The following is a 72,089-nucleotide window of genomic DNA, read 5'->3' on the forward strand; positions in this document are numbered from 1 at the left end:
TCTTATTCATCATCCTGTCCCCAGCCCCCAAACCAGTGTCGCATCGGTAGGAATAACCAGCCCTGGAAAGGAGGAGTGTGCTATGCAGAGAGCTTAGGAACGTGCCCAGGTCTCCCAGAAAAGTGGCAGAGTCAGCCTTCAAACGCAGGCACAGCACGCACCTACCAAAGGTTCAACTGATCGATACACGGCCAACATTCCCACTGGGGCAAGTAGCAGTCGGGTTAGACGAGCTGCCCCCGGAGAGGAAGGTCCAGCACGTACCATCCAAGCAGATGTGAGTCATTAAGACATATAAGCACCACGGTAGCATACTTCACAGAAAATTTAAGTAATTCATGTTTCCCTTTTCCCCAGTTTTGTTTCCTATGGAAACATTTCTCATAAAATAGTGCTTTTATCTAGTTGTGCGATGCTGGCATCAAGGGCAGCCTTGAATTATGGCATACCATGGGAATTATAAGAGTTTAATATCTAAAGAAATTGCTCTTTATTCTCTTTAGAACAGTGAATAAGACATTTGTGACTCATTTTTAAAATAATTTCACTCATTTCCTATAGGCCCTTCCCCTGTCTACAATTAATTTGTAATTTCCTTGGAGACATCGCCAACTTCTTATTGTGTCTAGCGCAGAGCTGGGCTTACAACACTGGCCACACATCTGCTGAATCAATGAACTATGAACTCCCACTGGCAGTGCCCTGGACTTCATTAGAAGGAAAACAATAGCTTAGGTTTTCCCCCTGACACTCAGAATGGGTGCCTGGGGCTGTCTCCAGAAATCTCTTTTCTCTCTTGACAGTTGCCTGTGCTCTTGACTCGTTTTGAGCGGAAAGAGCCGTAGGTCTGTGTGAGAGAGCAGCCCAGAGCCTGCTTCTCAAGAGGAGCTGAGCTGGGTGCTCCCTGCGTGTGACAGACCTCAGGCACCCAGAACTGGATAAACCTCCATTCCTGGTTCCTTATTCTCTGTCATCATTGGTTCAGGAATGACCTCTTAATTACGTATTATTTATTCATTAATAGTATAACAACATCTCTAAACCCACCACCGAATCTGAGAGCCAGAACACTGACACTCCCTCTCACTGACTGCGATGCTTCTCCCTACTCCATCCCCTTCCCCATCCACTACCCTAAATTTTGTGTTACCATCTTGTTGATTCTTTTTCATTAAATTTTTATTTTGAGATACTTGTAGATTCACTTGTAATGATATCCCACGGGCCCTTTACCCAGTATTGTATAAAAAAATGTAACAACCAGATACTGACATTGATACAGGCAAATACAGAACATTTCCATTACCACAAGGATCGTGCATGTTGCCAATACCTTCTGGAGTCCCCACCACAGCTGTGCCCTATGTGGCCCACCCCTCCCCAAACACGGGCAACCACCAGTCTATTCTCCACTTCTATAGTTTTGTTATTTCAAGAATATTATATGAATGCAGTCATACAACACATAATCTTTTGAGACTGACTTTTTTTTTCACTCAGCATAGTTCTCTGGAGATTTGTCCAGATTGACTTCTGTCTTTGTTCCTGAGCAGCATTCTGTGGTTTGGATGTACCACCGTTTGTTTAACCATCTAACCATGAAGGGCATCCGGATGGTTTCCAGTTCGTGGCTATTAAGAATAAAGTTGCTATTAACATTTGCATACAGGATTCTGTGTGAACGTAAGTCTTCATCTCTCTGGGAAGATGTCCAGGAGTGCAACTGCCGGGTGTATGATATCTGAATGTTTCATTTGTAAAGAAACTGCCCGAGTGTTTTCCAAAGTGACTGAACCATTTTAAATCCCCACCAGCTTTGTATGAATGACACCATTTCTTGTCATGTTCTCCAGTGTTTGGTGTCATCACTATTTTTTATTTTAGCCATTCTGATAGGTGTTTTTTTGTGATCTCGTTGTGGTTTTAATTTGCATTTCCCTAAAAGCTAATGATTCTGAACATCTTGTCATGTGTTTATTGGTCATCCATATATGCTATTTAGTGAAATGTCTCTTTATGTCTTTCGTCCGTTTTCTAATTGGATTGTTTGTTTTGCTGCAGTTTTGAGAGTTATTTATATACAGGCTTACTTCGTCTTATTACCTTTCACTTTATTGCATTTTTGCAGATACTGCATTTTTCACAAATTGAAGATTTGTGGCAACCTTGCATTGAGCAAGTCTATTGGTGGGATTTTTCCAACAGCATTTGCTCTGTTCATGTCTGTGTCACATTTTGGTCATTCTTGCAATCCTTCAAACTTTTTCATTATTATTGGCTTTGTTATGGTGATCTGTGTTCAGTGGTCTTTGATGTTACTATTGTAATTGTTTTGGTGCACCATGAACTGTGTCCCATACAAGATGGCAAATTCAATTGATATATGTGTGTTCTGCCCACTGGCATTTCCTTGTCTTTCACCCTCCTCTAGATCCCTAGTCCCTGAGACACAACAATATTGAAATTAGGCCAGTTAACAACCCTATAGTGTCCTCCAAGTGTTCATGTGAAAGAAGTGTCACATGTCTCTCACTTTGAATCAAAAGCTAGAAACGGTTAAGCTTAGTGAGGAAGACATGACGAAAGCTGAGATAGGCTGACAGTGAGCCTCTTGTACCAAAAAGTTAGCCTAGTTGTCAATGCAAAGGGAAAGTTCTTGAAGGAAATTAAAAGTGCTCCTCCAGTGAACACAGGAATGATAAGAAAGTGAAACACCTTATTGTTGATATGGAGAAAGTTTTAGTGCCTGGACTGAAGAATAAACAGCTAAACATTCCCTTAATTCAAAGCCTCTTCAATTCTATGAAGGATGAAAGGGGTGATGAAACTTCATAAGGAAAGTTGGAAGCCAGCAGAGGTTGGTTCTGGAGGTTTAAGGAAAGAAGCGTCTCCATAACATCAAAGTGCAGGTGAGGCAACAAGTGCTGGTGGAGAAGCCATGGCAAGTTATCCAGAAGAGCCAGCAGGGATCATTTATGAAGGTGGCTACACTAAACAGTGGATTTTCAATGTAGATAAGAAGCCTTCTATTGGAAGAAGATGCCACCTAGGACTTTCAGAGCTAAAGAGGAGAAGTCAGTGCCTGGCTTCAAAGCTCAAAGGATAGGCTGACTGTCTTGTTAGCGATTAATGCAGTTGAAACCAGTGCTCATTGACCATTCTGAAAATTAAGAGGACTTAAGAATGCTGGTAATCTTCTCTGCCTGTGCTCTAGAAATGGAACCAAAGCATAGATGACAGCACATCTGTTTACAACAACATGGTTTACTGAATTTTTTAAGCCCACTGTTGAGATCTACTGCTCAGAAAAAAGATTCCTTTCAAAATATTACTGCTCATTGACAATGTATACCTGGTCACCCACGAGCTGTGATGGACAATAAGATTAATGTTGTTTTCATGCGTGCTAACACAACAGCCATTCTGCAGTCTGGATCAAGGAGTACAGTAATTTTGACTTTCAAGCCTTATTATTGAAAAAATGCGTCTCATAAGGCTATATAGCTGCTATAAATAGTGATTTATCTGATGGATCTGGGCAAATACATTGAGAGCCTTCTAGAAAGGATTCACCATTCTAGATGCCATTAAGGCCATTAGAAATTTGTGGGAAGAGATCAAAATATCAACATGAAGAGAATGTTGACCCTCATGGATGACATGGAGGGATTCAAGCCTTCAGTGGAGAAAGTAATTGCAGATACGGTGGAAATAGCAAAAGAACTAAAATTAGAAGTGGAGCCTCAAGATGAGACTGATCTACGGCCACCTCGTCATTAACCTTGAACAGAGGAGGAGCTGCTGCTTATGAAAGAGCAAAGACAGTGGTTTCTTGAAATGGAATCTATTCTTGATGAAGAGGCTGTGAGACTGTTGAAATGACAACAAAAGATTTAGAATATTCCATACATTTGGTTGACAAAGCAGTGGCAGGGATTGAGAGGACTGACTCCAATTTTGAAAGAAGTTGTGCTGTGGGTAAAATGCTATCAAACAGAGACCACTACAAAGAAATCGTTTGTGAAAGGAAGTCAATCAGTGAAGCAACACCTAACTTCATTGTCTTATTTTAAGAAAGTGCCACAGCCACCCTAGCCCTCAGCAATCACCACCCCAGTCAGCAGCCGTCAACACTGAGGCAGGTCCTTTCATCAGCAAAGATTACCACTCCCTAAAACCCCAGATGATGGTCAGCAATTTTTAACAATAAAGTGTTTTTAAATTAAGATATGTATATGGTTCTTTTTAAACATAATGCTGTTGCATGCCTAACAGACTATAATGTAAGCATAACTTTTATATGCTCTAGCAAACCAAAAAATTCATTTGACTAGCTCTATTGTGATATTTACTTAACTGCAGTAACCTGGAACTGAACCTGGGTACCTCCGAGTTATGCCTGTAGTAGCCCTTGGTCAAGTGTGTGGTTTTTATATATTTTCTCCTATTTTGTAGCTTGTCTTTTCATCCTTTTGACGGGGTCTTTTGCAGAACAAAATTTTTAACTTTGAAGTCTGGTTTTCCAATTTTTCTTTTTACGGATCATGCTTTTGGTACAAAGTCTAAGAACTCTTTGACTAGCTCTAGATCCTGAAGATTCTCTCCTACTTTCTCCCTAAATGTTTCATGGTTTTACATTGTAAATGTAACTGTGTGATCCATGGTAAGTTCATTTCTGTCAGGCATGAATCTTAAGTTAATATTCATGTTTCTTTTTCTTTTTTAATCTATGGATGTCCAATTGCTCCAGCACCACTGTTGAAAAGACTATCTTTCTCCACTGAATTCCTTTTGCATCACTGTCAAAAGTCAGCTGGGCTTATTTATGTGGTTGTATTTCTAAGTTCTCTATTCTATTCTATTTATATATGTGTCTATCTCTCCCAGTAGCACATGGCCTTGCTTACTATAGCTATATATTATAGTCTCAAAATTTCATAGACTGATTCCTCCACTTCCTTCTTCAAGTTTGCTTTAGCTATTTTGATTCCCTTGGATTTCCATATAAATTTTAGAATAATCTTGTGTATATCTACAACAAAATCTTCCTGGGATCTTGAAAGCAATTGCATTAAACCTACATTTAAATTTGAAGAGTCCCCAATTCATGAGCACACTATGCCTATTTATTTAGATTTTTTTTCTTTCATCAGCATTTTGTAGCTTTTAGCATACAAGTCCCATACATGTTCTGTTAGAGTAACACCTAACTTTTTTTGAGTCATTAGAAATGATATTATATTTTTAATTTAGGTGTCCTTTGTTCATTTGATTTTTGTAGGTTTATCTTGTATCCTCTGAACTTGCGGAACTCACCTATTAGTTTTAGGAATTTTTTGTAGATTCTTCGGGATTTTCTATGGTAGACAATCATGTCATTTGCAAAATATGGACAGTTCCGTTTCTTCCTTTCTGATCTGTATACTTTCTATTTTCTTTTCTTACCTTACTGCACTGACTAGGATTTCCAGCACTATGTTGAATAGGAGCCATGAGAACAAACCTTGCCTTGTTCCAGATGTAAGAGGGGAAGGCACTCAGTCTTCACCATTAAGTAAAATGTTAGCTGTAAGTTATTGTAGATGTTCTTTATCACCTGAGGAAGTTTCCCTTTATTTCTATTTTCCTGGGAGTTTTTTTTTTCTTTAATTAGGAATCATTGTTGAATTTTGCCAAGTGATTTTTCTGCATCAATTGATATGATCTTGTGAGGTGTTTTTTTTTGTCTGTGAACATGGTGTTAAGTTTTTAGTCTGTTAATAATCTGCTATGTGGATTAATTTTCAAATATTGAACCTACCTTGCATCTTTGTAATAAATACTATTTGTTCATTGTGTATAATTCTTTTTATATATTAAAGAATTCTACTTGGTAATATTGTATTAAGTTTTTTCTATTCACAAAGGGTACTGGTCTACATTGTTTTTAATTTTGTGCTGACTTTGTCTGGTTTTGGTATCAGGGTAATTCCATCTTCATAAAATGAAATGGGAAATGTCCCCTCTTCTATTTTCTGGAAGAGATTGTACAGAATTGGTATTAATTCTGCTTTAACCTAGTAGAATTTTCCAGTGAAACTGCATTAGATGTGGAGATTTCTTTTTTGGGGAATTTTTTAATTCTGACATCAATTCCTTTAGTAGTTATCCGGCTCTTAAAATTATCTTTCATATTGGGTGAGTTGTGGGAGTTCGTATTTTTCTAAGAATTGGCCCATTCACCCAAGTTGTCAAATCTGTGTGTGTATAATTGCTCAGAGCATCCCTGTATTATTTTTTGGATGCCTGGAGGCTCTCTGGTGGTAGTCCCCGTTTCATTCCTGATTTTGGTCATCTCTGCTTCTCTCTTTTTTTTTGTCAGTGTCACTAGAGATTTGTCAATTTTGTTGACCTTTTTCAAAAATCAGCTCATTGTTTCAGTGGTTTTTCTCTATTGCTTTTGTTCTTCATTTCATTGATTTTTGTTATTTCCTTTCTGCCCACTTGTGGCTTATTTTTCTCTTCTTTTCTAAATCTTGAGGTGAAAGCTCGTTAACTTCCCTCTTAGCACTGAGTCAGTTGTAGTACAAATTTTGGGATAATTGGGTTTATATTTTCATTCAGTTCAAGGTATTTTTTAAATTTCCCTTGAAATTCATCCTATTTCAGGCATGGATTACTTAGAAGAGAGTTTAGTCCAAGTGTTTGCAGATTTTGTTGTTATCTTTCTGTCACTGATTTCCATTTTGATTCCTTAGGGTCAGAGAATAACCTCTGTTTGATTGTAATTCTTTTTAGTTTGTTGAGGTTTGCTTTTGTGGCCCAAGACATAGTCTGTATTGATATATGTTTCATGGGCCCTTGAAATGAGTGGGAATTTGGTTGCTATTCCCAAGGTGGAGTGTCCTTCAAATATCTATTTGATCATGTTGGTTGACAATGTTGAGTTCTCCTGTATCCCTGCTGATTTCTGTCTCATTGTCCTATCAGTCATTAGCAGACATCGTAATTTTTACTGTCTAGTAGATGGAAAGGTTATCTTACTGTGTTCTTGATTTGCATTTCCCTGAGTTTTAGTAAAATAGTGTCAGATTAAATTGTTCCCTTCCTCCCTAATGGCACTTTTAAAAACATGCAGTTAAGATTTTAGCAACTATTCAAACCTATTGCTTTTTTCTCTTATTTCTGGTTTTTGCTTTTATTTTTACATACATAGTAAAAATACATATGTAGTGACCCCTGCTGACGCATCTGAATAGAGAAGCCAGGAATGGGCCTCTGGGTAATTCTGTGTGTGTGTCTCTGCCTGGCACAATGCCACAAGCAATTAGACAGGTGGGAGGTCAAAAACCTCCAACTCCTCATTTTCTGACCTTAGCCCAACACTTCAGGCCTGGGTGACGCACTTGTGTCTAACTGGCCCGGCTATGTCTCTGCCTCGCTCCCCGGGACGCCGGTCCCCGCCTCCTCGCTCTTGCCTGCGCCTCTCCCTTTGCCTTGGATGCTCTTTGTCAGCCGATCCTCCTTATGCTTTAGATGTGGTTCGAATGCTCCCTGCATGGAGACATCCTCAATCATCACAGGTGTAAGTCAGTGGCTTCTTCTGTCGCCCTGTAGCATCTGCCATTTGATGGTGCCCGGCTTGGTGTCATATGCAGACATCTGGGAAACTACTGGGAGCCTCACGTCAGTGGTTCAGACCAGGACTATCTCGTTGTTTCTTTACACCTGAGGCAGGGCAGGGACGTGGGACAAGCATCATGATTGATTTTTCCTGCCTGTGATGAAAAATGCCAAGATATAAATAGTATTGTAAGAACAGAAGGGACTCCACCTTAAGGCTAAGATTCCATTTTAAAGCCAGGGAATTAGGAGGTAAGATTCCTAAAATTTTTTATAGTAATCAGCCAATAACTGACCACCTCTTAAGGCAGGGCAAGCAGTCCTAAATGATACGTCACCACTGCTTAAGGGTAACTGCTATCTTGGAGAAGAACAGGATCAAGAAATTCCTTGTGTTAAATTTATCTTACAGGATATGTAGAGGACTGACTATGGATGGGGACATAATGTATCCCACTGGATGGACATAGACAACATGAGACACATGTCACACCTATGCGACCCCCACCCCACCTTGCCCTTTGCCCCAGTCTTGAAAGTCTTAAAAGACAGAATCCTAAGCCCCTAAGCTCACCTCCTTTCTGAGGCTGCCTGTACTCCCCTTTCTTCGAGTGTGTACTTTTTGCCTTGAATAAAAGCCTTCTCACTGCTCAGGTTACCGTGCTTTGTCTCTGCGCTCTCCCAGTGGTAAGCGTCTGTTACTTGGCTATTTCATTCTGTTTTCTAGACTTAAGCACAAGCCTTCACTCTCTTTGCTCTACTCCAGACAAGCAGGGAAGGGCTACTGAGAGCTCTGATTTGGGCTTGCAAGTTCCCATCGCCTGGGTGACCCAGGCAGGACTGCCACTGTGCGATCGTGCTCTTTAGTAGCTTGCCTGAAAAATCTCCTTTCTATGCCTTTGGGAAGCTCTCAGAACATAATCTCACTCCATCCAGTGCTCTGCGACTCCCCCAAATCCTGGGGTAACAGGGGCTGATTTCCCACACTGCACAGATTCAAGCAGACACGGGACGCCAGGTGACTCTGGCTTCAAGAGTCACCTTCAAGTTGGCAAGGGATCTGCCCCACGTCAGCCAGTTCAATGAGCTCCCCTTTCCTCCCTGTGTTCTTCCTTGCTCTCTGCTGCCTGCAGGGCTGGGGCCATTCATTACTACTCTCACTTTAAGGGATTCTTTCCTTACCTACACTCATCCGACTCATTCGAGAACTCTGTCTCGATCAGAGTCAAGTACCGTCCCCCATGCAGGTCGAGGTCTCACCCAGTGCACAGGGAGAGGCCTCCCCAGACGCAGCTGCCCGACAACACATCTCTTTCTTGACTGACAGGCAAAGTGTCTCTCCTTGATTAATATTCTAGCTCACATAGTGAACATTGTTAAAATTCCATGTCAAAGGTTCAGATTCACCAAATGTGGTCTGTTAGGCAAACCACCAATTTATTGAACAGAGTAATACCTGTGCAATAGATTAGAAGAATGAATTATTTAGAAAACTGATAACCTCATGTTATCCAGTGATGTCCCTATACATGCCAGTTGAATGTGGGAGATGAACTATTCTCTCAATAGGAAAACAATTGAAAAAGTATTTAAAAAGTCTGACTTGTTTTTGAATGGAAGTGGACGACCCTCCACTGAGTTTTGAACTTCTATTTTTTCAAGCTAGATGAAAGTTTCAGTAGCCTATGTAATATAAAATAACTTTAAAGAAAAAGTCTATAAATAGCTGATGTTATTTTTAAAGTAAAATATTACAGGAAAATTTCATACAATTTATCTAACATAAAAGTAGCTATGAATTTTTATATCTCACATGGGTGAAATTTCATACACCAGGCCATTCCAGTCTTTGTTAAAAATTAAATGATAATTTAAGTCACAGTAGAAGAAATTTTTTTAAAAGACTCTCACCTTACTATAAAAATGAAATACATTATAGACAATTAGAAAATAGCAATATTGACAGTTAATAATAACATAAATATTTAATAATATATATAAATATTGTGTTTAATTAATAAAGTAACTATATTATTGTTACCATCCATAATCCCTTTACCCAGTGACAACTGCTGATAAGTCAGAAGGACCTTGGATTGTTCTAGATCTTTTTGGTTTGTGTTTGGGCAAGACTATACCTGATAGTTTTGTTTTGTTTTGTTTAATGAACACATTGTTTAATGTGTTCCAGGACTTCATAATGCTGATGGTCAGCAGTTCTTCAGTTTATTTTCAGGTCCACATGCTGTTCTTCAAACCCATTTCCTCCTGTTCTCTCCCCAGCAGTCAGAGAAGCACTGGTCTCTCTCCTCTGCCTAAGAATCTTCCACAGAACTGAACCACTGTACCTTCAACCTGCTCTTCTCTGGGATGAATCAGTCATCTTTGTCTTTGGCATTTGAGTCTCATTTCCCATTATTTTATTACTTCTAGGCATCCCTGGAACTTTCTTAAGAGGCTGATAGCAAGGCTTGTTTTTCCTTCTAAGTGGTTGACGTGGTTGTTTGGCATCCTCCTTCCTGACAGCAGGGGGCTCGAGCAGATGGCTATTTGGGCTTCCTCGCACTTCTGACTTCATGTGCCTCCTGAGGAAGCCCGGCTTAGGATTCTACATGCTGCAAATATTTAGAAAGCCTTACTGGCTGTCTGACTCAAGAGTACGGTTCCTAGTAAGAGCCACAGACCGTAGAGGCAGTTCCAGGAATTTGCTGGTTACTCAGAGGTGGTGGATCAAGTAGGGAGCAATGCAAGCCTCCTGCCCATTTTCCAGTAACTTCTCTCCATGTTCATCATGGAAGCGATGGTCACATAGAACAGTCTGAGGGACCCCACGTGGCCCCGCGCACTGGGCTCCCTGGTCCGGGTGCGCCCCGGGACCGAGCTCTTCAAGGAGCTCAGGCCTCACAGGGGCTGAACGTGGATCGGAGCTCTAGGTAGCCGGGCTTCCCCAGGTTGCCTCCTCCTGGCTTCCTTGTTTCTTTTTAAGGAAACCACCTTTAAATGTGGTGTCGTTGAGGCTGTACGTCACTGCACGCTGGTTCCTGTGAGCCTGAGAGGTACAGCCGCGTTCAGCCCGCGCCTCAGTCTGAACCCCCCCAGAACAACTGGGAGGTCTGAGGGGGTGGGAGCGCCAGCAGTGGGGTGACAGTGCCGAAGTGCTCTCCTCCGGGAGTCTCAGACTCTAACTGCTCCACCTTTGCAGAAGCCAGGCACTGCCGTGTTTTTGCAAAAAGTGCCTGGACTACTCTGTCAAACACCTCCCCACACAGGCCCTCCATTCTTTGCAAAGAGTTATTCACCACCCCTTTCATCCATCTTACACTGTGTCAATTTTTTTTTTAAGGTCATACCACTTGCCCAGAATATCCCCAATCAACCTCTATTTTTTCCCATCATTCAAAGGGTTATTGAAAACTACCTCTTCCAGGAAGTCTTTCCTGACTAACTAGAACAACGAAACCTCTTGGCCTCCCTCTGCAGTAACGACTGTCTTTAAAGTACTTCCCCTTTGTTTCCGCAGAATGTAAATGTTGCAACTTATTTATTAGTTTAATGTGTGTTTTGAACAGATTCTTGGGAAGGATATAATAGGCAATACCTTCCAAGAAGTAGGATGGGGTCTGACTGGTGTGCAAACGACCCTGTTGTGTCAGAGCAGTACATGCATGTTGCCGCTACATGTGTGACTTTGCAGGTAGTTGTTTAGACTTTGCCTTCAGAACCTGAACTACATTTCAGGTGCTGCTAATATGTGCAGCAGTAGCCAGAGGCTTCAATAGTAGTCATTTAACAGATGTTTACTGGAAACCTACTGTGAGCCAAGCACGGTGTTACATGCTGAGGATGCAGGGGCCATTGGACGTTTTTAAGACTATTGTGGGGACGCATGGATGTGGTGGCCTGCAGTGAACCATGCCTCCTAGTATTCACACCCTTGTGTAGCCCCAACCCCCAGCCCTTCTTGAATCTCAGTGGGCCTGTGACCTGCTTTAAATAGTAGAATATAGTCAAAGTTATGTGCCAGTTCCAGGCTTAAGCCCAAGAAGACCTGGCAGTTTCTGCTTTTGTGGTCTGGGGAGTCCTGAGCTACCGTGTAAGTCCGGCTACTCTGCTGGAGAAATCATGTGGAGGCACCACTTGGGAAGAGAGAGGCCCTGAGACTACATGGAAAGAGAGAGAAATGCGTCCATCCTGTGTCCCTGCTGGACCCAGCCCCAGCCAACCCGCCCACTGAATGCAGCCACGTGAGCGACAACCAGCAAGAACAGAGGAACCATCAGTTGGTTCTTGAGTCAGCCAGCCAGTAAGGCTTACTAAATATTTGCAGCATTTGGGATCCTAAGCCAGGCTTCCTCAGGAGGCCCACAACCCAGCTCAGACTGCAGAACTCAGACGGCAAACGACCATTCGGTTGTTGTTTTAAGTCACTGTTTGGGGGATAATTTGTTATATAGCAACTGATAACCAAAAACAAAAGCCTGTAATTCCTGAAAACAGGGGAGGAGTACACAATCTTCCAAAGTGGCTTCAAGATACTTTGCTAGACCAAAGGCTAAGAAATTTAATAATTAAGCAGTTGTGGTAACAATAGGCCTTTTTTTAAAACTAGCCCATACCAAGTTCTTGGATAAAAATTAACCTGCCCACCGCCATTAAAAATAAGCTATAAAGTTATTGCAATCCCAAAAAACTACCAAAAGGATGTTTTTTTAGCATTTGATGCTAAAGTTAATGTGTGGAAATAAGCAAAATGAGGCTGGGACTTTCTGTAGAAGTAATAGTAAGGGGCAGAGGAATAGTCTTAACAGAAAATAAATATGTCATAAACTGTAAAACTTAAAGCAGTTTGGTATGAGCATAAGAATAGAACAGAACAGAAACAGACCCAATTATATATTAGATTTTATTAAATGAAAAATGTGGTGTCTCAGATCAGTGGGGGAAGAGACACACTATTAAACAAGTGGTACTGGGACAGGTCGTTTACCACCTGGAGGGAAACAAAGGGATCAGGTTTCCCCCACCAACTGTTGCTTTGCTGGGGAATAGGAGTTAAAAACACACACTAGCATTCATCCAGCTCAGAAAATCCAGTTGGATCCAATGAGCTGAAGTATTTTAGGAGGTAACTGGGCTGACTTTCAGATTTGCTTGATCCTCACCAAGACTGCATCTGGCGGTAAGGGGCTGAAGGGTCTGCAGAGCCATCAGTTCAGGTCCTTGTACCTTCTGGAATCCACGGTGGTGCCCTTCTCCATCCAATGTCTGGGCACAGCTGATGTGTGGTTCGTGGGATTTGGTCCAGGGTTGTGGCCATCCTGAGTAGCTCAGCTCAGGTCCCAGTAACATTGCATTATCCCCGAGGACCCCCTCAATGTCCAGGCCAATGTCGGATGATTCAGTCGCTCTCCCTGGTGTCCCCAACAGCTGCTAGCCACCTCCATCAGCTCATCCCACAATCCTGTGTGGCATGTAGGGATCCCTGTGAAACCACAGAGCTAAGGCAGCTTGGGGGCTGGATTGTGGAACACCAGCACGGCATTGATTTCACCCTCCTGTCTGACGGTGGCTCGGTGTGGGGTCCAGGGAGTGTGCTTCCAGGTGGGTCCTCTCAGTCTCTTCATTCTGCACTAGTCTGGGACCCGTCCCCAGAGAGGAGAGGTGGGGCTCTGAGTCTGCCAGCTCCATCCTCTTCCCAGGGGCAGAGGGACAAAGGTCTCCCTTTTCTCCTTGACTGTGCTTATAGATGGTCTACCAGACCTACCTCTTAATGTACTCCATGGAGGCTAATGGAATTTAGAAAATCCTTTCCTCTATAAATAAAAAAATACATATATGGTTTTCAGGACTTGCCTTGAGACTCAGCCGTCCCACCACCCTCGGCTCCAGGTCATGCCCTCGCCCTCCTCACCGCCGAGGGGCAGCCGTCCTGGGCGCTCAGCCTTGGACATGGGAGGCCAGGCGGGAACAAGGTTTAACTGGGGAAATGAAAGTAAGTCAGTTCAATGTTTTCAATTTTTTTCCTTGAAACACACAGTACATAAATTTGGAAGACATTAAATTTTGAGCAGCAGTCAACTACAATTATCTTTTATCATTGAGATTAATTTCACCCACATGCCACCAAACAGAAAGGACAAGGAATTAAATGTGCAGTGCATACTCTCTGAGAAACTTAATGACTCAACTGTCTGGAAGTTGCTTTGAAACCTTATTAATTCAGTTTGCTGATTCAAAATTTTTTATGACTGTGATCCTGAATGCGCAGGACTGTTCGCTTCCCACAATGAAGGAATGGTTGGCTATGGCGATTTACATTTCCCAAGCAATTAACAGCTAAAGGAGTTAATACAGCAGTTCCCCCTTATGCAGAGGAGTTATACTGTAAGATCCCCAGTGGACTCCTGAAACCACCTAGTACCAAACCCTATATATACTGGTCTTTCCTGTGTATACATACCTATGATAAAGTATGATTTATAAGTTAGACAAAAGAACGATTACAATATCCTATAATAAAAGTCCTGTGGTCTCTCTGTCCTCTCTCTCAAAATGTCTCACTGTACTTACCACCATACTGTCTCTTGTGATGATGTGAGATGATAAAATGCCTACGTGGTGAGATGAAGTGAGGTGAATGATGGAGGCGTGGTGATGTGGCCTTAGGCTACTCTGACCTTCTGATGATCTGTCAGGAGGAGGACCTGCCTCTAGCCCGGGGCTGACCGTGGGAAAGTGAAACAGCAGAAAGCAAAACCACAGGTAAGAGGGAAGATTGTATCGAATCTCCTTAAAATAGTCAACGGCTTTCAATCCCTTTGGGTAATTTCTTAGATGCTGCTGTTACCTGGGAATAATTAACTAATAATAATTCATTAATTCCTGAGAAATTTAGAAATGTCTGTTGTCAGCATATGTTGTCATATTTTAAAAAAAAATAACCAATGAAGCAGTGGTGTAATGGCAAGGACAGGAGGGCCAGAGCAGGGGCCTTTACTGTGCCTCACGTGCTTGGAGTCAGACCATGTTGCCCAGCTATGCATAGTCTGCAGACCCTTGGGGAGGCGGCTGGGCGTGTGCGTACTGCCTCTCACCTCTGTCTCTCATCCTGAGCAGGGAGACAACAGCCCCTTCCTCATTAACTGTTATGAGGGTTAAATGAGATCATGCATGAGCAGCTCTTAGTGTGTTCCTGACACATAAGAAGCACTCCACACATGTAACCACAAGTATTTTATTCCTATTACCCTCAATAAATACATTGATAAGATTCTATTAAAACATTTATAAGGAAATATTTTTGTACAATTCTGGGCATATAGTGGATTCTTCATCTGCTTGTTTAAAAAGCACGTGGCTTTAACCAGTTCTATAACCTATTTATTAATGCCCTTTCACTTTTTGTTGTACAGCTTTACTTAATCTCTTCCTTTTCTTTTTGTAATCTTTTATCTTGAACTACCAAGAGTAGAATATATTGTGACCTCTTCATGTAGCTAGGACAAATCTGACATCGTGGGTTTGTGTTAAACAATTTTTCAAATCAGATTCATAGGAAGATAAAAAGAGTTTTATTAGGAGGAAAAAGGGTTTCTGAGAATTCTGAGGCTCTCATTTGATGTATGAAATAGTGAAGGCAACCACATCATCTATAGGATTTGGTGAACTCTCCAGGGTGTGACGCCTTCCCAGACGACGCGGGTAAACTTGATCCTGGTCCCTCGGGGCTGCATCCCCACCTGTCCCTCGTCTCCCTCTGACGGGGATCACAGCTGCGGGTGAGGAAAGGTAAGTCCCTTGTTTCAGGGACAGCAAGCCTGGGAGTGCTGGGCCGGAGGCTGGAGGTCCCAGAGCCCATCACCCTGGCAGCGAGAAGACCACACTGATTGATGTTTCTGAACTTCTGTTTCCTTTGAGTGTGAAAGACAAAAGAAATGAGGGCTCGTTTTAGGAAGGAGTATTTCTGAAGAAGCACCTATTTGTCAAACCTGATCATTTCCTTTAATAAGAGAATGATTCCTGGGTTGGACTTAAAACAAGGAGAAATTGCAGTAAGTATTAAGATTTGCCAGTAAATTATGGAAATCGCTTTGTGCTCCATCAGTTTCCGATACCAGACAAAACATTTTCTTGCAAGCTGCAAACTCCACAGAGGTCTCAAAACCCATGATTTCCCTCTCGTCCCCTCTGGGACCCAGGAACTCCAGCAGCAGCACAGGTTTGCCCACCCCCGGGCCTTTCCCCTACACCCGCTTTGCCACCCTATTGATACCCAGCTGCTGCAGCCAACACCTTCCATGACCAATGGCACGTTTCTTGTGGGTAGGGTCTGCGCGTTAGTTTACACGTGTATCCACACACCTTGACACAGTTTGGATTCATCAAGCATATGTGGAATAAAAGATGACATAATGATGAACAATTATTTTAAAATATTGTTTGGCATGTGATTGTGCAAGATCATGGAGCTCTGGAGCCGGGACTCCCAGGGCCTGGAGCATTGGTGTCCTACGTATTGACCAAATGTTATTATTCTGCCACTGTCATCCCCTGACATCTGTACTCTCACAGGATCAGAGGTGGGCAGACACGGCAAATGTAGAATATTGCAAATCGGCAAGAATTCATATCCACGCTTACTTTAACCTTTTTCCCACCCATTTTTTTTTTAAATCAGGAAGGGAAATGAAGATACATAGGCCAAAGCCTCCTCCCTTCTCCTTTTCCTACTTACTTTTCCAGTGGAGATGCTCAGCTGTACAGTAGCTCACAGGAAAAGGAGTTTCAGATGCAGGAACAAAGGATCATGGGAGCCTGAACCTGGAAAAAAGCCGGTGAACCAGCTGGTGCTATAAAGGGCAGGGGTGGGAGGGCTTGGGGGCTGTTGGGTGACGCGGGCAGCAAGGACCCCAAGCAGGGAGGGTGACACTGAGTTCATGTTGGAACTAAGCCTCAGAAGAGTTTGAAAGAGCAAAAAGAAAGAAATGCTCATCTCAGATAATCACAAACTAGTGAAGAGGGGCTCAGAGGGATTTCCCATCAAGGTGACACCTGGGGCAGAAATGGACAGAGCTGCAGTGTCACCATGGAGGAAGAAGTGGGCCACAGAGCCACACATGTGGGCAGGAACAGAGGCCTTAAAATCCATGACTAGGTATGAGCCCAAAGGCATGGAGCCATTCTCCGGATGAGGCTAGTCTGTGGAGGTGATAATACAGATTCCCAGATCCTTCACGGGCACTGAGGTGAGCCAGCAGGAACAGGCACCCCTGAGGAGTCTATCTTATCTGGCTACCCCAGGCCACCCAGAAGTCAAAGGGATGTAACCAGAGAAATAAGAGGGCCAGAGAGCAAACACATCTGCTAGGCCAGGGAGCCAGTCTGAGGGGTGTGAATGCCGTCCTCTGCTCTGATATCCTGAGGATACAAGGACTAGACTTCAGCTTTGGTAGCCAGGAGATTCTAGAATTCTAATTCAGGTGAGCTTCCCAGTGATTTGCTCTGTCTTTGAAATTCCACCCACCTCCTCCTGCAATTGTAAGCCCACATTCTAAGTTCATTTAATAGTAAATATGAATGCCAGTCATTTAATGCCTGAGATTGTGATCTAGGGAACTGACAAATTAGAAATTTGCAATATGAACTCATTCACTCATTCTACAGATATTAATGGGGAGCCCCACAAGGTACAGTGAACGTAGAGATACAGCAATGGATTATGGGAGAACTCTTCACCTCTGCAGCTTCAAATGAATATATTAATTTCTCCAAATCCTTTCCTATAAAATCCCCACAAACCCTTCAGTGGTTCTCTAGAAAGATATTTTTTTCTTCATTGTTGTACACAAAGGCTTGATAATGGAATCTATTTGCAAAACAAGTGGTTAGGGGGAGGGAAAAAAAACTCCAAAGAAACCAAAACTAAAACTATCGGCTAAAAACAGAGACTACAAGTCTTATCTGAAATATACTCAGATAATAGAACTGAAACCCTCAGAAAGCCTCTGAGGTATAATTTGTTTCTTAATTCTCAAAGATATGAAGGATGGAAGACAGAGTCAAAGTTAATTCATTTGCATTGGTATTAAAGTTTCAAAATCACTCAAAACTCAAATATATTTTTACCTAAGCAGTATAGGCACACAATTTAAACAATCAAACCTATAAGGCTTATAACAAAAGGTTTCAGCCCTTTGGCTTACTTCCCCCAGCTAGGTTAATCCACAAAATTAACCACTTCCCATTCTTTCGGTTGTTTTTTCCTGTTATTTACTGAATAATATCCACATTGTGTTATCTCTTGATTCAGCTATTTTGGGGATAATGTACTGACTTTCAGTTGTGGTGAAGAGGTCACTCACCACCATTCCCACTTAATGGCTGGTATTCAGATGATCACACAGTTATAACCTTCTGAGTTGTTTGGCAAAATGAACTTCTGTACTGGTTGGTACAGAAGCTTCCTCAGTGCCGCATCTCTGCCACCCTGGCTGCTTCAGTTCTTGTCCTGGGACACTGTGAACTTTCCCAGATCCAGCAGCTAAGGGGACATCCAGAACCCTGCTCCAGTGCTTTGACCACTACGCATTCTAACTGTCCAATGCCTGTACTGTGCTAATTTCCAATCCTCTTACCTTCCCAATATAACTATCCCAATTTTTACTGAATTCAGATTTAGAGTGTTCATTATTATGACTCTAAAAATATTGTTCATGTGGAGCCCATTTGTAACAATTACAATTCTTTTCTTGCACAACTTTCTTTTACTCTAGTGCATAAATGCTTGATTTTTATTTCTTTGAACTGAGTACTATAAAATACCTCTTCTATATAATTCTCTAGGCAGTTTAAATTATCCTTCATGTTGTCAGTTATATTTTTTCCTCCTGAAAATATCTCTTGTGGATACATTTGGAGTTCTACATATTTGTATTCCAACCTGGTCTGACTGCCCTCCTCTTCTCCAGATCTGCTAAGTAGAGCCTGTGAACTTGAGTTTGCTGCTGTCTATCTTGGAGCCTCTTTACTAGATCTTATCGCTTCTTTTTTGTTTTATCCTTTGCAGTTGAACACATCATCCAGTAGCGTCTCCAAACAGGGTGCTTTAGAGGTAATTTTTTTTTTAGATTTTGCATGTCTGAGAATGGCCTTTGGCTAATGTCATACTTGCTTGATAGTTTGGCTGTGTATAGAATTCTAGGTTGCAAATAATTTATACTGAAAATTTCCTGGTTGTATGGTTTCAGAGACTTCAAGATTCAGGATTGTTGTTTAGTAGTTTGATGTCATTCCAATTCTCCTCTTTAATAATCTTTTTTCCCTGGAGGAAACTTATAGAAACTTCTCTTTATCAAACATTTATCAGCAATGTGCCTTGATGGGGCTGATTTTGGGGGCATTTTTTTTTTCTTGTCTTTTTATAATCCTTGTGCTGAATACTCAGTGGGCTTTTTCCATCTGGAGTCTTGGTATCTGAGAATGTTTCCTGTATTATGTTTACTTCTTTATTGTCTTTTAGAATTCAGATATACTTCATATACCATATACCCATTTAAAGTGCACAGTTCAATGGGTTTTAGTATATTCACCAAGAAACTATCAATACTATCAATTTTAGAGCATTTTCATCACCCCCAAGAGAAACCCTAAACCCATTAACAGTCATTCCCCATTCCTCCTACCCTTTCCTTCTCCAGCCCCAGGCAAGCACTAACCTATTTTCTGTTTCTATACATTTGTGTATTCTGGACATTTCATATAAATTGAGTCATACAAAAGACTCTAGTCTTTTGTGACTGATTTGTTATTTAGCATGTTTTCAAGTTTCATTTACATTTAATATGTACTGTACTTCTCATTGCCAAGTAACATTCCATTGATTGGATATACCACATTTTACTTACCCATTCATCAATTGGTAAGACATTTGAGTTTCTACTACATAAATACACGTATAAGTTACTGTGTACACATATCTTTACTTCTGTTAGGTGAATGGAGGGGATATCATCTCAGTTTCAGGCTCCTCCATCTCATCTCAGCCTTTTGTGATGTCTTTCATTCTTCAGTTGTCCAGATATTCTTGGGGCATACTGGATTTTCTCTTATCAATGTCTCTCTCTGCAGATACTTAGGATTGATCTTGATCTGCTAATTTATTATTCTTTCCTTCATATCCTATGGTTTTAGGGAACATAACTCCTAGTTTCATGAAAAGATGAGTGTGTATTTCTCTTCTTGCTATTTTGGAGGTAAATACTACACAAAGAAGAAAATGGATTCAATGGATTTTCATTTCCTTTGCCTGTTGTTTAAGTCAATGGTTCCTCTGCACCAATTCTAAATACAAAGTCTTGTGACCTAAGCCTCCATCTCTCTCCAAGTTCACCTATAGCAAGTCTCTTTAGACAAGACCTAGATATACTTACGTGATGGTCCCCCGGTACACCATGCACTCTCATAACCACCCACTTTGGTAAATTCTCTTCACACTGCTGGGAATCCTGATCATTTGCCTAAAATATTCAAGACTTGCTCAAATGTTGCCATTTCCACAAAGATGTCCATGACTTATCCCCCACATTCTCCAGGCATACATCTATATAACATTTGCTGCACTGCATGAGCATTGTTCATATGCTCATTCTCACTAGAACCTGAGCTTCATGAAGACAGTGTTTATCCTATGAGTTTTATTGTTTTTTTTACCAGACCAAGTAATAATAGTGCTTATAGAATGATCACTAACTAGGTCTATGTGCTGAGTTCTAGTCTAGGATCTTTATATTTTGAACCCATTTACTTCTCATAATAACCATATGAGATATTATCAACCCCATGTTACACAGGAGAAAACTGCAGCACAGAGGTTAAGTAACTTGCCCAATGCTATTCAACTAATACAGTAGAGCAGAAATCTGAACCCAGATGGTCTGGCTCAGACTATGCTGTGAACCTCTCTGACTTTTGAACTGAGTAGAGACCTAACACGTACTAGCTGAATGAACAGTGAATGAAGGTGGCTAGAGAAAAGCCAAAGCCTTCGGCAGTGAATCAAACAAATGCAGTCTTAGAGATAGCTACACTTTAAAGCAAATAAAAAGTTTGATTTTATTGACTGTTCTCTATGTAGCCCAAGCCATAAAGACTTAGGAAAAGATTTGTCATCTATTGTTACGGACTGAATGTTTGTGTCTCCCTCAAAATCCGTATGCTGAAGCCCTAACCCCCAGTGTGGCTACATTTGGAGACGGGACCTCTAGGTAATGAAGGTTAAGTGAGGTCATATGCGTAGGGTCCTGACCCAACAGCATTAATGTCCTTATAAGAAGAGATACTAGCACCCCCCATCGCCACCCAATGCATGCACAAAAGAAACCTCACTAGAAACCAAATTTTCTGGCACCTTGATTGTGTATTTCAAGACCCCAGAACTGTGAGAAATTAAATTTCTGTTGTTTAAGCTACCTAATCTGTAGTATTTTGTTATAGCAACTCAAGCAGATGAATACAGTTTCTAAGGGCTGAAGTTTTAAAAACAGATTTTCCTTCACCGATTTCAGAAACCAGTGTTCTCACTCCTTTGGAACTAGATTTTACCTTTTTGTGTTTTGTTTTTTAGCTGTTTTTTTTTTTTAAGGTATTTATAAGACTCTATCCAATCTAACCTTCTGTTAATCACAGACAGGTCAACATTTGATTTTCTATTTTTTTCTTCAACATTCACTATAACTATAGGCTTTCTTACTTTTCGTTATCTTAGCTAGCGAGCTAGTTTATCTTAATTAATAATGCTAATATGTTGTCTTTCCCAATGATATCTTATTTGGACTCTGCTCTAACTGTGGAAACTTTAGGCTCTCCAAGGGATTTCAAGTTTTAGCTGACTCTCTCAGGCTTTTAGAAATAAAGCAAGTTTTTCACCTGAAACTAATGTAATATAATGTCAACTATACTTCAATTTAAAAAATTCTTTTTAATCATTAAACTTTCCAAACAGACATAACAGTAGAAAGAATATATCTATCACACAGATCCAACATTTTTGTCACATTTGTTTAATCTGTTCCCTTTTTTCTTTGCTAACATGTTTCATAGCAAATCCAAGATATCAAGTCATTAAACTTTGTATCTCAATGTCTCGCTCAAAAAAGGGAGACATTTTCTTATATAACCATGATGAAGTTATCTAATTTAGGAGAATTAACATTAATTCTTTTGGTTGTAGGTTTCTGAAGTGAAAAAACTCACACTGAATTTCATACTATGAAAAAGTTAGCTCTGTATTGGAATAGCAATGTTCTGCCGCCTCTGCTTTAAAGTGAAATTTAGTATGTTCTGAAATACAGGGTACTGACTAAAGCTCAGTTCAAGAATGCCTAAGACAGCTCTTAAAAATACACAGTATCAAGATTTCAGTCTTTGTACATCACTTTAATAAAAAACACAATGTTGTGTACAAACATACAAATCTCAAATTTAAAATACAGAATGCACTAAAGTGGCTTTGCAAGTTTTCTTCACCAAGACAGACTTTCTGCCACATTTAGACATTTAAAATTATTAAGACATAATGAGCAAGTACAGATTTTTCAACCTCATGATCAGTAAATTCCTCTGCAAATGAACAAAGGTATACAGTCATCAAATGGGGGAACAGTTGCCCCTGCCTACATTGTATTAGTGTGAGTAAGGGACACAATAAGAGCTATAAGAAACTGTAGTTAAATGTTGTACTTACAACTAATATAAATAACTTCCTCAGACTTCTAGCAATGATTATTATATCCTTGATATATAAACATCCCTAAATGTAAAAAAGTTCAGCATGATTGCATCTATCTTTGTTCCACAATGACAATTTGTTAATGGGTTAATCTAATATATATTTGTGAACCGGAATTGTCTGCAAAGAAATGAGAAATCTTGAAAACAGACTATCAAATTATGTTTAGAAGTTAAAAGGTCTATCGAAAACAAAAGTGTGGGCAAGAACCATTAGCTACATGCCAATTTTTATTTCCAAAACAAAGTCTCTCACAAATAATAGTCTTGTCTTACAAAGCAAAACAAAAACAAAAAATTCCTAAAACTAATCCCTCAAATCCATATTAGCTGAACTTGGAGTAACAAAGCCAAAGCCAGTCTTGTCATCTGCACATTAATCTGATAAGTCAAACTGCAACGAAAAAAAACCAAAAAACAACTGCATCTGCTCCTGGGCAGAATGGACGGTTACTTTCAGCACTTAAATAAAGACAACTGTTACACAGTGTTTTTTCTAAGAAAGACATTTATCCCAAAACCCAACAGAATATGTGACTGGTGAAATTCCATAAAATCTAGAAGGCAGGTAAGAGGTGATGACATTTAAGGACAGTAAAAGTCTACAGTCTTAATGTGCATTGATGGGCTTGTGCCAATGGTTTTAAAATATGCTTTTCATCAACTATAGAAGAAATACAACAACATTATATCATATCCCAGCATAGAGCTACTATATTTGTATAAAGGAATCACTAAAGAGTTGTTTGTTTTAAATGAGGTCCTGCCATACATTGAGGTATAATCTAAATGTTGATAGTGCCTAATTTCAACTCCCAAGGAACAAAAAAAAGCTTATGTATCAAGATTAATTCTCTTTGGCCGCAATGGATACCATTTTCTCTGGGGACAGTCTTTAGCTTGCTTTCTTTTCAGTACCAGGTCAGTGGTGTTTCTGGTGGAAGTCTCTGTTGGTGTGGTTTCTATTTGTGCTACAAAGCTCTCTGGCTTGACATCTGGTTTCCTATAACAACCAGAAAAGACTTCTTGGTGGACTCTCTGGAGCTGGATAATAGGCTGCATCTTTAAAACTTGGGAAAATCCATTTCCTTGTTCAATTAGTGCAGGCAAGGACTTAAAAAAAAACAAAAAACATGAATCTCAGGTTGAAACACAAACACAAAGAGACACACACAATATTCTAGAATTTTAATTCTTTGGATCAAGGCTTTTTCTAAGACCTAATTTTGGGATCATGGATGCTCAACTTTACCTTAAAACACCAGTTTTAGCTATTCCTATAATGCCTAGGAGCAAAGTAACACTGGCAGAACAGGAGGTTATAGAACTTCAGAACTAAGGATTAAATGTCTGAAATTCCATATTTTATGATAGTAAGTATTCTTTAAATCTTGAATCAACAAGAGGGCTCAAAACATTTTTCCTATAAAGGTTAATACAGAAAACATTTTAGGCTCTGGAGGCCTTACGTCTGTCACAATTATTTAACTACCATTGTAATGTAAAGAAGATAGACAATAAGTAAACAAATGGACATGGCTCTGTTCAAATAAAGTTTTATTTACTTTATTTTATTCACTTTAGGTGGCAGGCTGGATTTTAGCCTGGTCCACTAGAGTTTGCCAACTCCTGATCAAGAACATGCTATAAGAATCCTGAGAAAGAAGAACAAACCAGGTATTATGCTCCTTGACCTCAAGCCATACTAACAAAGCTACAGTAATTAAAATAGTATGCTGCTGGTACAAGAACAGACCTATAGATCAATGGAACAGAACAGAGAGCCCAAACAGAAACCCACACATATATGGTCAATTAATATATAATAAAGGAACCATGACTATACAATGGGGAAAAGACAGGCTCTTCAACTACTGGTGTTGGGAAAATACCAGATACATGCAAGAGGATGAAACTGGGTTACTGTCTAACTACATACACAAAAATAAACTTGAAATGGATGAAAGACCTAAATATAAGACATGAAATCATAAAACTCTTAGAAGAAAACATAGGTAAAAATCTCCTGAACATAAGTATAGTAGGTTTTTCCTGGATTCATCTCCTTGGGCATAAGAAACAAAATAAAAAATGAATAAGTGGGACTACATCAAACTAAAAAGCTTCTGTACAGCTAAGGACACCATCAGCAGAACAAAAAGGCAACCTACCATATGGGAGAATATATTTATAAATGACTTATCCAATAGGGGTTAACATCGAAAATATATAAAGAACTCATATGCCTCAACACCCAAAAAACAAATAGCCTGATTAAAAAATGGGCAGAGGACCTGAACAGACATTTCTCCAAAGAGGAAATACAGATGGCCAACAGGCACATGAAAAGGTGCTCCACATTGCTAATTATCAGGGAAATGCAAATCAAAACCACAGTAAAGTATCACCTGATACCAGTTAGAATGGCTACTATCCAAAAGACAAGAAATAACAAGTGCTGGTGAGGATGTGGAGAAAAAGGAATCCTCTGCACTGTAGGTGGGAATGTCAATTGGTACACTGCAGAAAACAGTATGGAGGTTCCTCAAAAAACTAAAAATAGAAATATCATTTGACCCAGGAATTCCACTCCTAGGAATGTACCCAAAGAAAACAAAATCCCTGATTCAAAAAGATATATGCACCCCTTTGTTTATTGCAGCACTATTTACAATAGCCAAGATATGGAGGCAACCTAAGTGTCCATCAGTAGATGAATGGTAAAGAAGATGTGGCACATATACACAATGGAATATTATTTTGCCATAAAAAAAAGAAATCCTGCCATTTGCAACAACATGGATGGACCTAGAAAGAATTATGCTCAGTGAAGTAAGCCAGGCAGAGAAAGACAAATACTGTATCATTTCACTTATTTGTGGAATATAAAAATGAAACAAAACAAAATGAACGAAATAGCAGTAGACTCATAAACACTGAGAAGTGACTGGTGGTTATCATGGGGGAGGGGTTAGGGTGGGTGGGTAGGAAGGGTGAGGGGGACGAAGGGATACAAATATTTTCAGTCATAATATAAGCTGGTCACTGGGACGGGAGTACAGCATGGAGGATATAGTCAATGATTCTGTAACATCTTCCTTTGTTGACAGATAGTAACCGCACTAGTGGAGGTGAGGATTTAACAATATGCGTAACTGTTGAACCACTGTGTTGTATGCTGGAAGTCAATATAAGATTGTATATTAATGATGGTTCAATTAAAAAAAAATAACATGTTATAAAAGAAGCACAAGTACCATAAAATCATGGACTCAATACAAACCACAACAGAAATGTTATAGAAAATCATAATGGGGAGATTCTGAAGGACTTTAAAAACAATTTTCATATACTAGAAATCCAAATGCTTTCCTTTGGGTAAAATACATGTCAAGAATGAATATAAATGATTTTATCATAATATTAAGACTCTAAGTTGGATATGCAATATAACAGTGGTTAAGAGTAAAGGCTTTGGAGCCAAACACCCAGGGTTTATCTCCTGGCTCGGTTATTTATTGGGGCAATCTGCTTAGCCTCACCATGCCTGTTTTCTCATCTGTGAAATAAGAGAAATAGTAGTACCTACCTCATTGGGTTACTATAAGGATCAAACGAGGGACTCTAATATATGTAAAGCTATTAAATGGTGCCTGCTCCATACTAAATGCTCAGTGTTACCTGGTATTATTATCCAAAACTGATGGACTGCTAACTCTCAAAACTAAAAAACATAACCAACTGTTAAAGCAGCCACATATAATGGCACATAATAGGTACCTAATAAATGGTAGTTATCCTGAATGTTACTGTTGCTTAATAAGTTCATTGAAGATTTATCTAAAAGACAACTGAGAATTCCTGTTATAACAGACTAAAACACATATGGATGCTGAAAGCAAATACCCAACTACACATTAGTTCATTTTATATTTAGCTTGTTATTTTTACCTTCATGGCCTCACTGATCTCCTCGGCTATTGTTTCTCCTCTGCATTTCAAATTTTCTCCACGAGAGGCTGCAAAGAAACCACAAAACAGTATTTCAGTTTTTCTTCTTCAATGTAATACTACCAAGTCATAAGACATGTTGATGCCATCTGGACAAAACTCTGTTAGGACTCTTTGCCTTAGTTCAATCATTCTAAGACTACTTTATAATCCATTGAAACAAGAGTCCTATTAAATTTATCTAGCCAAATAAAAACACTGAAAATAATACAACAGATAACACTAATAGTTATGACAGACCAGAGTTGCATTGTGAGTAGCCTCACCACTGTATGTATGTCCCTAAAAGCCTTATATTTGTTCTACATATTATCCACCACTGTGTTTAACATCTTCAAGCACAATCATCACATTTTAAAATAAACATAGAGAAATATTTTGTATCGGTATTAATCTGAATTTTTATTACAGGAAAACATATTTGAACCTAGAGTTCACTCACACTGCATCAAGGTTGCCTAGATGGAATTTCTAATAATGGAAAGCAAGCAAGCAATCTGGAATAGTCAGTATTATTAATTTTTCTTTCCTTATTTCCTCATGCTTTCCTTACTCCGGCTACATTTTATTTTCTTCCAATCTTCCTTAAAAATGTTCATGGCTACTTCACAACACAACTGCATAGTCAATGATACAGAGGGATAAAAATCCTAGTGATTTTTAGCTAAAACTCCAAGTGAAACTGGAGATGAGAAAAATCATTCCATTATAAAATCACCTAAAAATTAGTTTTTAAAAGGGTAGGTCTGAGGGAGGAGCCAAGATGGCAGCGTGAGTAGGGCAGTGGAAATCTCCCCCCAAAACCATATATATTTTTGAAAATACAACAAATACAACTATTCCTAAAAAAGAGAGTCCAGTGGATATAGTACAACAGCCAGGCCACATCTACATCTGCAAGAACTCAACATCTCACGAAGGGGGTAAGATACAAGTTGCGGCCTGGCGGAACCCGAGTGCTCCCCCCACCCCAGCTCCCCAGTGGGAGGAATGGAGTCGGAGCAGGGAGGGAGTGAAAGCCCAGGACTGCTAAACACTTAGCCCTAGTAATCCGCACTGGGAGCGGAGAGACACACTGCATGGTGTGCTGGATATTAGAGAAACAGAAAAGCATAATCTACGAGCAGGTCCCTGCAACCAGCTCCCCTGGGACAAAAGAAAAGCCAGTGCTTTTTCAAAGTCTTAAAGGGACAGGGCCCTCACAGCTGGACAGAAGTGTCCTGGCAGACTCAGATCAGCAGCTGGGAATCCCGGAGAACTACAGGCACCCTAACCCCCTGGGCAGCAGCGCAGCTCTGAAGCCCCTCAGGGCGCTAAACAGCCTGCCAGTCATTTCCCCGGCTGGCGCGGCCCCCAACACAGCGGCCCAGTAGCCGGAGAGCGGCCGCGCGTGCTGGAGGCGGCAGCAAAGCAGCCCAGGAGCGGCCGCGCGAGTCCGCAGTGGCAGTGGAACAGCTGGTGAGCGGCTGCGTGCACCCACAGCGGCAGTCAAGTGGCCAGGGAGCGGCTGCCTGTACCCACAGCAGCGGCGGAGCAGCCTGGGAGGGAACACGCCCCCAGCAGCTGCCCAGAATCTCCTCCCGGCACACAGCCACCTGGGCCAGACCCAAAAGCCACCACCAGCACGCAGCTGTCCAGCGCAGGCAGAAGAAACCGTGGTAAGGCACAAAGGGGCACCGCTCTCGCAGGAGAGCACACCCAGCGCGCCTGCCACTCCCCGCAGGGCTCTGGGCTACCCTGACAGCAACTCCACCCACAGCAGCTTAGGGGATTAACCCGGAGGCTGCTCCAGGAGTGCAGGTAACTGACACAGGCAGCAGAGAAGGGCAAGGCGACCAGCAAGCAGGAAAGGACTTTGTTCTCCCAGCTGACACATGCGCCACCTGCCTACAGCCACCTCTGTCACCATGAAAAGGCAGAAGAATTTGGTCCAGTCCAAAATTACACAGACAACCCCCGAGAGGGCCTGGGGAGATAGATTTAACCAGTCTCCCCGAAAAAGAATTCAAAATAAAGGTCATAACCATGCTGATGGACCTGCAGAGAAATATGCAAGAGCTAAAGGAGCAAGTAGGGAGGGAGAAAACAAAATAAAACAGTCTCTGGAAGGATTTAAGAGCAGACTGGATGAGGTGCAAGAGGCCATTAATGGAATAGAAATCAGAGAACAGGAACACAGAGAAGCTGATGCAGAGAGAGAGAAAAGGATCTCCAGGAATGAAAGAATATTAAGAGAACTGTGTGACCAATCCAAATGGAACAATATTTGCATTATAGGGATACCAGAAGAAGAAGAGAGAGAAAAAGGGATAGAAAGTGTCTTTGAAGAAATAATTGCTGAAAACTTCCCCAAACTGGGGGAGGAAATAGTCTCTCAGACCATGGAGGCCCACAGAACTCCCAACACAAGGGACCCAAGGACGACAACACCAAGATACATAATAATTAAAATGGCAAAGATCAAAGACAAGGACAGAGTATTAAAGGCAGCCAGAGAGAGAAAAAAGGTCACCTACAAAGGAAAACCCATCAGGCTATCATTAGACTTCTCAACAGAAACCTTACAGGCCAGAAGAGAATGGCATGATATATTTAATGCAATGAAGCAGAAGGGCCTTAAACCAAGAATACTGTATCCAGCACCATTATCATTTAAATATGAAGGAGGGATTAAACAATTCCCAGACAAACAAAAGTTATGGGAATTTGCCTCCCATAAACCACTTTCACAGGATATTTTAAAAGGACTGCTCTAGATGGAAGCACTCCTAAGGCTAAATAGATGTCAACAGAGAAAATAAAATCACACCAAAGAAAGCAGACCAACCAAATACTAACTAAAGGCGAAAAATAAAATCAACTACTTAGAAAAGCAGTCAAAGGAAACACAAAAGAGTACAGAAAAAAACACCTAACATATAAAGAATGGAGGAGGAGGAATAAGAAGGGAGAGAAATAAAGAATCATCAGACTGTATTTATAATAGCTTAATAAGAGAGTTAACTTAGATGGCTAGATAGTAAGGAAGCTACCCTTGAACCTGTGGTAACCACAAATCTAAAGCCTACAATGGCAATAAGTACATATCTTTCAATAATCACCCTAAATGTAAATGGACTGAATGCACCAATCAAAAGACACAGTGTAACAGAATGGATAAAAAAGCAAGACCCATCTATATGCTGCTTACAAGAGACTCACCTCAAACCAAAGACATACACAGACTAAAAGTCAAGGGATGGAAAAAGATATTTCATGCAAACAACAGGGAGAAAAAAGCAGGTGTTGCAGTACTTGTATCAGACAAAATAGACTTCAAAACAAAGAAAGTAACAAGAGATAAAGAAGGACATTACATAATGATAAAGGGGTCAGTCCAACAAGAGGATATAACCATTATAAATATATACACACCCAATACAGAAGCACCAACATATGTGAAACAAGTACTAACAGAATTAAATAGAATGCAATGCAGTTGTTCTAGGAGACTTCAACACACCACTCACTCTAAAGGACAGATCCACCAGACAGAAAATAAGTAAGGACACAGAGGCACTGAACAACACACTAGAACAGATGGACTTAACAGACATCTACAGAACTCTACATCCAAAAGCAGCAGGATACACTTTCTTTTCAAGTGCACATGGAACATTTACCAGAAAAGACCACATACTAGGCCACAAAAAGAGCCTCAGTAAATTCAAAGACTGAAATTCTACCAACCAACTTCTCAGACCACAAAGGCATAAAACTAGAAATAAATTATACAAAGAAAACAAAAGGGCTCACAAACACATGGAGGCTTAACAACATGCTCCTAAATAATCAATGGATCAACGACCAAATTAAAACAGAGATCAAGCAATATATGGAGACAAATGACAAAGACAGCATAAAGCCCCAACTTCTGTGGGACGCAGCAAAGGCAGTTCTGAGAGGAAAGTATATAGCAATCCAGGTCTACTTAAAGAAGAAAGAACACTCCCAAATGAATAGTCTAAAGTCACAATTATTGAAACTGGAAAAAGAAGAACAAATGAGCCCCAAAGTCAGCAGAAGGAGGGACATAATAAAGATCAGAGAAGAAATAAATAAAATTGAGAATAAAACAATAGAAAAAAATCAATGAAACTAAGAGCTGGTTCTTTGACAAAATAAACAAAATAGATAAGCCCCTAGCCAGACTTATTAAGAGAAAAAGAGAATCTACACACAGCAACAGAATCAGGAATGAGAAAGGAGATATCATGATGCACCCCACAAATACAAAAAATTATTAGAAAATACTATGAAAATCTATATGCTAACGAGCTGGAAAACCTAGAAGAAATGGACAACTTCCTAGAAAAATACAACCTTCCAAGACTGACCAAGGAAGAAACACAAAATCCAAACAGACCAATTACCAGCAAAGAAATTGAATCGGTAATCAAAAAACTACCAAAGAACAAAACCCCTGGGCCAGATGGATTCACTGCTGAATTTTGTCAGACATACAGAAAAGACACAATACCCATTCTCCTTAAAGTTTTCCAAAAAATAGAAGAGGAGGGAATACTTCCAAACTCATTCTATGAAGCCGGCATCACTCTAATACCAAAACCAGGCAAAGACCCCACCAAAAAAGAAAATTACAGACCAATATCCCTGATGAACATAGATGAAAAATACTCAACAAAATATTAGCAAACCGAATTCAAAAATATATCAAGAGGATCATACACCATGATCAAGTGGGATTCATCTCAGGGATGTAAGGATGGTCCAACATTCGAAAATCCATCAACATCATCCACCACATCAACAAAAAGAGGGACAAAAACCACATGATCATCTCCATAGATGCTGAAAAAGCATTCGACAAAATTCAACATCTATTCATGATAAAAACGCTCAACAAAATGGGTATAGAGGGCAAGTACCTCAACATAATAAAGGCCATCTATGATAAACCCACAGCCAACATCATACTGAACAGCGAGAAGCTGAAAGCTTTTCCTCTGAGATCGGGAACAAGACAGGGATGCCCACTCTCCCCACAGTTATTCAACATAGTGCTGGAGGTCCTAGCCACGGCAATTAGACAAAACAAAGAAATACAAGGAATCCAGATTGGTAAAGAAGAAGTTAAACTGTCACTATTTGCAGATGACATGATATTGTACATAAAAAACCCTAAAGACTCCACTGCAAAACTACTAGAACTGATATCGGAATTCAGCAAAGTTGCAGGATACAAAATTAACACACAGAAATCTGTGGCTTTCCTATACACCAACAATGAACAAACAGAAAGAGAAATCAGGAAAACAATTCCATTCACAATAGCATCAAAAAGAATAAAATACCTAGTAATAAACTTAACCAAGGAAGTGAAAGACCTATACCCTGAAAACTATAAGACACTCTTAAGAGAAATTAAAGAGGACACTAACAAATGGAAACTCATCCCATGCTCCTGGCTAGGAACAATTAATATCATCAAAATGGCCATCCTGCCCAAAGCAATATACAGATTCGATGCAATCCCTATCAAATTACCAACAGCATTCTTCAATGAACTGGAACAAATAGTTCAAAAATTCATATGGAAACACCAAAGACCCCGCAGAGCCAAAGCAATCCTGAGAAGGAAGAATAAAGTGGGGGGGATCTCGCTCCCCAACTTCAAGCTCTACTACAAAGCCACAGTAATCAAGACAATTTGGTATTGGCACAAGAACAGAGCCACAGACCAGTGGAACAGAATAGAGACTCCAAACATTAACCCAAACATTATGGCCAATTAATATATGATAAAGGAGCCATGGACATACAATGGGGAAATGACAGTCTCTTCAACAGATGGTGCTAGCAAAACTGGACAGCTACATGTAAGAGAATGAAACTGGATCACTGTCTAACCCCATACACAAAAGTAAATTCAAAACGGATCAAAGACATGAATGTAAGTCATGAAACCATAAAACTCTTAGAAAAAAACATAGGCAAAAATCTCTTAGACATAAACATGAGTGACCTCTTCTTGAACATATCTCCCCGGGCAAGGGAAACAAACGCAAAAATGAACAAATGGGACTATATCAAGCTGAAAAGCTTCTGTACAGCAAAGGACACCATCAATAGAACAAAAAGGTATCCTACAGTATGGGAGAATATATTCGTAAATGACAGATATAATAAAGGGTTGACATCCAAAATATATAAAGAGCTCACACACCTCAACAAACAAAAAGCAAATAACCCAATTAAAAAATGGGCAGAGGAGCTGAATATACAGTTCTCTAAAGAAGAAATTCAGATGGCCAACAAACACATGAAAAGATGCTCCACATCTCTTGTCATCAGAGAAATGCAAATTAAAACCACAATGAGGTATCATCTCACACCAGTAAGGATCGCCATCAACGAAAAGACAAACAACAAATGTTGGCGAGGTTGTGGAGAAAGGGGAACCCTCCTACACTGCTGGTGGGAATGTAAATTAGTTCGACCATTGTGGAAAGCAGTATGGAGGTTCCTCAAAATGCTCAAAATAGAAATACCATTTGACCCAGGAATTCCACTTCTAGGAATTTACCCTAAGAATGCAGCACTCCAGTTTGAAAAAGACAGATGCACCCTATGTTTATTGCTGCACTATTTACAATAGCCAAGATATGGAAGCAACCTAAATGTCCATCAGTAGATGAATGGATAAAGAAGATGTGGTACATATACACAATGGAATATTACGCAGCCCTAAGAAAAAAACAAATCCTACCATTTGCAACAACATGGATGGAGCTAGAGGGTATTATGCTCAGTGAAATAAGCCAGGCGGAGAAAGACAAGTACCAAATGATTTCACTCATATGTGGAGTATAAGAACAAAAGAAAACTGAAGGAACAAAACAGCAGCAGAAGCACAGAACCCAAGAATGGACTAATAGTTACCAAAGGGAAAGGGACTGGGGAGGACGGGTGGGAAGGGAGGGATAAGGGCGGGAAGAAAAGAAAGGGGGCATTATGATTAGCATGTATAGTGTTGGGGGGACACGGGGAGGGCTGTGCAACACAGAGAAGCAAGTAGTGATTCTACACCATCTTACTATGTTGAAGGACAGTGACTGTGAACTTGGTGACAAGTAGTGATTTTACAGCATCTTACTATGTTGATGGACAGTGACTGTGAACGGGGATGTGGGGGGGACTTGGTGAAGGGGGGAGCCCTAGTAAACATAATATCCTTCATGTAATTGTAGATTAATGATACCAAAATAAAAATAAAAATAAATAAAAAATAAAAAAATGGGCAGAGGAGCTGAAAAGACAGTTCTCTAAAGAAGAAATTCAGATGGCCAACAGACACATGAAAAGATGCTCCACATCGCTTGTCATCAGAGAAATGCAAATTAAAACCACAATGAGATATCACCTCACACCAGTAAGGATGGCCACCATCCAAAAGACAAACAACAAATGTTGGCAAGGTTGTGGAGAAAGGGAAACCCTCCTACACTGCTGGTGGGAATGTAAATTAGTTCAACCATTGTGGAAAGCAGTATGGAGGTTCCTCAAAATGATCAAAATAGACTTACCATTTGATCCAGGAATTCCACTTCTAGGAATTTACCCTAAGAATGCAGCAGCCCAGTTTGAAAAAGACAGATGCACCCCTATGTTTATCGCTGCACTATTTACAATAGCCAAGATATGGAAGCAACCTAAGTGTCCATCAGTAGATGAATGGATAAAGAAGATGTGGTACATATACACAATGGAATACTATTCAGCCAAGAAAAGAAAACAAATCCTACCATTTGCAACAACATGGATGGAGCTAGAGGGTATTATGCTCAGTGAAATAAACGAGGCAGAGAAAGAGAAGTGCCAAATGATTTACTTCATTTGTGGAGTATAACAACAAAGCAAAACTGAAGGAACAAAACAGTCGCAGACACACAGACTCCAAGAAGGGACTAGCAGTTACCAAAAAGAAGGGAGTGGGAGAGGGTGGGTGGGGAGGTAGGAAGAAGGGGAAAGAGGGGTATCATGTTGGTACACATGGTATGGAGGGGTTCATGGGGAAGACAGAATAGCACAGAGAAGACAGGTAGTTATTCTGTGGCATCTTACTACACTGATGGACAGTGACTGCAATGGGGTATGGGGGGGACTTGATAATATGGGGAATGTAGTAACCACAATGTTTTTCATGTGAAACCTTCATAAGAGTGTATATCAGTGATACCTTAATTTAAAAAAAGGCATAACAAGCATGCATATCTCTTAAGTTCAACACTGTATTTTTATTAGATTTTGTAAAGCATGAGAAACAATAAAGGTTATGGCACTAGGAGTGACACCATGAGTGCTTTAATAGTAGAATGTTGGCTATACTGCAAAGAATGGATAATATAATAACAGTTAGAGATGGGAGTGCTAAAAACAGGAGTGAGATATTGGGAAAGTATTACAACAGTCTAGGTCAGGAGACAGCTTTACAGAAGTCCAGATTCCTGGGTCCCACTACTGTAGTAGCAGGTTTAGGTCTGGGTCAGTAGGTTTATAGCTAATTCTCATAATCCTAAGTGAAGAGCTAAATACAGATGCCTGGTAGTGAGTGAGAGCATCAAAGGGAAGAACCTCAGTGTGACACCTTTAAAAGAATATCAAAAACTCATAAAAATGACAAGCTGATGCTTCATTTTTACCACAAATGAATACCGACTCACCTGGATCAGGGTCATATTTTAGGTCCAGTGGATGTACAACAGGATGGTACCGCTTCTAAACAAAATAAAAATTAAAAGAGATTTAACCACTTAATGCCTCATATAAACATTTCCTTGAGTCAATGTAAGCAAATATACTATTAGTAGTACTACTCTTGAAAACAACACACACACAAAGATACTAAAATGTGAAGGGAAAGGAGAAAAGAGCAAACTAACTCCGATTATAGCTTTTTTAGTACTGCCACCTACTGGGAACACTAAGAAATAGCACCATAAACATCTGTAGGAAAGCAAATTAAAAGACAGACTGAATTTTCTGTTTAAAGTACAGTCTCCAAATTATGAATGGAATGTTTTTCAGAAGTTCATTTTAAGACAAGTGTTTGGAACTCAGAACTCATATTCCCACAGAAACTCTGACTTGGAAAGTGGCTAGGCCACTGTCATGTCAGTACTCTAAAGCCTACATACCCTGTAATATACTGTAAGCACCAGGACTATAGTAAGCAGCAGAACTATAGGAACAGGATCCAGAATTCAGGCAAAAAAGAAACAGGAAAATGATCCTCCTTGCTCTCACCCAAAACTCACAGGAGCCAAAAGCTTTTTTAAAAAGCTATCTTTCGAGAATGAAACTGGATCATTGTCTAACCCCATACACAAAAGTAAACTCAAAATGGATCAAAGACCTGAAAGTAAGTCATGAAACCATAAAACTCTTAGAAGAAAACATAGGCAAAAATCTCTTAAATATAAACATGAGCAACTTTTTCCTGAACACATCTCCTAGGGCAAGGGAAACAAAAGCAAAAATAAAAACATGGGACTACATCATGCTAAAAAGCTTCTGTACAGCAAAGGACACCATTAATAGAACAAAAAGGCATCCTACAGTATAGGAGAAAATATATCTGACAAGGGGTTAACATGCAAAATACATAAAGAACTCACATGCCTTCACACCCAAAAAGCAAATAACCCTATTAAAAAATGGGTGGAGGATATGAACAGACACTTCTCCAAGGAAGAAATTCAGATGGCCAACAGGCACATGAAAAGATGTTCCACATCACTAATTATCAGGGAAATGCAAATTAAAACCACAATGAGATATTACCTCACACCAGATGGGATGGCCAACATAGAAAAGACTAGGAACAACAAATGCTGATGAGGATGCGGAGAAAGGGGAACCCTCCTACACTGCTGGTGGGAATGTAAACTAGTTCAACCATTGTGGAAAGCAATATTGAGGTTCCTCAAAAAACTAAAAATAGAAACCATTTGACCCAGGAATTCCACTACTAGGAATTTACCCTAAGAATGCAGGTCCCAGTTTCAAAAAGACATGCAACTCCCCCATGTTTTCACAGCACTATTTACAATAGCCAAGAAATGGAAGCAACCTAAGTGTCCATCAGTAGATGAATGGATAAAGAAGATGTGGTACATATACACAATGGAATGTTATTCAGCCATAAGAAGAAAACAAATCCTACCATTTGCAACAACATGGATGGAGCTAGAGGGTATTATGCTCAGTAAAATTAGCCAGGCAGAGAAAGACAAGTACCAAATGATTTCACTTATCTGAGGAGCATGAGAACAAAGCAAAAACTGAAGGAACAGAACAGCAGCAGACTCACAGAACCCAAGAATGGACTAACAGTTACCAAATGGAAAGGGACTGGGGAGGGAGGGAGGAAAGGGAGGGATAAGGGGAATAAGGGGCATTATGATGAGCACACATAACGTAGGGGGTGGCATGGGAAAGCCAGTACAGCACAGAGAAGACAAGTAGTGACTCTATACCATCTTACTATGCTAATGGACAGTGACTGTAATGGGGTCTGTGGTGGGGACTTGATAATGGGGGGAATCTAGTAATCACAATGTTGCTCATGTGACTGTATGTTAATGATACCAAAAAAAAAAAAAAAAAAGAAGCAGCTATCTTTCGTGTCTTCACCCCATCCATTTTGCATTAATACTTAAAACTTTCCCAGCAATACATCACCTAGGCCTGCCAAGCTTTTCTTTTCTGCAGGACTGATTACTTGGTTTCTGGGGGTAGGACAGGGTAGTATCAAGGAAGGAGACACTGGGAAAAATACATTTTGAATATTTCCCTGAGGAAACGTTAAAAGGCAGAGGGAGGATAGAATGAGGTATTTCCTTGAGGACTAACTGCTATGGAGGAACAAAAAGGTCTGCTTATAGTTATTTGTTTCTCATAGAATGATGACTAAAATGTTTTACATAAAATACCCACCTCTATTGCCTAAAGCAATTCTTGAAAGGAAAGTAACCAGAGAATTTATATGTGGAAGTGTGCTAATAAAAACTAAGGACAAACAACACAGCATCATCTAAAGCAACATGCGTTTCTCACTCCAGAGGCAATGCCACTCGAAGCACACCTACTCCTGCCCCATCATGATTTCTGAAGCAAAACAAATTATACACAATTCATAAAGCAAACTTAGGTGTTATGAACAAGTAGTCAATCTGTGTTATCAATTTAACTAGAGGGTTTTCCAAAATACATCAACAAGTACAAATGTGACAAACACAAATAACAAATAGTAAGAAAACACTTAAAAGATAAATTTCTTTCTCCTTTCTGGTTTCAGAATTATAAAGTCATTGTCATTCTACCATCTTCAAGTTCTATTTTAATAACAGCTGTATTCAAAACCTAGTGTGACTTAGAACAGGAAAAAATCTTACAAGAGACCAACAGTAGTAACTGAAGCAGGAAAGACAAAAAAAACAAAATGTCATTTAGCTCCACATGAATCTTTTATTTTTTTATTGTAGTAAAATAAACATAACATAAAATTTACTATTTTTAAGAAAGGTAAACCATCTTACCAGAATTTCTTGTTTTTCTTTTATTATTTTGATGACACATTCAAGAATCTTTCTGGGATACTGCTTACGTTTTGTGGCCAAATCTACTATGATTTCATCAAACTGATCTTCAAGTACTTTGATATCTGAATCTATTTCAAGGGAGAAAAAGCAAAAAGTTCCTTAAAACACATTGTTTACATTCTATATGGAAATGTAAGTAAACTAAATTTAGTCAACACAAAATAATTAAGGAAAACAAATACAGCAAGATAATTGATGACCCCACTTTGATAACTGATTCATTTACTAATGTAACTAACAACCAATTACTGAGCGTCTATGGGGATTCGGGCCTAAATGAGAAAAAGAAGATGAACATAACATGATGCCTGCTCTCCTAGAGGTCAAGGTTCACTGGAAGAGACAGACAGAAAACTGCAGTAATTTGATAAATACAGCAGAGGTATGAAGGAAATAATGGACACAGAACGATGGAAAACTAACTGCCTGGGCAATTTAAGACTTTAAATTGAAAGTAACATTTGAGCCGGGCCTTGAAATGAGGTGTAAATCCATTAGATAAAAAATGGAAGGGAAGATGTGGTACATATACATGATGGAATATTATGCAACCATAAAAAAAATCCTGGCATTTGCAACATGGGTGAACCTAGAGCATATTATGCTAAATGAAATAAGCCAGGCAGAGAAAGAAAAATACCATATGATTTCATTTATTTGTGGAATAAAAAAACAAAACAAAACAAAATGAACAAAATAGCAGTAGGCTCTTGATAAAAACTCTCAACAAAATGGGTATAGAGGGCAAGTACTTCAACATAACAAAGGCAATATATGACAAACCCACAGTCAGCATCATACTTAACAGTGAGAAGCTGAAAGCTTTTCCTTTAAGATCAGGAACAAGACAAGGATGCCCACTCTCCCCACTTTTATGCAACAAAGTTCTGGAGGTCTTCACCATGACAATCAGACAACACAAAGAAATAAAAGGCATCCAGATGGGTAAGAAATTGCAGATGACATGATACTGTACATAAAAAACCCTAAAGAATCCATTCCAAAACTACTAGAATATCTGAATTCAGCAAAGTTGCAGGATACAAAATGAATACACAGAAATCTGTCGCATTCCTATACACTAATGATGAATTAGCAGAAAAGAGAAATCAGGAAAACAATTCCATTCACAATTGCATCAAAAAGAATAAAATATGTAGGAATAAACCTAACCAAGAAAGTGAAAGACATATACCCTGAAAACTACAAGACACTCTTGAGAGAAATTAAAGAGGACACTAATAAATGGAAATTCATCCCATGTTCTTGGGTAGGAAGATTATTGTCAAAACGGCCATTCTGCCTAAAGCAATATACAGATTCAGTGCAATCCCTATCAAAATACCGACAGCATTCTTCAACAAACTGGAACAAATTGTTCTAAAATTCATATGGAACCACAAAAGACCCTGAATATCCAAGACAATCCTGAAAAGGAAGAATAAAGCAGGGGGTATTACGCTCCCCAAATTCAAGCTCTACTACAAAGCCACAGTAATCAAGACAATTTGGTACTGGCACAAGAACAGACCCATAGACCAATGGAACAGAATAGAGAGTCCAGATATTAACCCAACCATATATGGTCAATTAATATAGGATAAAGGAGCCATGGACATACAATGGGGAAATGACAGCCTCTTCAACAACTGGTGTTGGCAAAACTGGACATCTACATGTAAGAGAATGAAAATGGGATTACTGTAACTCCATACACAAAAGTAAACTCAAAATGGATCAAAGACCTGAATGTAAGTCATGAAACCATAAAACTCTTAGAAGAAAACATAGGCAAAACTCTCTTGAATATAAACACGAGCAACTTTTTCATGAAAACAAAAGCAAAAATGACCAAGTGGGACTATATCAAACTAAAAAGCCTCTGTACAGCAAAGGACACCATCAGTAAAACAAAAAGGCATACTGCAGTATGGGGGAATATATTCATAAATGACATATTCGCTAAGGGGTTGACATCCAAAAGAAGAGATCGTGCACCTCAACAACCAAAAAGCAAATAACCTGATTAAAAAATGGGCAGAGGATCTGAACAGACACTTCTTCCAAGAAGAAATTCAGACGGCTAACAGGCACATGAAAAGATACTCCACATCACTAATCATCAGAGAAATGCAAATTAAAACCACAATGAGGTATCAGCTCACATCAGTTAGGGTGGCCACCATCCAAAAGATAAACAACAACAACAAATGCTGGCAAGGATGTAGAGAAAGGGGAACCCTCCTACACTTCTGGTGGGAATGTAAATTAGTTCAAACATTGTGGAAAGCAATATGGAGGTTCCTCAAAAAACTAAAAATAGAAATACCATTTGACCCAGGAATTCCACTCCTAGGAATTCCTAAGAATACAGGATTCCAGATTCAAAAAGATATATGCACCCCTATGTTTATCGCAGCACTATTGACAACAGTCAAGAAATGGAAGCAACCTAACTGTCCATCAGTAGATGAATGGATAAAGATATGGTACATATACACAGTGGAATATTATTCAGCCATAAGAAGAAAACAAATCCTACCATTTGCAACAACATGGATGGAGCTAAAGGATATTATTATGCTCAGTGAAATAAGCCAGGCAGAAAAAGACAAGTACCAAATGATTTCACTCATCTGTGGAGTAAAAGAACAAAGTAAAAACTGAAGGAACAAAACAGCAGCAGAATCACAGAACCCAAGAAGGGACTAACAGTTACCAAAAGGAAGGGACTGGGGGGGAGACTGGGTGGGAAGGGAGGGATAAGGGGATTAAGGGGCATTATGATTGGCACACATAATATGGGAGGGCACGGGGAAGGCCGTATAGCACAGAGAAGACTCTATAGCATCTTATTTTGCTGATGGACAGTGACTGTAATGGGGTATGTGGTGGGGTCTTGATAATGAGGGGAATCTAGTAACCACAATGTTGCTCATGTGACTGTATATCAAAGATACCTTAAAAAAAAAATTTTCCATTCTAAAAAAATATATATAGCAGTAGACTCATAGACACTGAGAAGTGACTGGTGATTCCCATGGGGGAAGGGAGGGGTAGGTGGGTGGGAAGGGTAAAGGTGATAAAGGGACACAAAAATTCACAATCACAATATAAGTTGGCCATGGGGATAGTAATACAGCATGGAGAATATAGCCAATGATTCTGTAACATCTTCCTATGCTGACAGATAGTAACCACACTAGTGGGAATGTGGACTTAATAATATGGGGACCTGTTGAACCACTGTGCTGTGTACTTGAAACCAGTATAAGATTGTATATCAAAGGTATTTTAATTTTAAAAAAAGGTAGGGGGAAAAAATAAGGGGAGAAGCATTTTAGGCAGAAAAAGAAGATCACATTTTCAAGATCATAGAGTCTTTGGGAAACAGAAAAAGTTCTCAATGGTTGCAGGATGAAGTAGGAGGAAAGGATGATAAAGTGTTTACGAAACAGACTGTAAAGGGCATTTAGTATCAGGGATCCTACCGAGTTTTGACTTTACTATGTGCTGAGCCAAAGCTGAGACAGTAGCAGTAAGTAAAGTAGCTGGACCTGAAACTGGAGCAACAGGATAAATGGGAGGAAAGAGTAAAAGATGCAGTGACTTTAGAGTTTCTTTGATTCAGCTATAACTACTTATCAGTTGCTTTTCTATGTTTTAAACTAATAATCATGAAACTTTAGCAGAATGAATAATCACCTGGGGAACTTGTCAGAGGGCAGCAATTTTGATTCAGTGGAGGTCTCCACAATGGGGCCCAGAAATTAAGCACCCCAGATGAAATGAATGCAGTTGATACAATCAACCTGATTTTGCAATCATTTTAAAGAGTGACAAATGTTAAGTAGTTAAAAATACTAATGAGCTAGGTCCTCGGCCTGCCTGCTCTTACATTATATGTGTTCTGCTATGTCAAAGTCTATGCTAGAAATGGACCTATTTATTTTATTGAGTAGAAGCTTCATTAGGGAGAAGTCTTGAACATGGCATATATTTCTGGAAACATTTTAAGACATTGCTGATATATATCAGCATATATACATAGATCATCATGCATATCAGGTAAAGATTAAGGAGGTATATCAGGTACGGCCTTTCATTCAGGTAAAAACCATTAAGTCCAATTAAATTTTAATTTATCCTCTCAATCACTAACCTGAAAGGAATATTGTACTATTTCACAAAATTTCACAAAAGACAAGTCTCCTAGCTAAATCTTCTATGTACAAAATGTAGGACAATGATTTCTTAGTGCCACCTAATGATAAAGTTACAAGACTGAAATATATAAATAATCTGAGCAGGGAAAAATTATTCATTAATTTAGCAAGTATTTTTAGTGGGTGCTTTCTATAAGCAAAGTGAAATGTTAAAAAACATAGTGATGAAAACAACTTATATAGTCCCTGCTCTCAAGGAACTTACATTTTAATTCTCAAATGTGCCTGGTCAAGCTGTCTGAAATCAAGTCCTTTCAGAGACAGAAATGTTTTCACTTGTATGTTCATTCATTCTTTCATTTGTTGATTCATTCATTTATTCATTTATATGATTTCCGTGAACAAAACTGACAAAACTCCTGCCCTTGCTAAGCTTACTTATTGCTCCTAGGTATTATATTAGATACAATCCTATTAATTCTGTCTACTGAACATCTCTTGCACCCGTCTTTTCCTCTCTTTTACCATTGTCTTAGGGCAGGTCTTCACCATCTTTTGCTATACTAATGCAATAACTTCAATAAGGTCTGCCTGCCTTGAATTTCTACTTCCTCCAATCCATCCCTTACACCACCAGCAGTTACCTTTCTAAAAGAGAAACTTTTTCATGTTGAATTCTACTTTTAAAACCTTCACCAGTTCCCTAGTGCCTACAGGATATATTCCTTAGCATATTCTACAGGGCTCTATATGACTTGGCTCTAACTTAATCTTCTGGCCACAACTGCCTTTAGTTTTCCTAATTCATTTCTGACATTTTTCAAACATATCTCTTTCTGTACCTTTGCACATGCTGTTTTCTTTGCTTCTTTTGTCCCTCCTACTTCCTTTCTGCTAGCACACTCTCATTTATTATGTGCATTTAATTTAGACAACAACCTGCCCTATTAGGTCTCTTCCCACTTCCCAAAGAGTAGTGAGATTCCTTATCCATTTCCTTTCATTAACAATGAGTTCCTAAATGGTTAAGAACCATGTTTTTTCATCTATTTCCCAGCATTGGGCATAGTGCCTGGAATTTATCAAGAACCCATAATAGAAAGTAAAAGTTTAACATTCTCAACTATTTCCCACCATAGTTACAGGGGGACAAAGGGATAAAGAATAACCACACTCTACCCAGGCTACTAACCTGTAGGAATATACGTATCTTAACCTACAAGTTGATGAATTATACTGCTAAAGACAGTCTGGGAGAAATAATAAAGCAATTCCAAAGTGACTTCACAGAACAGAGTCAGCTAAAGACACAGTAAAGGCTGACTAGTTTGAAAATATCCCTAGGTGTTCCCTCTGCCCTACTAATTGACAATTGGTCTGTTAGTGTTTGGGAAATTTGGTATTAGTGTTTTTACTGTTTTAATAGGTAAACCAAAAAGTGAATTTTGGTGACATTGAAGAGATAACTATAATAATCCCAAGGATTAAACAGTGAAATCTTCTAGGCAAAGTATTATCTTAATTTTGAGAAGAAAAATTATAACCACAGAGGGTTACTTGATGGGCCTGAAATCAGCTAAAGGGTATAAATGGATCATCTAAATAACTAGCACTAAATTCAAGCAATGCTGTTCAGATCTCTGTAATTTCTCCATGGGGATAGACAAGACACGCCAGCCCTCTTATCAGAGTAGCTCTTCTCCTGGACACAGCTGGAGAATTCTGCCTCTCTTCCCACACTGATCATTCTTTTTCTATTACAGGTTTTTCCTTTCTACACTGACCATTTTCTTTCTATTAAAACTTTGACTTCTCTAGACATATCAACACCATTAGTTAGGGTACAATCAAGTCTGCTTTGGATCAGGGAAATATTCTGCCTTTTTAAAGGAGGTTTCTCCAAATATTGACCTCATCAGCTTAACTTTGTACTTCCAAGGGCACCTCCCTATCTACTCTGGGGATCATTTTTTAAATATTACTTGATTTACCAAGTGTTAATGATAGGAATTCTCTGGTCCTGTTTCTTCATCTAGGGATAGTTCTACAGTATTTTCCAAAAACTACTGACAAGCATACTTCTGAAGATTAAGCAGATAAAAATCTTCTTGAGGATGTTAGACAGCATATATAAAGGGTCAAAGTACCTGCTTTGCTGTTTGCCTCAGATTGTGACTTCAAGTCTCCTTAGATTTTTCTTTTATCCCCAGTAATGTTTTAAAAAGAACTGACACTGAATATGGGGACTAAAAACTAGCATTCAAAATAAAATTAACTACAAAAAACACTCAGAAATAACAGAAGGAAAAAGTTAAAACACATACCCATAGAAGTATCTGAAGCTTCCTGCCACGCTTGCCCATTAATGCTGACATTCTCTTGCACAGCTGATTCAAAAGTCTGAAATAAATTCACATAGTCAAATCACTAAAAATAACTTTAGATACTGAATTCAAACATTTTATCAAAATAACAATTTGATTTATGATAAAGAATATGAAGACAAACTGTAGACTAGCCTATTATGTCAGTATACTCACTCTTACCAAGATTCCATTTATATCAGTGATTCTACCTACATTTTAGCTCTGACAGCCATTATGCTACCTATGAGCAAATCTGATGCAAAATTTTAGAACAGTCTTAAAAACAAAAAGGATTTATTTCTTAAATGAAAGAAACAATAAAAGCTAACAAGTTTGGGCTCAATTGAATCTCAATAAGTACTACATATGCTGCTGAACGAGTATATTAGTGAGAGGGAAAATCCACATGCTTTTAAAAAGTGAAATTAATTTCTACTTTGTAAAGGACTGCTTCTTTTACAGGTACACTGAAGTGTGTAAAGAGATTACGGAGATCTGGGATTGCTTTAAAATAGGAATTGCAACAAATTTTTGAAAACTGCTAAATTTAGTATTGGATCTATGGGTGTCTGCTCTACTAGCCTATTTTGTTGTAAGGTTAAAAATGTTCATAGTAATCAAATTTACCGAGTATCATAATTCTTCCAAGTGGTAAAGATACCTCAAGACAAACGCTGGGCATAGAAGCCACAGGGCATTAATATGCAAATAAGTAAAAAGCTAACCTTTTCAAACAATAAGGCTTCTCTCTCACTTACCAACTTTACATTTCCCTGTATGGCTCCGGAAGATGACTGGTTAGCCAGAGACGGGTAAGATTCCTCAAGGGAGGAACAACCTAAGACAAGCACAGTCGCAGGGGGGCCATCAGGTGAGAAACTGGGGATCAACAGAGGTGAGGCTTAGAACCTCCCCCCCGCCGTTCTGAGAGAAATCTTCTGCATACATGGATGTTTCATTGCCCTTGTCTAGCTTGGATTAACACATAGTCTACAGGCACACACCTGATCATCTACATTTGCTCTCTTACAACACTAAACTATGTTTTCTACCTTTATCTTGTATCTACCTACCACTTCAGCATTTTATTAAAAATAATAATAAAGAGAGAAATGTGGTATCCACATATAAATCAAGTATAAAAATCAAATGAATATTCATATTTGAACTGACTGTTTATAGTTCATAATGCATAAGCAAAACCGAAAGTTTCTGTGATGACTGCCCTTGTACTGTTCACTATGTAAGAATTTGTTCTCCATGTAAGAACTTGTTTGTTATGCCTCAGAAGATTGGAGACTGATGAAAATTAGGCTTGGGGTGGATTAATGATTGTGCATTGAGCACTGACTCCCCTATACAGAATTTTATTGTTGTTAACAACCATTTGATCAATAAATATGAGAGATGCCCTCACAAAAAAAAAAAAAAAAAGAAAAGTACACACTTCCAATTGTAAAATAAATAAGTAACCAGGATGTAATGTATAGCATAAGGAATATAGTCAAAATATTGTAACAACTTGGTATGGTGATAGCTGGTACCTAGAATTATCATGTATATAAATGTTGAATCACTGTGTTGTACACCTGAAACTAATGTAATACTGTGTGTCAACTACCCTTCAATAAAAAATAATTATCTAAAAAAAAAAAAAAAATGTTCATAGTAAATGTTGCCATTTGTGACCTGGACGGACCTAGCCAGGGAACTGTGGAGGTGAAATGGTTAAGAAGAGACAAGTGCATGTGATTTCACTGATATGTGGAATCTAAAAAAATGAAACAAATGAACAAACAGAACAGAAAGACTCCTAGATACAGAGAACTGGTGGCTGCCATAATAGAGGTGGTGGAAGGACAGGCTGAGTGAGTGAGGGAGGTAAAGAGTTACAAACTTCCAATTATAAAATGGCTAGGTCACACAGATCAAAAGTACACCATAAGAGTAGACTCACAGACACGGAGAATGGACTGGTGGTTAATATGGGGGAGGGGCTGGAATGGGTGGGTGACGAGGGTGGTGAGGGGGATAAAGCGGAATAAAAATTCTCAATCATAATGTAGGTTGGTCATGGGGATAATAGTACAACATGGAGAATAACCAATGATTCTGTAACATCTTCCTATGTTGACAGATAGTAGCTGCACTAGTTGAGGTGAGGACTTAATAATATGGGTAACTGTTGAACCACTGTGTGGTATACTTGAAACTAATATAAGACTGTATATTAAAAAAAATACAGCATAGGGAACACAGTCAATGTATCTTTGTATGATGACAGTAACTGCACTCACCATGCATTTAGTAATGTACATAACTGTCTAATTACGGTGTTGTATATCTGAAACCAAGACATAATATCAACTATACTTCGATTAAAATATACATAATAAAAAATGCTACTGTAATAATTTTGGTGACAGATGATGACTGTGCTTATTGTGGTAATACTGCAGTCATACCAATTTTATTTTTAGAATATGTTACTATATTGTATGATTTTGGATAAAGAACTGTCACTATAATAAAGCCTCTGCCTTTTATCTGCTTTCTTATTTACAACAAAGCAAGTGAATTCCCTTGGCAGTTTAAGTCTTGAAACCTTTATCTTCTAATTCACTTTATCATCCATTAAATAAGGTACAACAGGTTAAGTTCCTCTTTTTTTGTAAGGTAATTAAAGGTTCTAACTAAACACTTCTATAAAAGGGCAGATTCTAAGATCATTACACAACTAAACAGTCTTCTCCCAAAAACTACTAAGAGTTTCCTGAGATATGTCTCTATTTTTCCCCTGCTTGCAAGGTAAGAATAAAAACCAACGTATACAAAAAAAAAAAACAAAAAACCAAAGTATACAAAACTAGAATATAGAATCATAACCTAGGGAATGTTTCCTCAATCTTCCACTTAACCTGTATTATTTGCATTGTGATGTTTCACAGTCACAACTGTGCTGCATTATAAGCTTCTAAACTTTCCTACATATAGATTGTATACTCTTGACGGGCACCTATCCCCCAATTTGTTATCTCACCCCAAAAAAGATCTTTTTCAAAGCTTGGAAAATATTTCAGAAAAGGAGAAATGCATTATAAAGGCCAATGTGTGATCTTAGCGAAGATTATAATCAAGACAGCTTCCTTATCTCCTTCAGACGTAGGAAAAATATTTTCTCTCTCTTTACAAGATGTTGCAAAACACGCAAGAGGAAAAACCACAACTCTTATACTTCCAGAATTACCCTTTAATAGAGAATTCTTCAGAGTCTAGGTCTGCAATAGGAGAGCCAATAGCCACTTTGTGACTATTTTGGTCTTAAAGTTAATAAGACTAGTCCGAAAGACAATGAGCTGTTAGCTTGACACACCAGATTTGTAAAGCTTAACACAACAGAATGTAAAATATCTCATTAATTTTTTATTACCAGCTAAAACGATATTTTAGATATTGTGGGTTCAATAAAATATTAAAGTTGATTTCACCAACTTTTTCCTAATTTTACTTTCAAGTTACATACGGTGCTCGCCTTGTATGTTTCCGCACAAACCTAGCCTGTGATTAATACCCAGCTGACAGTAGCATCTCCTTCGTTCTCGGGCTATTTCTACAGGAGCTTGGGGCACCGCTAACCCTGCCAAAATGGCGCAGGACCCTCCGGAGCCTTGACACCAGGGTGTGCGGTAGCGGGCGAGAGGAGACGGCGACCTACCCACTGCGCTTCTCGCAGCGCCAGATCCCGAATCTCCTCTGGCAGCGCGTCCCCGAGATTTTTCACGAAGCCGCCGCACAGCTCCAGCACGTCCGTCACGGCACGCTTCGACGTGCAGCGCACCCGGAAGTCCTCTCGGGGGGTGGCGGAGACCGAATCCCGGGCGTCTGTCCCGGCTACTCTTTCCACGGCGCGCGGCGAGCACACGGCCACCAACTCCGAAACGGCCGCCATTTTCCCAGTTTGAAATGTGGGCGGGAACCCTGGGAGCGGAAGGGCGGGTTCCACGGGGGGAGGAGCCCGCGTCCGGCCGGAAACTCACCCCGCGCAGCCGCAGTGTTCCGGATGAGACTCGGAGAGCGGGCGGCGACCGTGCTTGCGGCGATGGGGGCGGAGGGCGGAGGGAGGGTGGACGGTCACTGCCACCTCTCCGCGCCGGACTCTACGGCGTATGTGAAGGCGAGGCCGGGCCCGTGGGAGAGGGGAGGCCCCTGTCCTTTCCCCTCACGGTATCTTTGCTTTCTTCCCTTAAGGCGAAGCCCCAGACCCTCCCAGGCCCCTATTTGGGGCCCTCCGTGACTTGCTCCTGACTCCCTGTGTAACCTCCGTGATACCGATTTCTCTCCCCGATCCTGAGTAGCGATCAGCCCTCTGTCTGGTCCACACATGTCCCCCAGCTTGCAGGCTGCAGGACAGATCAGTGAAAGAGGCTTCACTCGCCTTTTTTTTTTTTTAATGGTATCATTAATATACAATCACATGAGCAACACCCTGGTTACTAGATTCCGCCCATTGTCGAGGCCCAACCGCATACCCCATTACAGTCACTGTTCACTCGCCCTTTTTCCGGAGAAAAGGAAGCTGCCAGCTCTCATTTCGCTCACTGTGAAAAAGCCTTTAATTGACCTCTTCGTGCAAGTCATGTAGGCTACACTAGAACGTGTGGGCTGGAATAAAACTTGGCTACTGTGCTACCAATGCCCTTCAGGGAGACACAGACATGATTAAATGTTAAGATTCATGCACAGGAGTGGCGCCTGGTCCTTGAACTCACGTATGATTCCTTTACACGATCCCCTGGAACACAGTCCTAATTTTGTTTCCTGAATTGTCCATCAGGGGTAGTTCCTCATCTGTAAAGAGTCATCAGGCAGAGTACCATCCACCACTTCTTTCTGGAGATGTTTCCTTTTCTCAGTGCAGGGGAAATAAATCCTTACATTTACCCTCTGGTTGTGGGTATAGGTGCCACGCTGAGCCCTTACGAAACTCAAGGAAATATTTAAGCTGCCATGGACGACAAAGGGTTGGAGAGGAAGGAAAGGGGTGGTGACTCTGGCAAGATGTGAGAAATGTGCTGTGTATGACAATGGAACTGTATGTTTCTTTAACAAATGCATTACAAAGTTTTGTTTTCTGTGGCCAAGTTTATGTTTTGATACTTTAATTTTCTAAAAAAGGATCACTATGTATTTACCATCAAATTGTTTAGCTCACCTCATTTCACATTCAGTGGAAAGGAAAAGCTGGGGGCTCTGGGGAAACAAACTTGGGCAGGCCCAGACGTCAGGCTGACCATGGTTTCCACGGGGCTGCCTCCTGCTGGGCTGTGACGTCACACAGGGCATGGAGCGCCCACCCTCCCTCCTCTCTCCTGCCCTCAGCCTTGTCCCCTTGCCTTTCCCTGAGGTCTGGCTTGGCACTGCTCAGAGAGCGAGCTTTAAAGGGTTTTGGTCCAGGACAGGGTTCTGGATCTGAAACTTTTACTTTGTGCCAAGATCTAAAACGCTGACTCTTTTCCATCTCTATCCTAATATCTCCCCACGGGCTTTGAATAAATTCCTGCAGGCCAAGCCCACATCAAGCTTTTCAGGTCCTCTCCATCCCATATTCGTGGTTGCGTTCAAGAAGTTCCTCTGCGAGCAGTACTCACAGACCTGCTGGAGGTGCCCTCCGAGGAGACCAGGTTGGCCAGGGAGCATCCTGGCGCGTCCTTCTGGCTCTCACCCCAGAAGCGTCTCTATGTGTCTGATCAGAAACTGCTCTCAGGCAGGGACTGACCCCGAGGCTGTCAGGGCCAGGTGGGACGAGCGCTAATAATAATAGCTACCACTGCTTGACACAGTATGTTCCACAATGTACATGCAGTAGCTCACTTAATCCTCACAGAACTTTAATCCCCATGTTACAGATGAGGAAGTGAACAGCTTAGAAGTTTCCTGAAGGTCCCATGGTTGACCTCCCCAAAGTGGGAACCTATGCTTTTTAACGATAAGCATTCTGAGCCAGAGTGTGTACGTGTGTGTGTGTGTGTGTGAGACAAATAGAAATTAACATGAAATCTACCATTGTAACCATTTTAGAGTATACAACTCAAGTGTCCCTCAGTATATTCACAATACTGGATAACCATCACCACTAACTAGTTCCAGGATTTTTCATCCCCGTAAAAGGAAATCCTATACCTGTTAAGCAGTCATCCCCCATTCTCCCCTCCATCTAGTCCTAGGCTACCACCAGTCTCATATCTGTCTCTATGGATTTGCCTCCGTTGTGTATGTCGTATAAGTGGAATCGTACGATATGTGGCTTTTTGTATCTGGCTTCTTTCACTTAGCATAATGTTTTCAAGGTTCATCCATTTTTGGCATGTGTCAGTACTTCATTTCTTTTTATGGCTGGGTAACATTATACTGTGTGAATAGACCCCATTCTGTTTATCCATCCATTTGTCAATGGACAGGTGCATGTATCTTCACAGCAAGATAGCCTTTATCATAAAGGAATGAATCTCTAAGGTGGGATTTCAGGCATACAAACTGGAAGGTGAGGGAGTTGAGAGCAGACGTCTTTCTCAGATCTGTCAAGTAACAAAGTAGAAGTCACATGTTCTCTGACTAGCTCAATGGGACAGCAGTAAGGCAGGAGGCATAAGGGTACCTGCTCCCCAAAGGTGTCGAGGTTTCCAAGCCACTTCTGCTGGAGGGCATCTGGCAGGCTCCTGGAATGGAAGCTTACGGCTCAGGTTTATTTCCTGCCCTCCTCATTTCAGTGGGGGAGGAGGGAAGAATGCGGAGGGGTCTTAAAAGAATAGTAGGTTTCCATACACAGGCTGATGAAAGGAGAAACTGAGATGACTCCCCAGATGATTTAACCCCCACGTCCTACTGGCCACGGTCTGAAGCGGTCATCCTGAATTCTCTCCAGAACAACATATATGCACATAGCATTATACAACTTGTGATAATGCACTGATTTGATCTTCTTCATGGTAGTTAAATCAGTCCGGTTTGGAAACATTTTGATGGCCCGCGCTTTCTCTGTAAGCAAAGTACTACAGCGGTTCAGAACAAAGGCGTTACACCTGCGTTCAAACACTGCCTCCACTACCACTACTCCCGTGAATTTAGGCAACTGACACAACCTCAGTTTCTTCACCTATAACATGGGATGGTAGCTACAATGCCAAACACAGTGGATTCCCATGATCATATGTGAAGAACATAACACAGCACCTCCGGAAAGCAATTTTTAATGTATTGTTAAATAAGGACAATATCATCATTTACTGAGACTTTTTGAAAGGACTGGCTAAGGACCAAGACTGGGTTGTTTGATGTTTCTGTCCTAACCCATCATCTTACGTGACTATTGACTGTTTCCATTTGCTGTATCTTTCTCATTTGGGGCTGGAAAATAAAGTATCCACACAATTTTCCCTGTTGAAGACATTTCTACCTTGGTACCCACCTGAGGACATGGCAGGATGGGCCTGTCCTCTGCGGAGCAGTGGGATGTTTGGGGAGGAGGGTGGCGGCCCCGCCCTGAGGGCTCGGCTGAGGGGTGGGGACAAAGGGGTTTGTGACAGTGACAGGTCATAAAGGGCAGCAGAGTATAAATAGGGCTGCGCAGGGGGGTTAGGCGAGGAGTTACTTCTCTCAGCTGGACTGTAGCTCACAGCGTCTGAGATTGTCAGAGGCAGAGGTGAGGCACAGCAGAGCGCGAGCGCACCGTACATCTCAACACACTTGCAGAGATTCCGGCTGGCATCCAGCACCTGCTAGCACTCCCACGGCCATCACCTGCACCCCCGCCCCCACCTCTGCCTCCAGGAGGCTCTGAGGCCGGGGGAGTTGGGTACTGCAGGGTGAGTGCTGTTGAGAGACCTGCCGGGGAGCCACCTGTGCCCAGGAGCACCGCTGTTCCCTCTTCTGTCAGCGAAGGGAAGACCCTGCCTGCCCTGTCAGCGCTGCTTCCTGTGGTAACGGAGTCGTGAACAGTGAGTCTCTGTTTCCGTGTTACACGGACCAAAGGAGCCCCAGGATAGGCATGTTCAACACCACCATGGGGCAACTGCAGCGACAACTGTGCCAGGGAGAATTTGACATGTTCAAGTCTGTCCCCATGTTTGAGAGTGACTTTATACAGATCAGTAGATGGGGAACACTGAGTAACGTGGACGGGTGCGCCCCGATCACGACTGTGGGCATTGCAAACACCAACCCCTTCAACCCAATACCAGACGTCATGCTGCTGGCACAACCAGTCGGTGATTGTGAATGGCATGTGGTGTGTGGCCAGGGCACCGAGGGAAAAGAGCAAAGAGATACAAAGACCTTAGAGTTCACCAGGCTCTTGCCCTTGAAGTTCGTAAAGATCTCCATTCACAACCGTGACAAACAACAGCTGCGTGTGAAGCTTGCTAATGGCCGCTCCTACTACCTGCAGCTGTGTGCCCCTCCGGACAAGCAGGAGCAGCTCTTTGGCTACTGGGAAGAGCTAATTGACCTCCTGAGGCCCCCGGTGGAAGCTCACAGCAGTACGCATGCCATTCCAGCAGCACCTGCCAGCAAAATCGGTGGAGAAGGAACTGGAGTGTCAGCTTCTCCGACTTCCGCTCCGACCTTGCGGAGGGAGCAGGCTGGGAGGCAGCCACACCTGTTCCTGGCCAGCACTGAGGCCCCCAAGGGGAGAAGGGAGAGCACGCAGGAGGGCGCTCTCCGGAGCTCCCCACCCCACACCCCCACCCCAGCTGACAGCTGACAGAGGGCAGGTGGGGACAAGACACCCCACCAACTAGGGGACAGCACCTTAGGGAGCCACTCAACCCCCAGAGAGGAGGAAGGCCACCGCAGCTCCACGCACAGCAGGCATGACACCACCTGCGAGGAGGTCAGCCCTGCCCACGCCCCCACCGCTGAGGATTCCAGAGCCTCTCACAAACCGGTTTGGACAAAAAGTGCAGGTTCCTGGCCTGAGATACACAGCAGGATTGGCTCGCTGTGGCACATCAAAGCCAGAGTGAGCGGCCGCACCCAGCCACAGTGAGGTGGACACCATGGACAGGACCTGCTGGGAGACCATCACAAAGAGGACAGCCAGGGACTGGAGGCAGCTGGGAGCAGACCCTGGGCCAGAAGCCACAAGGAGGACCAGGGCTAGGGAGGAGACCAGGGCTCAGGACATACCCCTGCATGTTAAATAAAAGATAAATGAGAAATACACTGAGAATGTGGCATGCTGCCTTCTGTCTGAATTTCCAGGTCACTAGCAGTGACCTCACATAGGATCCCCTGAGGTCATCCGGGCTGCAGCCTGAGACCCCAGTGCCAGCCAGGGCAGCCCCCACCTCACACCCCTGCTCAGCAGAGCCCACAGGACGGCTCCATCTCGCCTCAACCCCTTTCGGGCTTTGTTCCTTAAGGCCTTGGCTGAGAGTCAGACTATGGCCTGGGAAGCTCCACCCCTCCACACGCCATCTCCCTATTTTTAAAAACATTTCTTCCCTTGAGGGCCCATAAGTAAAGCACGAACAGGACTCCTGCCCTTGGGCACCAGTGGGGAGGAGCGGAGGAGCAGCATCTGCTGGGAGGCAGAACTGGGAGGACTCTCATCTGGACTTAGCACTTCTGGAGCTCCCAGGTATACACCCTGCAGACACACGAGAATGCTTATAGTGAAAATAATAGCCAAACACTGGTTTCTGGAGATATTTAGCCCCAGGATTTCCTTTCCCCAAACTGACAGAAGCACAGTACCTGACCCTAGATCCCACCCGTGCTGACAGCACTGAGATGCGAGCCCGGTTTGGCTCTGGGCTCTGAACTGCTCACCACGCAGCCTCTCCGTCTGCCCATAGGCGACCGCGTTAGTCACAGCGTTCCTGAGGCTGAAGCCCCAGATTTTACCTCAGATGAGTCTGAGCCCCATTCTGGTCCGTGCTGTTTGATGGCTGCCGTCAGCGCCTTGCACCCTGTCCAGCCATTCCCTGAGGTTTGTAGATCGCAAAGAAAACCCATGGCTTGAGGGAGTGAGGAGGCTCGAGGCAGGCCTTCCTCATGGTGGAAACGCAGCAGGCGAGCTGGATGGGCAGGACGGCAGCGTGGTTAGGGCAGAGTTCCATCTAATCAACAGTAATAATTACTGGGCGGATGCTTTTCAGAGTGAGATGTTATAGGCATTTTTCTGTTCATGATTGCCTTTAATCCTTAAAGCTACTGAACAGGCAGCTATTAGTCTCACTATATGGGGGAAACAGTCCTAGAAAGGGTGAGTAACTCCCCAGAGGGCACAGCGGGTTCGCCTCTTCCTTCTGTCAGGCCCTGGCACCTCTGCTGTGTTCTCCTTGGTCACCACCCTCCTGGCCCCTAAACCCACTGCACAGAAATTCCTTCGTGAGCCTTCTCAGGATCTTTCTTTGCTTCTGCTCCTGCCTCAGACCGTCAGTGCCTCAAAAGCCAGGGCTGCATTTCCTCGTTCTCTTTCTGGCCTCCCGTCTCCAACGCTGAGGGCCCTGTGTGAAGTTCTTCATAGAGGGGGCCCTTGGTAGATGCTCCAAGTTCATGGCTGTGGTTGCATGTGCAACTGGGGTTGCTGGAGAAAAGGCAGAAATGAGGGAACAGCCAGAACCCAAACCCAAAGGAGAGATCCTCTATCACCCCCCAAAACTCCTTGCTTGCAATATGCATAAAGCATGACCTTCCTAAACACCCCAGGAAAATGCCTGCCTGTGAGTGTTCAAGACCCAAGGTGAGCTGTCTGGGGTGGCTCAACAAAAGCTTGTGGACTGGTGGGAAGGAAGTGTAAGCTGGGACTCCCTGCACCAGACCAGGTGAACTGCAGGAATGTGTGGCCACGGGGAGAGAAGGTACAAGGTGACAAGGCAGTGTTGAGGGCAGGCCTTTGAGTTCTGGCCCCTTTGAGGGGATGGGAGAAGAAATAGAACAAGAGACAAGAAAGGAGCAGTCAGACTGAGAAGCTGGAGCCTGACTACTTTAGAGACAGACTCCCACATCTTAGAGCAGGGGTCAGGATGTTATGGCCCCCACCTGCCTGTTCTTGTCCTGCCTGTAAGCTAAGAAGGGTGTCTATAGTTTTAAATGGCTGAAGGAATTCAAAAGCAGAATAGTATTTCATGACACCTGAACATTCCATGACATTCAAATCTTCACCTCTATGGATAAAGTTTTATTGGCTCCCAGCCAGGCTCATTCGCTGAAGTGTTGTCCGTGACTGCTTCCTGCTACCACGACAGTCAAGGTGATAGAGATCACATGGCCTACAAAGCTTAAATATTTACTATTTGGCCTTTTACAGAACATTTTCAGATGCGTACCCTAGAGGAAAAGGGCCCTGGGCCACAGATTGGCCCCCATGTTGGAGAGGAAGCAGCCTGAGGGAAGTTCAGGCTGACTGGCCACATAGGAGCAGAAAAAGGGGGTGGGTTCCCAGGAGACGTCTGCCAAAGCCAGCTGCCCTGATTTTGGTAGGAAAAAACTCCCCAGCTGTGAACTTATATCTTCCCAGCCCCCAACTTGCTGCCCAGGGTATCCTAAAGGGACCCAGATCCCAATACATACTCTGTGGCCCTGGAATCCCAGCTCCAACATTAGGAACTGTGTGGGCTTTCACAATTCCATAACCTCTAAGCCTCAGATCTCCATCTGCACGATAGGGGTGTAACGCAGACCTTGGAGGCCCGCTGAGAATTCCGTATGACGACAGAGTTAGCACAGTCTCTGGTGCACCGTGGCACTCTGCAACGTGTAGGCCTTGCTGTTAGTGTCGGTCACTCTGCCTGCAGCCGGTCTGCGAGAACAGATGCACCTCCTAATGTGCCCACCAGGGGGCAGGAAGGCCCTGCTCGTGGCCGGGACTATGGCAGATGGAGCCAGTGTAGAGGTTTCCTGCCTGGGGAGAGGTGCCCGTCCCTGCAGTTTACAACCCAGCCTGTGATCAGCTCCTATTCATCCCCCAGCCTGCTGTGGGCCAGACTGGTGCAGAGCTTCCAGCTGCGGGCAGGCCAGTCTTGTTCTTGCCCTTCCGGTGGCAGGCCAGGTCACTGGGGAAACGCTCCTTCTTTCTATCTGTGTGTCAACTCATGTCATCCTCCACTGACCCTGGAGGCAGGCAGAGCAAGTGGGTTAACGCCCTCATGCCAGCAGGGAACTGAAGCTCAGAGAAGTCAGGTGACTGGCCCAAGATCCCGGGGCTTGCGAGCAGGGTGCCTGGGATTGTAGCTTATATCATCTCTCCCAGTGCCAGGCTTGTCTCTCTCCTGGCCAGCAGGCTGTGCTTAATAACCGACCTCTCCCCGAAGTTCCGCTTTATGCCACTTCTTTCAGCATTCCTGCCCCTGCCCTCCTGGCTGAGGACACCCCAAACTACTCCTCCATCCCTGTGGAACTTGGAATGTTCCAAGTGCTTCCACATTTGTGACCTCACCTCTACTGAGAACTGGCTCCTCCCGGGGGATTTGAGGGCAGTGACTATTCCGTGCAGGGGCTTCTGACAAAAGGACAGATGGGCACATGCCTGTGTCAGCAGTGGACAGTGACAGGCTGCTGGGCTGAAGTGGTCAGGGGATCCTACCAAGAGAATGGAAGCCGCAGAAGTAGAGGAAAGGAGCAGAAATTCTGACTGTTTTTCATGGAACGCAGGCACCCGGAAGGGGTAAAGGACAGCAGACCCAAGGGCAGAATGGGAACCCGTGAGTCAGAGGAGGCTGCTCCACAAACAGCCTCGAATCCCAGGCTAAGGGGGGTAGACTGGGTCATGTGGGCAACGGGGAGATGTGGGAGGCTTTTGAGGGCAGGGTGACGGGAAGCAGTGGGGTTCTGGGAGGAGGCTATTATGGAAGTGATGCGGACCCTGGGCACCATGGGAAGGAAGCAGTGGAGGACGTGCCTCAGGCCCAGGCTGGAGGTGACAGTGGACACAGTGGAGAGGACATGGGTTTTGGAAGAACTGCCAGGGTGTCAAGCCTGACGTGATATGGAGGGTGAAGGCGACGTCTAGCCCAAATTGGGAGTAACTGGTGAGTCCAGTGGTGTGCATATGTGTGAGCAGGGTAATGGTAGGGGAGGGACGATTCCTTCCTTTTATATGAGTGTGAATGGGAGGACATCACCTAGAAATGCTCTGTGAATAAATACATCAAGACACAGGTGGGATACCGGAGGACAGTCAGCACTCAAGATGCACATGAGAGAGTCAGCCCCAGATGTGATCTCTGAGGCTGTGGGAGTGAACAGGGAAGCCCAGTGAGTGGTGGGGTGGGGGCCAGGCTGTGCCTGGAGGATGCCCAGGGAGCAGAGGGCGGACCCAAGGAGCAGTGTGTGCAGAGGCCTCCCAGACAGTCGGTCCCTGTCTGTCTCCCAGTGGCTCTTAGTAGAGCACATGGCACGCCTCTAACAACCATGAATGGTTCGTGGGGTCATGTGTCCTAAGTCAAGCCAATCAGAGAACTAGAGCCCTCTGATGGACATGCGGGGGCAACGAGGCTTTTTCCATCAGTGCATGAACAAAGAGGCAGGTAGGGCTCAAAGCCCTTGACCCCTATCTGGGTGGGACCTTAGGGGGAGCCAGTGTCAGGCTGAGGAACACAGAGGGGAGACGGAAAGAAACTTGGTCCTCAGTGACACCCCTGAGTTGCTCCATTAATCCTTGCCTGAACCCTTGGTGAAAGAACGGCGGTCCTGTGTTGTAAAGCCAGTTAGGTAGGCGTTTCTGTGCCCTCCGATGGAAGGTTCCTGACTCACACTGTGGAAGAGAGAGAACCTGAAGGACGCCCCTCTTTTGGAACAGAGGGAGGGAGATTTCAAAGCGGAGGGGTGGATAGTATCAGACGCTGAGAGTGTCGGCTCAGAGATGTTCCATTGTCCAACAATTGCGTGATAGAAGAGGAAACAGTGGGTCAGAGGGGCTCCTATAGTCAAACCCACACTCAGGACTCAGGATTCACAGATTCACTGCCTCGAGGGGGGAAAGGGGAACTGCAGGACAGCTGTTCCTGGGGGTCTTTCTCACTCAGGGTTTTGGTGTAGTGCTCGCAGCCCCCACTCAAATCCTTTCCACAAAGTACTGGAGGCTTAATGACCATTTGCCTGCCTCATGCCAAACCTCCATTCATGTAACTTCTACCTCTGACAAGACAATAGTTCATATTTTAGAACCTCTTTAGACAAAGAGAGACCACATTGCTCCTTACTCAACCATGCTGAGAGTGGGACAGTTCTTCCTAGGGTCTAACTCGATTCCATTCCATTGGGAATGACCCGTCAACTGGAACTTGGTGGTGGACCCGGGAGGCATCTGACGGTGACAGGCTGCAAAGGGAGAGAGGCAGGCGGGCAAGGGGAAGGGGTGTCTTGCCCCGAATACGGCCCCCGCGGCGAGGGCAGGGCAGGCTCTTCCTGAGCGGAGTCCTGTTGCGGTCTGAAGGACTGAAGCTGCTGAGAGTGCTGTGGTGGCAAGAGGCTTACCGCAGTGCAGGCAGCCAGCTCCGGCATGCCGCGACACACAGACGGGAAGGAAGCGGAATTAGCTCCCAGCGCCACGCCGCCCTATTGTCCTGCTTGTTGCTTAAACACCTTGCTGTGTTCTCTGCGCATGCGCCTCCCCACTCGAGACCTGCACGCTAACGGGGGGTGGGGGGCTGCCCTCCAGGGACGTGAATACTGAAGTTACAGCTGAAAGCTGATGTCACTCAGGCTGAACATTAGAGGAGACCCGTGCACGTGAATCGGTTGCCTAAGGTCACCTGGCAAGTCAGTAGCAGGGCCAGTATCACTCCCATGCACCTTGGGCAAGCACTTTCACACTCAGTCCCTCCCATCTCCCGCCGCGCGTGGGGGGGCTGTGCGCACGGAGAACCCTGATGGGTGACTTGCCGCTCCTGGGTATGGGTTGGATTGGGGTCCTCCTCAATCTGGCACTGGTCCACTTATTGTGGGTTGGGTCACAGGCCACGGTCATGTCACGTGGAGAGAGAGAACATTCTGCAGCTGCCAGGGGAAACCAGGGTGGAAAAGTCCCATCCCACTATCTGGGGGCAGGCAGGAAATGGGGGAAGGTCTATGATGCCCCCAACCGTCCGTAGGCGACAAGCTGCTGTAAGGGGGCCCTGGGAACCACGGGGCCCTGGGAATCCAGCTTAAGCACTGTGGTTGTCCAAGAAGCTGGTGGCTCTGGGTGGCTATGGAAGACAGAGCTGGGCAGTGGTTGGCTGGGGTAGAGGGCAGGGTGGGTGGGAGGAAGTGGGGCCTGGGAGACAGGAGGGCTGTGGGGCTCTTATGTAACTGCGTGCATCTCCACGTGGGTGTCCCAAGCACCTCAAAGGTAACATGTCCCAACCTGGACTCATTGTCACTCTGACAGCCTTCCTCCTGGGTTCTGTATCCTGTCTTGTGAGGCAGCTCCCCACCCCAGCCCCACCCCAGTCCCAGTCCCCAGCACCTAGCCAGAAATCAGGACATCCCCCTTCACATCTCCCTGTCTCCTCATTTTACCTTCTCAGTCTTTCTCAAGGCCCACCCCTCCTCTCCAACAAGCTCCCTTTGCCCTCTTCCCACCTGAGCTGCAGGAACAGCATCCTGACAGCTCTCTCTGCCTTGCTTCAAGTCCTTCAGGTTCAAGTCCTGCCCGCTGCTTTCTAGCTGTGTGACCAAGGGCAAGTTCCTGAACCTCTCTGTGCCACGGTTTCCTCATCTAGGAAGGCAGAATTTTAAGAGTACCCACCCCATAGAATTGTGAGAATGAAGTGAGTTTCTCCATGCAAAGCCGTCAGAACTGGGACTGTTACTACCAGCCCCTCCAGTTTCCTCTCCTGCCCCTCCTTGCCTCACACATTTGCTTCAGCAACTTGGCTTTCCATGTAATTCCCCCTCTGCCAGTTGTGCTATTTCTCACCGCGGTGTCTGGGCTCCTCCAAGAGGCAACTTCTTCTCACCCTCCGCTGTGCACCCACCATGGAGCTTGCTACTTATCTCACTGGCTTGTGACTGCCTGATTTCTTGTCTGTCTCCCCAGCTGGACTGAGAGCCCCTGGGTCCATTGTGCCTGGAAATATGCATGGTACACAGTGTCTGTATGTGTTGAAGGAAGGAAATATTTTCCCTGGGAGGGCTGACTTGGGTCTCCCTCGCAGTGAGGGGTGCTCGTGTAGGAGGATTTTGCAGGTGTCCCCATGGTCCCAGGGGTACCCATTAGTATTTGTGTCCCTTCCCCGGGCACTTGTACATTCCACGACAATGGGCATCAAGAACACAATGTGGCCAAGTCAAGGGAAGGGACGGGGGGCCTCTGGGGGTTCTAGACATGCCGCTTGAGTGGGCGAGCAGAGGGAGGAGGCAAAGAGGAGAAAAATGGGACTTGGGGTGCCAAGTAGTTAGCTGTCCTCCAACTTTCTTTGGGTCTTCAGTGATTCTTGGGATCCTGGGGGCCTGCCATGTGTGACCCAACAAAGTTCCCTGGGCTGGAGTTAGACCAAGGATATAGTCCGATAGCTCTGTCATGGCTCTGCCCTGCCCTTGTAAGATGGGGATAATAATACCTACTCTACCTTCCCAGGGTGATTATAAAGCTCAGATTCATCCACGCACTCATCATTTGCCCATCCATCCATCCATTCATTCAATAACTCTAGTGTCAGGCATCCTGTTTGTTGCAGGGGTACGAGCGTGGTTAAGGCACGCACAGCCCCTATTCCTGGGGAACCTGGAGAGTTATGAAACAGACAATGAAACTTTGTTCAAGTGTGCTGAGTTACGGCCAAGAGGTATAAAGTTTAATAGGAATGAATGAAATAAATGGAGAACAATTCTCTTTGGGTGCCCCAGGATAGCCCTCTGCTCAAGGGCTAGTACTAGATGCCAATGACGTGGTGTCTCATATTCTCTCTTGGTTACAGGTTCCTGGCACCATAACCCTGCTAATTCCCTGCCCTCCCATGCCAGGGACTGACATTATTGCCCTCCAAGGCATGAAAGGGCTTTAACCAATAAGGACTTAATATTGTAAGGCTCAAAGGCCCCTAGCAGCTGCTGGTGTGTAGAGCCAACTTTAAGGTAGTTCAAGGTGTCCGGAAAGAAGGTGGATGGCCCAGCAATCCCTCACTACCTGTCCAAGCAGTGTGATGCCCTGGCTCTGTGCTTCTCTCCTGTACTCATCAGGAAGCAGACTACCTCTGTTTAAAAGCTCCACTCTGGAGCTAGACAGTCTGAGTTTGAATCCTTATTACCCCCGTTTCTAGCTGGGTGGCCTTCGACAAGTTACCTAACCTCTCTGAGCCTCGGCTTCTTTATTTGTCCTATGAACGCTATGGGATTATTGTTTAAGGTTATATGACTTAATATACGTAAAGCACTTAAATAGTAATGGCACAAAAATAGGCCATGACTGCATACAGGAAGCTCCCTGTGTTTCACGAGTACGACCTTTCTTTTACTATAATGTGCTATATGCTACTTGTCTGCCTCTCCTGAGGTCTTTGAGGTCAGGGCCCCGTCGATTTGCTCATTCATCTTGGTATCCCCAGGACCTGGCACAGTGCCTGGATCAGAAAAGACAGGCCAAAAATATTTGCTGAGTGATGACTGACTAAACGATCAGTGGGAGAACTGGGCTGGGCTGGGCAGAGAGCAACACTGCCTGGACGCGTGTGGGGCTCTCTGTCTGGGGAGGGGCCCAGGGGAAAATGCCAGGGTCACAGGAGGCAACGTCAGGGGATGCCTGGTTCGCTTGCCGTGCATTCTTCTTTTCCTGCCCTCAGCTCCCAAGAGCACTGTGGCCATCTGCTAGGGACGGGAAGGGCAGGTGCCCAGGGAGTAGAGTCTGGAGCCAGACTAGAGGATTTACTCTTCCACCACTGAGCTCCTGGACCAGGGACAGCTAGAGGGACAGTCCACATGGCCCTGCGGAATGGAAGGGGCAGCCGGTCAGGCACCGCTAGAGCCGCCGGGTTTGTGAGGAAGGAGAGGAAGGTCCTGGTGGCTGCCCAGATGGAGAGGGGAGGAGGGCTGCCCCTGTTGGAGAGGACAGAGTGTCTATGTCGGCAGGCACCCCATGCCCTCCCCACACCATCGGGGGACTGGAGCCGGTGCAGCACCTCCCAGGGCTCTCCCTTGGGTCACCAGGGTGCGTTCTGCCCATCACGTGGCCACACAGAACACATGATGGGGCCGCTTGGACCTTAGTCCTTGAAGCTCACAGAGCCCTGGGCAGGCAGGGCAGGGAACCCTGAGGTCTCACTCATGTGGGTGGAATGATGATGGGGAGCACATTCTAATGGGACCATGTTCTAAATCATTCAAGAACTGATCTTACTGCTAATGGAAAAGAAAAGGTCTGGAATGTAGGATTATGGGTGCAGGGGTGTCCCTCTGCTCTCTAAATCTGCTCAGAGTTGGACTCCTTTTTCTCCTACCAGCCCTTGAGCCCAAGTGCTTAACAGCTGATTATGATGGCCAAGCCCTTGCAGGTAAGAACCGTCCACAGAAGCAACTGTCATCTGCTGCAGGGACCCCAACTGCAGGGACATCGTGGGCCAAAGGGAGTCACCCAGGGGCTGGGAGGGTACTAACTGGCTCTAAGACAGGAAGAGGTGGTCTCCCAGTGCTCAGAGACTTCCTGCACCAGCCACCAGTGATTCTGTGGTTACACTCCTGATGACTTCTGCACTGTGACTCCTGTCCCCCACACATGCACATACACATATACGTGGACAGCTGACACACACCACACATGCAAACACATACAAACACGCTCTCCCATTTGCACTCACCCTTACACACACTGGTACATCCATATTCACACACATGCAGACACACGCACCTTTCCCTCCCTCACCATCTCATTGACATACACACACTACTCTGCTCCTTCACATGTTTAGACAATTCCAGATAAGCCCGTGAGACTCGTGAGATGTTTCCAGTGGGGAATGAGGGGATGGCTGAGGATGAGCTGGGGGGACTGGTGGCTGTAGTTCTGTTTGTGGCCGTCCGTGTGACTCCCACCAAGCCTTTATTGGCAGTTGTTGTCCATTCATTTAGTCATTCAGCATGTACCTGCTATGCCCAAATACCTACTATGTGCAGGGCACAATTTTAGGTTCTGAGGATCTCAGTTTGGATTCTCCATGGAGCAGATCTTGGGATAAGGGCTTCTAAAAAGTAAAAAGGCTTTATTGAGATATCATTTACTTACCACACACTTCACCCACTCAAAGTGTGTAATTCAGTGGTTTTTGGTGTATTCACAGAGCTGTCCAGCCATCACCACAATCAATTCCAGAACATTTTCACACCCCAGAAAGAAACCTCATACCCATTGGCAGTCACTCCCCTTTTTCCATCCCCCTGCCCCTTGGCAGCCATGAATCTACTTTTTGTCTATGGATATACCTGTTCTGGTAATTTCATATAAATGGAATCATACAATATGTGGCCTTTTGTGACTGGCTTCTTTTACTTAGCATGTCTTCAAGTTTCACCCGTGTTGTAGCACATGACAGTATTTCGTGCCTTTTTATGGCTGAATACTATTCCATTTATGGATGTATTGCATTTTACTTATCTGCTCATCAACCAAGGGACATTTAGGTTCCAGTTTTTTGGCTATTCTATATAAATTATGCTGCTGTGAACATTTGTGTATAAGTTTTTGGGTAGATGTATGTTTTAATTCTTTGGGGCATATACACAGGAATGGAATTGCTGTGTCATTAAACTCCACATTTAACATTTTGAGAAACTGCCAATGTTTTCTAAAGCAGCTGCACCATTTTTACAGCCCTACCAGCAATGCATGAGCATCCAGTTTGGGATAAGATTTTTAACTGTAGGATTTGGGGGAAGTGATACCAGAAAATACTGGTAGGAGAATAGGGGAGGGAGAAAGAGAAGGGAAGGCAGCCAATTAAAAGATCATTATCACGCAAATTACCGGTGAGAGTAATTGGAACTTCAGACCACTGCCTAACTCGGGGAACCAGTATAGAACTTATATTTTAGAGTCATCCACCTGAGAAGGAGATAGATGAGGGTATGTAGACACCAATTCGCAACAGCCTTTGGCTGAGGGCTTCTGTGTGTGTTTGCATGTGTGCTAATTTCCTGTTAATTCCCTCTTGCTGATGCCAATACTCACAGAGCAGGCACAGCAGGAGGAAGCGATCATGCAGATGCTGGCAGCTGAGGCCAAGCGTGCTGTGGGCTGTGGTGCACTGAGGATGGTGGGGCAGACGGGTGAGCCAGGGCACCGACTACACCCGCTACCCAGGGTGAACCAGAGGCCCTGCCTGCATGGAGCTTACACACTCCCGAGAGAGCCACAAACCAATGCTTGTAGCACTCCTCAGGTGGCACCATAAGGAAGACACAGCAGGGGAGGGGACGGAGAGAAAGGAGGGGCACTGTGTCTGTGCCGGCTCAGGTGGTCAGGGCAGGCATCCTGAGATGAGGTTTCAGCTGAGACCTGAATGAAGTGAGGGACGGGGCTTCTGAAGGCCCGCTGAATGTCTGATGGGAAACCACACGGGATCCGTGCTGTGGGAGCAGCAGGTGCCAAGATCCTGAGCGGAGAATAACCTTGGTGTCCTGGAGGAACTGTAAGAGGTCCGAGTGACGTCCGCAGAGTGACTGAGGCATAGGACATGCAGGGAAGTAAATATGGATTTTGTTCTATGGGTAACGGAGGCCACTGGATGGTTGAGAGCCACAGAATTGCTGATTTGATTTATGCTTTTGTTTCTCGCTGTCAAAGCTAGCAGGTTCCAGGGTACTGAAACTCCCTAAACCGACATTTAGTGAGACTGGTGGGGCCCTAATGGTGCTAACACCTTGCTGCAGGGTATCCGAAGGCAGCCCCAACATTCATTCCTTCCAGTTGGAATTCTGGTTCCAGTCACTGGGCTGGGCGCTGGATGCGCAGCAGGGAGCACATCTGTGGAAGCCCCTGAAGGAGGAGACAACAGGGTAAATCCGTGCTAGAGGTTATACATCAGTAATGCATACCAGAAAATGATCGATGCCTCAGACTAGAAAAAAATGAAATAGACACAAGGAGTACAGAGTTCTAAGGGTGCTTAGAAATTTCAAGTAGAGGGTCTTTCAACACTGAGATAGCCCTGCTCAGCCCCCTCCCCACCTCCAGGGAATGTATCCAGAGACCTGAGTGGGGCACTGCGGTGTGCTCATCAGCTGGTTCAAGCACACAGCCTGGGAAGGGGATGAGGAGCTTCAGGGGCGGGGGCGGGGAAGGGAGGAGGCTGGGTCTGCCAAGCCACAGGCGAATATTGATGAGTGTTCTGGCAAGAGGTGGCGGAGCTGGTGGGGATCATGTAATGAAGACAGATGATCCCGCGCCAGCTCTGCTCATCTCCCTGCTGGCGGATCCAGAGTCACAACCAGGTGGGGGAGGAGCGGGGGGCGGGCTTGCCAAGTGCCTGGGTGCCCTCTGCTCTGGCACCCGCATGCTCTCTCCTTCCCACCACCACCCCTCACCTCTCCCCTCCTGTCCGACCTCAGTTCTCATCTTCCTGCCTGCATTCTCTATTCCCTGGTTCTCCCTTTGCCTGTCTCTGTGGCTCTGCCTTCTGATTTCTCTGGCTTTGCCCCCTCTGCCCACAGCCACCCTGCTTGTGATCTGTAGGGTCGTGTGCAGTCCTTTCTCTGGGGGGACTTCCTGTACCCTGGCTGGCAACCCTCCAAGCAGCAACCACCCCCTTTCCCAGTCTATCAACGATTTGAGTGTCCACTGTATGGTAGGCATGGGCTCGCCAGCCTGTAGACCACGGAGGAAAGCAACACCAGGGAAAAAAGGGAACTGATTTTTTTTTTTACTGTATCTTTCTTTTTCCCTCCCTTCCTCCCTTCTTCCTTCCTTGAGCAAAATACACATAACACAAAATTAACCATTAGTGACATTTAGTCTATGAACAAGATTGCATACCACCCCCATTATTTAGTTGGGGAACAGCTCATCATCCCAAAGGAAACCCCATACTCATTAACAGTTAACCCTTCCTATCCCCAGCCCTGGCAACCATTCATCTGCTTTCTGTGACTGTAGATTTGCCTCTTCTGGGCATTTCACATAAATGGAATCATAGAATATGTGGCCTTTTGTGTCTGGCTTCTTCCTCTTAGCATCATGTTTTGAAGGTTCATCCAAGTTGTGCCCCACGCCAGTGCTTCCTTCCTTTTCCTGGCTTCATAGCATTTCACTGTACGGTTACACCACGTTTCATTTATCCATTCATCAGCTGATGGGATTTGGGTTGTTCAGGTGCTCAAGTTTGAAACAGAAGCCCTAGCATTTGTGTCCCACACCACTCCTACCTATGTGGCCCTAAGCAGCCATGTGACATCTTTGAGCCTTGAGAATTTCACCTGTAATGTGGAACTGTAATATTCTAACTCTCTAGTGCCTTTTCAGAGCATAAGAAAAATGAGCTATGATCCTCTAGCTGGATAAATTAGAAACTTCTCTCCCCTCTCTTTTTCTGTACCCTCTTTCCAATTGCTGTTGAATTTCGGATAAACATTCAATAAAAAGATTCATATGCCAAAACCAGGTGGACTGAAGTAAACCATTGTGTCCTCTGTCATTTATACCATTTCACCAATTTTAACAAGCATTATTTTTCAAATTTAATATCTTTGAAATCGGCACACACCATCCAACAGCTGGTTATGTCATAATTGGCAACGCTCTTCATTTTCTTAGTGGCTTGTAAAATAATTGTGCTTATTACAACCAATGGCCCAAAGTTTCTAGTATGCTACACAGAGGTTAGTGAATATCACTATTATTAATAAGAGGTAATAAAAACTTATTTCCTAGTGAAACATTTTTGATGGTGGGATCATGAGAGTTGACCTACATCCTGGTATGTAAATTCCCAGCTAAATGGGTTGGTTGAGATGGAAATACTGATTTACTTGAAGTAACATAACATCAACATCATTGTAAAAGCCGTGTTGGCACACCTTGCTGTCACAAATGGCTCTAAAATGCTTGACCATAGTGATAGGGTAGTGGTGTCAACAAGGAAATATATGTGGCTGGATCTTATGAACTGAGATGCTTGATGGAAGTGTGAGGTGAGGTTATTATTACTCTTCCATTCTCCCAAAGAACCTCCTCCTGTCACCTCCAGACCTCTCTCACATGGGAGAAACCACATACAAATACTGAATTTGTTAGCCTTCATTAAAACAGACCAGATATTGTAATTATGTCCCAGGGAGCAGAGGGCTCCATCTGATGGGAGGAAAAAGAAGTGGATGCAGGTCAATTAGACATGCAGAATTCATGAGCATGTCCGTGATGGAGAAAATCTTAGCTGCTTGGGGAAGAAAACTGTACCTGGTCGTCCTAGCCCTGCTCAGACCTTGCCTCCTCCCCTGAGCCTTCTCTGACTGGGCCAGCCCTCCTCCAAACTCTCATGGCACATGACATCTGTCAGGACCTGGGCACTAAGTGCTCCCGCAGATGTCTTCTTTCTCCAGGTTGACTGTGAACTCTCTGAGGGTGGGGTATTTTGTAAGCTTCTTATGGTCTCCCTATAGGCTCAGGTATACAGCAGGAATATAAAGGGGAGTCATGAATCAGAGTGGTATCTCTCCAAGCGGCCACCCAGACCACCTGCATGGATTGCTACCTGCTAAGGCTGGTTACACATGACATTCCCAGGTACCTGCCCAAGAGACTGTAGCTAAGGAGGTCTGGGGTGGGGCCAGGAATCTGAACTTTAACAAGCTCCCAAGTAAATCTATGCTCAGGAAAGTTAGAAAACCATGCAGGCTTAGGATGAAACTTGGCAATCCTGACAGCCTGTAATGTATACTCCTGTCTTGGAAGCACTCGGTCTCCATCCTCTTAGTCATTGGAAGCCTACTGTGGGCCTTACTCCCGCCAGTATAGGAGACTGGAGCTCAGCCAGGGCTCAGGGAAATAGCCCCAGAGGAGACTCGCACCACTGTCCCTGCTCCCAGCAGAAGAACAAGCAGGTGGGGGAGAGGGCAAGATTCAGTGGTAAATGGGACGGGGCAGAGACTTGGGCAGAGGAGGCAAGCAGGTGGTGCACTAGACCCTGGCAGGCAGGCCCTGTGCCCCTGCCGGTCCCATGCTCTCCTCCCACAGCCTTGCCTGCCCCACCAGCCTGCCAAGGAGGGAGGGGGCACTGCACCTAGATGCCTCTCTGCTTTGATCGAGCAGGGTTCACCAGGCCACCACGCAGAATGGGTTATTGAGGCTTAACAGAACTTACATCGAGGGCAGACGAATGAGACCCAGGACTATGGATGCCCTCAGCTATGCCACAATGCTAGTGGCTCTGGACAGACGGATGACAGGGAGGCCCGTGTCCTTGACCCGCCAGTGCATCTTTGATGGCTCCCCGTGTCTGAGGTGAGCGTGCTCAGTATTTAATAATGGCTACAGCACCTGCCGTTTACTGTGTCAGGCCCTAAGCTAAGCACTTTACATGCATTACCTCATTTATTCTTTATGCCAACTCTACTAGGCAATCCCTTTCACAGATGAGAAAACTGAGGCAGTCATATATTGCATAACTTGCACACGTTCTCAGTCCCAGTCACTGTCCTCAGTATCCTCTGAAGTGCATCTTTGCCCTTCTCGCAGCAAAGGGCCTGAACTCAACCCAGCACGGTGCCCCAAGGGGCTCTCACCAGTCCTGTTCAAGACACTGCCCCTCTGGTGATGCCTCCCCATGGCGGGCATTTCTGGAAACCTCTCTACACTGATGACACAACTTGAGCTTTCTGTGCAGTGAAACCCCTACCTTGATACTTTTTGGTCCTAATGCCCTCCGAAAGGGGATTCTGTGCCCAGGTACAGGAGTTTACATTTATTTCTACTGTATATTCACCTGTGTGTTTTGTGGTTCTGTCTGGCACACCCCCGAGACAGACGCACACACGCGCATGCTTCTCTCCTCTGGAAGCAGGTGTACATTTGGGCAGGTTCACACCTGTTCCGAGGGGACCACCTGTTTTCCATTCCTCCCTTCAAAGTGGAGAAGCTGGAGTTGTACTGTACATGCCCCTCCCCGTGTTCTCCTGGTCACACCACGTACTCAGGCAGGACGGCTTCCTGCTCAAGACCGCAGGCTCTGGGTCAGCCTGGCTGGGCTACAATCCCAGCCTCAGCCCCGGGCTCTGTGGCTTTGGGAAATTAGTTGAGCCTCTGTGCCTCAGGGTTCTTCCCTGTAAACTGGAAATAACTCTATCTACCTTGCTTGTTATTTTAAGGGTTAGACGTGATAGTGATTGGTCGGTAAACATCTCCTGCTCCTCCTTCCCTCCTCTGGCTCTCGGGGTTCTCCAGTCCTGCTTTCCGGCCCCAACATCTCCTGCACCTGCTCCATCGCACTGGCCTCAGTTAACAGTGGGATCCAGAATCCCTGTGATGAAACAGCTTTAGATGAAGTCTAATCCTGCCCCTTTTCTGGACAGGTGGAAAAAAAAAAAAAACAGTCTCCCGTGCCAATCCTCTGTCCTTCATTTTGTTCTGAAATGGTTGTATCTCTAGCTCTCCAGTTACCACCGTCTCTTCTCTTCAGCTCACATAGCAATTAGATCAGGCCGCTTATCCCCAGCGCGGTCAGTGAGCTTACAGCCTCCAGCTTGCCGGATTTATGGTTCTCTGCCATATTTCAGGGTCCTGAGGGGTCTGTGCACCTCAGGAGTTCCGGACTCACAGAGACTGGGCTTTCAGCACTTGGGCCAACTTGTCAGTCACCTCCTGGAGCCGCTTACATGGTAAGAAAACAAAATATCAGGGCCAGTATACTGACCACATTTCTATGCTCCTTCTTTAAATCCAGAATTTTCCCCATTGGGCATGCTGGGAACTATTCAGAGGAAAAAGGCAGAGACCATTCTAGAACCTGCCAGGGAAGGAGGGCCACAGGGGGGAGGCAGCAAGTCTGAGCAGTCTGGTTTTCCTCTCCAGAAGAGGCTGTGCCTATGTGCCAGGACACTGCAATGACAAAGGGGGGCTGGGTGGGGCTCTAATTTCTCTGAAATCTCCCTTGAGGCTTCCAAACCAAAGTTAATAGTTATGCAACTAGCCTCAAATCAATCCCCCCACCCTGCCCCTACAGCCAACTACCACCTCTAGCCCCTTTACTGCAGGGATCCTGGGGGCCAGCCCTTTCCCCAAGAGCCATGAGCGGCAGGATATCCGAGGCAGGTTTGTAACGGTGGGCATGGGTGTTGTGCAGCTAGCTTTCTTTCCAAGTGATAAAAGAAATACAACGGTCATTTCTTAAGGAAAAGGACATTCCAACACTAGAGAAGAGAGATAGAGAGGGGACAGGAGACAGACTGAAGGACAGTTCTTTAAACTGAATTAATTTGCCTTTACTTAAAAATCACTAGATTGTCTTTATGTATGCTTTTTGCAGCAGCGTGAGAAACCGTGGACTTGGAATCATACCTGGGATTTTAATTTGGGGTCTGTTACTTAGCAGGGTATGACTTTGGGTCAATTAACCAACCATCTTGAATGTCAGTAGACTTGCCTTCAGTTTCTCCATATGTAAAACAGGAACACTGACACTTAGAGGACAGCGGGTGTCGAGAGGGGCTGGGAAGGGAATGAAACATCTGAGCATCTGTGGAAGACAGGCATGTGACATAGAATGTCTTGTTTAATTCTCAGGATAGCCTAATGAGGTAGGTGTGATCATGACTATTTTGCAGATGAGGAAACTGAGACTCAGAGGTTGAGCAATTTTCCAAGGTTGCTCACAGACGCAGGGTTGGCACCCACATCTGCCTGAATGCAAAGCGCACACTCTTCCCAGAGGGAAGGAAATCGGGTGGGGGCAGGAGGTCCTGGGCTGGACCTCAGTTTTCTCTGTGAAATAGAAAGCAAGATCATCTCCTGAGATGAGGAGGGAGGGAACGTCAGCGGTAGTGTGGGTTTGAAGATGCTCCCGTGGCTCTGAGAGAGGGAGCTCACCTGTACTGAGAGAGTGTTACACGACACTGCTCAGGGGTCCGTTATCTCGATGACATGCTCCTCAATGGGACAGTCATTGTCCAGTTCATGGAGAAGGAACAGATTTTGCTTTTCGCTCATCACTCATCAATCACCAGACACTAGTGTAGTGCCTGGCACATAGTAATAGATTTACTTATTTAATAAACATTATAGAGTGCTTACTATGTTCTGGCTCTGCTGTGGGTGCCAGGGATGCATCAGGGAGAAAGGTAGACTAAATCCCTGTCCTTATCACATTTGCACTCTAAGAGGACAGCCAGATAGTAAACATAGGAGGTAACAACCAAAACAAATAAAACAGACAGTAATAAAGTTACAAATACAAAAATTAGAAGAATGGAACAGAAACTGCCTGTTACAGTGGGGAGGAATACCCTCAGGAGGTGAGACTTGAGACATAACTGGAATGAGAGAAAAAAAGTTATTGGTGCTAAGATGGGGGAAGGGTGTTCCAGACAAAAAGAAG

The 72,089-nt window shown here is 43.4% G+C and overlaps 1 protein-coding gene across 2 annotated transcripts; it reads right to left on the minus strand.

Moving 5' to 3' along the window:
• Positions 1 to 22,014: 22,014 nt before the first annotated feature.
• LOC118924693 (kinetochore-associated protein NSL1 homolog) lies at positions 22,015 to 52,738 on the minus strand. Of its 2 annotated transcripts, XM_036909720.2 has the most exons (7): positions 52,651 to 52,738; positions 48,308 to 48,866; positions 44,551 to 44,626; positions 37,998 to 38,128; positions 35,121 to 35,175; positions 26,338 to 26,405; positions 22,015 to 23,499 (listed from the first exon to the last, which is right to left on the minus strand). In XM_036909720.2, exons 2-7 carry the CDS (start codon positions 48,539 to 48,541, stop codon positions 23,221 to 23,223), a joined length of 843 nt encoding a protein of 280 aa, XP_036765615.2. In that variant the 5' UTR covers positions 48,542 to 48,866; positions 52,651 to 52,738; the 3' UTR covers positions 22,015 to 23,220. The 2 variants fall into 2 exon arrangements, with proteins under 2 accessions (XP_036765615.2, XP_036765617.2); XM_036909722.2 differs by lacking the exons at positions 22,015 to 23,499; positions 26,338 to 26,405 and adding an exon at positions 34,693 to 35,044.
• Between the last annotated feature and the right edge of the window lie 19,351 nt (positions 52,739 to 72,089).

Source organism: Manis pentadactyla, chromosome 9 (assembly GCF_030020395.1).
Source record: "Manis pentadactyla isolate mManPen7 chromosome 9, mManPen7.hap1, whole genome shotgun sequence".
NCBI lineage: Eukaryota > Metazoa > Chordata > Mammalia > Pholidota > Manidae > Manis > Manis pentadactyla.

Coding starts and splice junctions, on each gene's coding strand:
- LOC118924693 (XM_036909720.2), bottom strand. CDS start 48,541: ATGGCGGCCGTTTCGGAGTTGGTGGCCGTGTGCTCGCCGCGCGCCGTG. Junction 35,176..37,997: donor AAGAAAAACAAGAAATTCTG/GTAAGATGGTTT, acceptor TATTTTGTTTAG/AAGCGGTACCATCCTGTTGT. Junction 26,406..35,120: donor AAAATATGACCCTGATCCAG/GTGAGTCGGTAT, acceptor GTTTCTTTGCAG/CCTCTCGTGGAGAAAATTTG.